At 40.0% G+C, this 72,089-nt stretch overlaps 4 protein-coding genes across 4 annotated transcripts in view; 3 read left to right on the top strand and 1 right to left on the bottom strand.

Moving 5' to 3' along the window:
- prelp (proline/arginine-rich end leucine-rich repeat protein) overlaps positions 1 to 5,906 on the top strand; it is an 11,101-nt gene extending 5,195 nt beyond the window's left edge. Inside the window, exons 2-7 of the mRNA XM_075462070.1 lie at positions 1,262 to 1,685; positions 1,775 to 1,960; positions 2,066 to 2,223; positions 2,356 to 2,552; positions 4,518 to 4,593; positions 4,734 to 5,906. Coding sequence (XP_075318185.1) covers positions 1,263 to 1,685; positions 1,775 to 1,960; positions 2,066 to 2,223; positions 2,356 to 2,552; positions 4,518 to 4,593; positions 4,734 to 4,824 — 1,131 coding nt within the window. The 5' untranslated portion in view covers position 1,262 and the 3' untranslated portion in view covers positions 4,825 to 5,906. The remainder of the gene's footprint in view (positions 1 to 1,261; positions 1,686 to 1,774; positions 1,961 to 2,065; positions 2,224 to 2,355; positions 2,553 to 4,517; positions 4,594 to 4,733) is intronic.
- A 1,995-nt stretch (positions 5,907 to 7,901) lies between these two features.
- Positions 7,902 to 9,603, top strand: il19l (interleukin 19 like). Its single transcript, XM_075462069.1, has 5 exons — positions 7,902 to 8,078; positions 8,227 to 8,289; positions 8,448 to 8,600; positions 8,705 to 8,767; positions 9,294 to 9,603. The coding sequence occupies exons 1-5, from the start codon at positions 7,923 to 7,925 to the stop codon at positions 9,384 to 9,386; spliced, it is 528 nt and encodes a 175-aa protein (XP_075318184.1). The 5' UTR covers positions 7,902 to 7,922; the 3' UTR covers positions 9,387 to 9,603.
- Positions 9,604 to 19,955: 10,352 nt separating this feature from the next.
- il10 (interleukin 10) lies at positions 19,956 to 22,227 on the top strand. Its single transcript, XM_075462068.1, has 5 exons — positions 19,956 to 20,508; positions 20,660 to 20,719; positions 20,865 to 21,029; positions 21,607 to 21,669; positions 21,815 to 22,227. The coding sequence occupies exons 1-5, from the start codon at positions 20,344 to 20,346 to the stop codon at positions 21,923 to 21,925; spliced, it is 564 nt and encodes a 187-aa protein (XP_075318183.1). The 5' UTR covers positions 19,956 to 20,343; the 3' UTR covers positions 21,926 to 22,227.
- An 8,042-nt stretch (positions 22,228 to 30,269) lies between these two features.
- On the bottom strand, positions 30,270 to 67,065 carry mapkapk2a (MAPK activated protein kinase 2a). The gene is made up of 10 exons (XM_075460725.1): positions 66,129 to 67,065; positions 44,761 to 44,900; positions 37,395 to 37,459; positions 37,071 to 37,150; positions 36,772 to 36,898; positions 36,576 to 36,651; positions 36,369 to 36,493; positions 33,290 to 33,375; positions 33,086 to 33,166; positions 30,270 to 32,065 (listed from the first exon to the last, which is right to left on the bottom strand). Exons 1-10 carry the CDS (start codon positions 66,366 to 66,368, stop codon positions 31,916 to 31,918), a joined length of 1,170 nt encoding a protein of 389 aa, XP_075316840.1. The 5' UTR covers positions 66,369 to 67,065; the 3' UTR covers positions 30,270 to 31,915.
- Positions 67,066 to 72,089: the final 5,024 nt, after the last annotated feature.

Below are 72,089 nucleotides of genomic sequence, written 5' to 3'. Positions count from 1 at the left end.
ATTAAAAAAAAAAAAAACTGCCTTCTCTCCCTCTTTCTAAAACAAGACACATACTTCAGCTGGAAAAGTAAATCTGTGTCCGTCCCTCTGACATTTCACCATTTCTAATCCTGATGTTTCATAACAGTTTCAGAACATTCAGTAACAGTACTCAGTTTGTGACGTTTTTGGACCAAAGCGCAGAACGCTGACATAAAGAAAGTCTTTTAAGCGGAGAGATTTGACGGTGGCTGAAGAACAAAGCTGAAAGAAGTAGGCTATAGTGGTGGAAAAAGGGCAGTCAGACAGAGAGTTTAGAGGGAAGTTAGGAAGAGGATGAGGTTGGTTTACTGGCTGTTCTTCAGAGGAGAAAGTTGGTTGGCATACAAAATATATGTGCGATGGAAAGATCACTCATAGTCTTAAGGGGACACAAATGGCTAATAAGTTGCAGAGTTGATGAATGTAGTGATGGTCGGGTTAGGCATCCATCTTCTCCACCCGCATGAGGTGTAACCATGCCTGAGGACAAACAAGAACAGAGAAAGTACACACTCAAACGCAGAGAGACCACAAAGGGATAGGCTAAACTGGAGGACAATGCACCCCAAACACAGAGCTCCCTCACTCCAAAAAAACATTGGAGCCAGAGATTGCTATACCAAAAACTGACAGCTCCTCCTCCCACTTTGGACAAATGCAGGCAACTAAAGCATGTATGAAAAACCATGTTAAGGATACAGAGAAGAAACAGGGGAAAAAAAATTAACATCTGATCTGCTTTAGCTTTGCTTTGGTCTTGGCAGTCTTGTCTAAGCAACCACTCCAAGTTTTCAGTCCATCATCAAATATGGATCAAATCAAACCCCACACTTGCCTCAGCTGCTCTCAGGTGGGACAGTGTGCAGGAAGAAAGGCCATTGTCTGGATTCTACCCTTCCTGTAATTAGGATTCAACTGAAACCTGTCTCAACTTTTCCTGGGAACAACTGTCTCTTAGAGTGGCTGAAAACTGCCTTTAAATACATTTTGAACAAAAACCATCGGAGCTTTTGACTTGCAGCTGAAATATCCCCATGCTCCTCTCAGAATGAACAAATAAAAATAAATCATAGCAAGGAAGAAGGCCTTGTACACTCAATGGACCATCACACCCACACAGAGTACGAACGCCCAGTGTCTGTCAGCCTCTAAACATGTAGCTGCTTTGGTGCTTTGTTTAACCCATAAATGTACAACTGCATGGAAAAATCTAACAGTTCCCTCTCGTGCATTATTACAGGATGATGAAGGCTGGTGTGGGACTCTTCTCTGTGCTGGCTCTATTCCTCCTAATAGGGGCAGTGTTTACTGAGAGACTTCGCCCAAGGAAACCCACCAGGCGCCCAGCTTCCGCCAGGCCTTCTGTCCTGCTACCTGCAGTACCAGAGCCCCAAGAACCCACAGACTTCCCCCCACCCATCCTGGGCCCGCCCTCCATCTACCCTGACTGCCCCAGAGAGTGTTTATGCTCCCCAAGCTATCCAAACTCTCTCAACTGTGAGAACCGGAACATCCGTGTGATTCCAGTCATCCCATTAAGAACTCATTACCTCTACCTGCAGAACAACTACATCTCAGAGGTAACTGCAGAGCCATTCCGCAACGCTACCGAAGTCCGCTGGGTCAATCTGGCAAACAACCGCATTCACAGAATAGACAAACAGGTCAGAGAGGTTCTTCTACAGAAGTTGGTGACTTGAAAATACCACAGAACAAGTTTGAAATTGTAATTTGATATCCATCTTTCCTGCAGGTTTTCGAGAAGATCCCAGCACTGCTGTATCTCTATGCACACAGAAACCACCTAAAGGAAGTCCCATCAGGCCTACCAGCAAGTCTGGAACAGCTTCGTCTTGATCGGAATCGCATTTCTAAGATCCCAGCCGGTACCCTCAGCAAGTTGGAGAACCTGACTCTGCTTGACCTGCACAACAACCAGGTGAACCTCACTTGCAGATCTATGCTTCTGGCTATTTAGACTGAAGCAGCATCAGTCTCCTGCATTTCTGGAGCAAATTTGAGTTTGTGATGTTTTCTCTATTAGCTGAGTGACAGTGACCTGGGGATGAACACATTTAAAGACCTAAGGAGCCTCATGCAGCTCAACCTGGCTCATAACAGTCTGAAGAAGATGCCCTCTGGCGTACCAAGCAGCCTCATACAGCTTTTCCTGGACAGGAACCGTATAGATGACATCCCAAAGCAAGTAGACAGTGCACACACGGTCACACAGTTGGCAAAAAATAGCATATAAAAGAGCATATGCACACTACAAGCATCACCACAGTACAGAACTTTTAAAGTTGTTGCATCTTTTGTGGTTGTGTTGTATAGGGGCTACTTTGAAAGCTTGGCTCATCTGGCGTTTGTGAGGCTGAACCACAATGAGCTGAGTGATAAAGGAGTTCCCAAAGCTGTGTTCAATGTGTCCACCCTGCTGGACCTGCAACTGGCCCACAACCAGCTTACTGCGGTTCCTCTCTTTAACACTCACCTTGAGCACCTGCATCTTAACCACAACAGCATTGAGAGTAAGTATTATTTTTAACTCATTGATTAGTGCTTCTGGAGACTTTGGAGCACCTGCATCCAAAGTGGGGAGAGCAGCTGCCGAATGCAGACGGTTTATTTCACAGCGGAGTGATGCCCTTCATGACTATTTCAGTCTCGTAGATAAAGAATTTTGGATCATGTCTCCTCAGAGACGTTTGGAGGTGTTTTAGATTAAGATTGAGTCTAATTTAGAAACAGTTTTGAAATTAATTTCTGATAATAGCACTGACTTTTTGTTTATAGTGTATGTGGGGCAGCAAGTAGTTTCAGAAAGAACTTCTTGTCTTGTTTCTGTGTCAAGACTAAAGCAGAACGCAATGCTTGGCTTCAGGCTTACACAGACAATAGCATTTCTATTGCTGTCAACCTACACAGTGCATTGTTATGAGGTGTTTCCATAATGTTTGCTTTCATTCGCATTGTCTTGTGAGATGTTTAACCCTACTTGTTTTATGCCTGCTTTGCTGTCTGACATGACCTGTTCAACAAGTCCTTTAATTTAAACAACCACACAGGTTGTTTGGTCATCTCTTTAAATACAAGCCAGAGCAGCATCTTATAAACTATGGCCATTACTTTTTCAACATTGAGTGAAGCAACAACACATTCGTCACCTCCTGGTTGGGTTTTGGCAACAACATAACTTTCTTAGAGTTAGAAAACAATCTCGGTTGGGGCTAAATGTTCTTTTTATGTGCCGCCATACTCTCCATCTGTCTGGTTGCCTTAGATACGCGTAAACACAACATGTTACAATGAAACTTTGTCACTTCCGGGTTGTGTTTGGACTATCACATCACTTGGTTAGAGTTAAAATGATCATAATCAGGACTAATACTCATTGTTTTCACTAAGCAGCACTCACCTTCACCGAGGTCACGTTTAGAGGTCATGTGCAATTGCTCTCATGATTAGATGTACCACATTCTTTCAACTCAATTATAGGTCATTGCTGCCTGTGTGAACACTAAGGGAGGAAGACAGTGAGGAAAAAAGTTCTTGTACAAACATCAATATGATGCCAGGAGATTCTTTAGGTCTTATAGATTGTAAGATAGAGCCTTAATGAATCTAACTAGATTTTCTAGCACATCCAATAAACTGATTTTGGGGCATTCCCACAAAGATGAGACAGAGATTTGGGGAAACTGGAAAACAAGTAAATTGTTTCCTCAAACTATCCCTTAAAGGTTTTTGCAAAGTGGCCCAGAGCTTTTTGCTGCTAAGAGACATCACTGCCTTCAGGCAAAACCCCATTTATGTATCTACGTGGACCACAACAGTGCTTAGATAGGTGGTATGTGTCAAAGTAACATCCTATGAATCCCAGGACTCAAGTATTTCTAGCAGAACATTATTGAGAGCTTCCCACTGACTAGGTCAGCTTCCCCTTTTTCTCTCTCCTTAGTAACCATTGCATACACACTTAGCTGTCCACAGGCCACCAGTTCTATTGTTCCAGTTCCAGAGGTTTTCATCCCTTAGTGCCACAGTGGCCTCTCTAAGACTACACAGACAAGCCTTCGCTCTGTACATTGTGTGCATTGATCCTAGTTTAGGATGCTGAAATCTCTGTTGCTGGTTCTTCCTTGGATTACTTTTGGAACATAGCCTAACATAGTCTCTTTGGAGATGCTTTCACCCAGTTACTTTGCAATCAAAATTCTACCCTCTTCTCTCAGATTCTTATCCTCCCACATCACCGTCTTTCTTTACACATTGGCTTCACAAGCTGATTGTTCACCTGCTGGTTAACGCGTTTCAACCTTAATGGGTTCCTTTCCTTGATACTCAGTGCTCATTTCATTTCATTAATGTTGGGGCCTATAGATATATTGTACTTGTTGGATAAATTAACTACAGTCAAGTAAAATAATCGGTGCAAAAACTAGTTTTTTGTTTATTCAGTCAACCTCCATGGTATTCGCTGTTATTTTTGACAGGCATCAATGGCACCCAGATCTGCCCATACAGTCTACAGGCTGACCAGAGTGACAACAGTCTGGTGCCAAGTTTAAGGTAGGTCCCATTATGTAACACAACATGAAATGGTGCTGAGACAAGCTTTTAGAGGGAACAAAGATATAGTTCCCGTGCTGATGAGTTTTGAAAAGTCAGTCATCGTGACAGCGTGCTGTATGACTCTTCTGTTGCTTTAGGTACCTGCGTTTGGATGGAAATCACTTGAGTCCACCCATCCCTATGGATGTCATCATGTGCTTCAGACACCTTCACTCAATTGTAATTTAGGGGGTTTTCACACATGCACCCACACACACGAATGCTGTGTACATGGGAAATTCAAGACAACACAGGCTCTGTGAAGTGCAAAGTTTCCAGCCCGTACACGCTGCGGAACTGCATAACTGAAGGTGGAACTCCATATAAATGTAAAGTTTTGATAGTTCAAGCTTTTTTTTACTTTGAAAAGAGTCATTTTTGCCAGAATCTAAATATTGAACTACAAATCTACAGAATGTGGATATAACAACTTTTAGCATGAAGCTTTTAAAGGAGTTGCAGTTTATGAGTGGTGTTTTTTTTTTTTTGTAAAGTATAATGCATCCAAAAAAAGAAAAAAAAAATATATATAAAATGATCAAAGACTGAAAATACAGGTACATTGACAGACATGCTACAGATTCAGAGGGTAGATATGCTCGCCAGTAGACGTGATCAGAGTGAAAGAGCCACTAGTGACAGTGAACAGACCTGCAGGGGATGTTTCAAGAACCAAATTATAACATAACTACCATGTAGTTGAGACTGTCCTGAATGTGCCTGTGATTTTCAAGGTGCTCCATGTAAAAAATGCTATTATATTCTTTCTATTCATAATCTTATGTATATTATTCCTCTGTATAAAGACACTTTGTGCAAATAATGAGAAATAAAATGTTGTCTTTGATCATTTGATTATGTTTGATTCTAATTTTAAATTAAATTTCTGGCACATTTTCATATCCCCTCTCTTATCTCTTATGCCTAATGTTTTTTCAGTAAGTAAGTAAGTATGCCCTTTATTATCCCACAGTGGGGAAATTCATGCGTCGCAGCAGCAACATACACATATACATACAGCTTGTGCAAAAGTAGACATACATACAGACACAGGATCAGGAAGTTAAAACTATATAAGGGAAATGATAAAATAGGGATGTTATATAAAAATAGAGATATTCCTGTCTAAATAAATGCATTTGTAAAAGGGCTTAAAAACTTTAAAAAAAAATTAAAAACCCAGAGGTAGTGCAGTGTTAGCAGCATCATACAAATAAGAAAAAGACTAAAATAGTAATAAATAAATTAAATTAAGAATTAAATTAAGAAGAGGGGGTCACAGTAACAGCTTAGCATTGTCACCACCATCACCATCATCATTATCTCACTTCTTTTCTCATTTCTTCACACTTGCCATGATTTCTATGCATATTTTCCTTCTTTAAACCATAAAAGCTTTCATGCTTATTGGATGTAATGCTTTTCACGTGATACATATCTGTTTCATGTGGGCAGGTATAGTTTCATTACGTGAGGGTAAAAAGGACCAAGACAGAGATTTAACAATGAATTAAAAGAGCTGTGGACCCCACTTTAATGACATTGGGAGACCGCGGGACCTTCGCAGATGTGAGATTTAGACTGGTGGAAGACAGTACTTCTTTGAGCAAATTGACAGACTGCCTCACGACAGTTACAGGTGAGAAGAGTGTCTACATACAAACCAAAAAATAAAAAAAGGTTTAAGGCCAATGAGCTGTAAAAAAAGAAAAAGAAAAAAGTAGTAAAGTAGCTTGTTCGGACTAAGTTTCATTATATTTGGCCTGTTCATTATTGCATGAACTTTATTCACCTCGATAGAGGAACAAATGGTCATGAACAAAAGTTGTACAATTCTAAAATGGCAACACATTTTTACCACACCCCCCCAGCAAGTTGGGGAAAGAAGGAAAAAGGGAAAAAAAAAGAAGCTGCATCAATAACTTTTATAGGATGCACACAACATGTGAAATATCAGATAGTTCTGAAAATAGAAATATCTGTAAAGAAAACACAACTTTATGGATCAAATGCGACTTATGTGAGATACCGGATTATCCCAAGTGGTCATTTCAGCAGGATTAGGAAACTCTACTCCTTAGTGTTTCTTTCTGTTAACCTTTTGTGCTCAAAAGTTAAGGGACTTTCATTTTTTGGCAACGACAAATACCTTAGACCCTTCACCAGCTACTGAACAGAATCCGGGCTTTTACCTCTCACCAGTAGAGGAGTTGAAATGTTCACAAAGCTTTGTGATGACCCCTAGCGGTTAACAGAAATACATTCCAGCAATACTGTGCATTCGTGAGCTGCCAGAGGCTGTCGGCTATTATTTCTAGCTTCACGTGCTGAACTCCACTTAGTAGAAATTTGGAAATTTTGCACTTCAGTGATGTTGCCACAGACTTCATGACTTCAGGTAATTTCCGCTGGATTTCCTTGCTCACAATTTTCTATACCTCATCAGGAAGTCAAATGCTGGCCAGATTCATTAAGCAGGTCTGACAGGTGTTTCCGATAAGGACCTTTCTGACAGGGTTAAATATAGTGCGAGCAAAAAAAAAAAAGTGCCAGAAAAAAAACGACACCCTGTGAGACATCCTAATCAATCAAAACTATATGAAAGATCAGAAATGAGTATCTTTAATTATCACAATTAATTATAAAAATCATTATTATTATTTAATTATCTTTAATCCTGTCACAACACATACGCGTATTTTAAAATATGATAAGCCAAATGAGCTGAAAAGTAATAATGACACCCTAATTTGATGAACCACTCAACACATCAGTGACAGCAAAGACTTTTTTTTTTTTTCTACAATCAGTGAGAAGGAAATTTTAAATGATTCCCTCTCAATTTCTTCCTTTGGGCAGAGAGGAAAATCTGACATCAGTTGAGAGTTCCTGTCATTGCATCACACTTCCTCCACCTGAAAAGTAATTTCTGCATGCGTGCAAGTTCATGCATTTGTTTATTCCTGTGTACGACGTTCAGTTGCTGGTAAAATCCCCTTCACTCTACTATAAGAGGAGACAGCATGGAGGCACAAATACACATCTTCTCCAGGACTCTTCCGCAGAGTAAACGCACAGGTGAGTCTGAACACAAGATAATTGATTTTTGAGGATGTGTTTGATTCCAGCTATTTTTGTTTTACCTGTTTAGTACCTGTCTTTGTATTACTCCTTGACACATGAGATAGTTGGTGAACACACGTTCAACAGAATGGCTCTTTGGTGTGTCTATGGAGGAATTTAAACAGACACAACATTTCTGTTGGCTTCACCAGGTAACCACAGTGATGGAGACGCTGCTTGGCTGTTCTGCCTGCCTCCTTCTCATCCTCAGCTGCATGAGTGCACCCTCGGAGAGCCGAACTCTGCATGTGGACAGCTGCTCAGTCACTGTTCACATTCACGAACTGCGCAAATATTACTCCCACATAAGATCCCATGCCGTACGTTCTTTGCACACACACTCAATGGATGGAAACAACTCCTCGTCAAGAATATTATGCTGACACGTGCAGAGAAAATACAGATCAAGACACCTTAAAGTGGAAAGAAACTGATTCTGATGCAGTTGTTTGTGTTTTTACATGGCAGATTTCAGGAGACAGTGAGATTGGAGTGAGACTTCTGGACAGATCTCTGATAAACGGTGTTCAGGTGAGGTATTACGCCGAGAGTTCAATGATTAGCTGCTTTCTACTCTCGCTTTTGCAACACATTTGTTTTATTTGTCTGCCCTCATCTAAACACTTCTCCAGGCTTTACATTGGGAATGAATAGTGTTGTAATCTGACCCTTTTGCATCTCTCACTCAGGAGGGTCAGACGTGCTGTTTCATGCGTCTCTTGCTGCGTTTCTATGTGGAGCGAGTGTTCAGCAACTACGTCTCCTCTCAGCCACAGCAGCAACGCTGCTCCAGCGCTCTGGCAAATGCTTTTGTCAGCATCAGAAGAGATATGCATAAATGTGTAAGTTTACAGTCCAACAGGATTCTGTTCACTGATGTGATCCTGTGTGTTTTTATTTGAAGCAGCCTTAAGCTTTATTGATGATTGTGCTCTACTGTGTGCAGCACTGCCACTGTGGAGAAGAAACCCAGAGAACCATTGACTCCGTGCACGCTGAGTTTATCAAGGTGAACTAGACACTGACTACTCTCTGTCAACAAACATCTTTTTTCATGCCACACATTCCCAGAATAGACGGCAAAAGGATTCCACCTTACTTGGTTTAGTGAAAGATGTGATTATATAACACCAAACAATTGAAACTTGTCAAAATGTTCAGCGTCTTGTTCTATATCTCAAAAATGACGTGAGCATTTAGTCTTGTTCGGAAAAAAGATGACACTGAGAACTGTGTTCCTGCAGGTCAGATGGATTAAAAAGAACATCAGAAACTGAAAGCAATCCTTCTTCCATACGAAGCAGTTTGAATTAATATTGAGTCCTCTTTCAATAAATCTTTGAATAACAGGAAAGAAACAAAAGACATAGAAAATGTAAATATGAAAATAAAATTGGATCGGAGAGCTCACACCAAGGCTGTAGTCTTGAGTGACTAATTTATGTTTTCTCTGTGGTGTCCTGCTCATAAATAAACCTATTTGTCCACTTCTCTCTTGCTTCTTTCGCCATCTGCCTCTCCTTCATGCTGAGCAGCTACAGATACAGCAGGCGACTCAGAAGGCAGTGGGAGAACTGGACACTGTGCTAAACTGGCTGGAGGAACTGGGACAGAAAGGATCAATATGATATTGTTGACTTGTTCATTCGCCTTTGGTGCCATTTTGCATTTCTACATTTGTACTTTAAATTGATTTAAAACTTATATTATATATCTAAATGCAAGCAATTATTTTTTTCAATGAAAATAATATATTGTAGATGTAAAGGTATTTATAGATAGAAACATGCTGCAGTGTTTTTTATGTGTATTTTTCACAGTTTGTATGCAGGCTAAAAAAACAACAATGGGTTCTTATTGTTTTTGTTTCTTATTTAAATGGTTTGCTGATACCAGTTGTAATAAAAAAAGAAATCTTACATGATGATGTTGAGTCTCCTTTCGAATTTGTTTTGTTTGTGCTGCACCTCCATCTAGTGGTGATCAATGAAAATACAGTCAACACACTCAGTGCGTTGCGTTCCTAAGCTCCTTTAAAGTTGTAATCAGCAGAGTCCACCGTGGTCTACTGTAATGGCTGTAGTTCAGGAGGTAGTTTAGCTGCTCCTCAGTCAGAAGTTTCTTTGTTTAACCTCAAAATTCCATAACAATGTCGCTATGGATAAAAGAGTCTGCTAAGTTAATTCACATCAGTCCAGCTGGAGCTGAAAAAGCCCCTTTAGGGCTGATGTTACAACTGACATTAATAATCAGACATTAAGAAGTTTATGACATATGGGATTATACATATTTGTGTGAAACCTTGTGTGACCAAAAGTACAGAGTTCACGTAGATCTTTTTCTGTGTTGTTGTGTGTTTTATAGGACATGGAATACTAAGTCAGTAATTCTGTTACCGAGAAAAAAAATGAAAATTAGTCCACGTGAAATGGTGGTTTCATTATTCGTGGAAAGCACACTAAAAAAAAAAAATAATTTCACTTTGATATCGTCGCAAAAATGATTGCACAAACATAGACATGGGATGTATCTCAGTGTTTTGCTGACATTGATGTGCTTTCACAGTTAAACTGGCACTACTGATGAAGGTCTGCCCTGTGAAAAAAATCCCCCATTAGGATGGAAGGTTTGGTTGTACCAATGAGAGGGACTGTTTTTTGATGATGCAGTCTGAAAAGAATAACTTAGAACATTACATTTGAATTCATGATTTGTGTAATGTGGTGCAAAATTCTTACTTGTTATATCTTGTCTTTCTAAAGAGGCAGGACAGAATACAGAGACTGCGGTCATTAACTCACCTGCCCCTCAGTCGCTGTGCCAGTTTTGTTACGTGTGTCTGATACTGAGAATCCATGGCATCATCAAAGTAAAATTACAGCTTGATATCATTTCCCTCTGGGTGGCAAAGATGCTGCAGTGGACGTAGAAGAGGCTCTCTGGCTTCTGAGAGAGGAAGGACTATTCACGGATCAGAGACTTCTACCTGAGTAAACTTCCAGAATGCCATGAACCATCATCCAAACCAGATGCGCAATTATAACTGGTGCAAAATAAAACAGCATGTGTCTCTTAGGGAAAGAGACTTAATCTGAAATCCTTTAACAAAGTTTCCAAAAGCAGACAGGACTTAGCAGTAGATGTGGGCTTGTTTTGGGATGATTAAATACTTTCTATCCACCCTTTGCATCTCAAACTCAAAAACTTCTCAGGGCTTGCTCATAATTGTAATAAAACAAAAAGATGTTGACACTGTGCCCAAAGAATTAATCTAGATAGGCTAAATAGCTAATTCTCTTCATCAACTTCTCTCTTAATCGTTCCTCCATCTGTTTCTCTTTCACGCTGAGTGGGAGCACATACTGCAGGCAGCACAGAAGGCAGAGGGAGAACTGGACACTGTGCGGAAGGGACTGGAACAATGCAATGTTGTTGAGCCAGTTTACATTTTTTTTCCTGTGCACTTAAATTTATGTAAACCCATCATTTTTTATACCCTAAGGTGTGAACTGATCTATATTCATCGCAGCAAACTCTATCAGTGTTTGTGTTTCTCATTTACAAAAAGCCACTGAAGTATTTTCACGTGCGTTTTACTGCATGTGGTCAAGCAGACCAAATGGTTGAAAAATACATTTATTTGTTCTAACTGCCTTAATTTCCGCTGCAACAAAGCAAACTACATTATACCTTTAGGAGCTTCCTTTTAAAAAATGCTGTCTGTTTTGCATTATCACCTGGCGATTAGGTCTAATAAGTAAAAACTTGAAAGATACCTTCCCAAAAAAAAACGCATGTTCATTTGTGTGTTTTTTCTCTAAAACTACTCTGAGACAGCTCTCTGTGTATGGCACAGTTCATAATGGTCTTCTGCTCCACATCACACCAGCTGGGGGCGCTAGAGCACCTGTAGGCTGATGCGAGGAACAGAGACTGTGTTATGAAGCTGAGGTTCATGTCATGTCGAGGTCAGCATCAATACTTGGCCATTTTTTCAGGTGCAGCTACTACGACTGTCAGGCAGACCGATGGTTCACACAAATGTCAGCTCAGCTTGTTGGCACTGATAAGAAATGCATTCAATCTCTCATACTTCAGCCTTTCATTAAAGATTTCCTGTGATATGTTGCATCACCAAATAAGACTCAAAACTACATCGCGTTCTGTCTCAGTCATGCACAGTCAGACAGCTTATTTGACTGGTTCAGATTTGATTGTTTTGCTTTTCTGATCCTGTGTGACTGATCCTATTTGCTTCTATCCTATTCTTGCGATTTTGTTTGGTTCACTGTGGTACTAATGTAAAATGAAACCTAAACTGCAGATATCTAACAAAAACAAATGTAGCACTTCCTTTGTTTCATGTGATCCATTTCCTTTGCTGGTGTGACACTGAGAACAGAAAATAACAGAGGTGGAAGAAATTTTCAGAAGCTGCATGGAAAAAAGTCTAAATATTTTTTTCCCAACTAAACCAGCCCAATGAATTATCATTTTTTAACGTAGCTGAAAAGGAGCTGCGTTCGTTGCAGTTAAGTACTTCTGTTTCTTGGATTTCAGGTGATTGAGGCCCTGCCAAACATCCAAACCTAGACATTGAGGGTTGTGGAATAACTAACAGTGGAGGAAAGTGTAAGAAAAATAAATATCAATTGTATACTCATATTTAGGATAACTTTTTTTCCCCTCTGCCTTGCTTTTTTTTAAATTAGGGTTCTTAGCTCTTGGAAGTTTCGATTGAAAATCTCAGGGGGAAAGTTTTTTTCTTAAAACATGTCAAATGTAACCCAAATACAATACTAGAATGATGTAATTCAGAGCAGATTAGATGTGCACATGAAGAAGCATGAATGCAAATCTAAAAAGTTGATAAATATCACTGGCAGATTCTTTGTTAACCATCAACTTGATTAATCTCAAATACAACATTATGAGAAAGACCTTGTATTACGCAACCAAGCCTTTATTGAAAAAAAAAAAATCTGGATGACATTTAAAACTTTCATAACATTCCACGCATTATTTCTAATATGACAACAAACCTGATTGTGACATCAAGGCAAAGATTTCAGGAACAGCTGACGATGCATAATATTGTATTTGTCAGAAATCCCTGAACTGCAGAAGCCTGCATGACTCTGTATCATCCAAGTCAATAGGGGCGGAAGGGAAGGCATGCTGCTGTTCGCAGAGTTTCTTTCCTGAATCCTTCCTCTCAGGCTGCAGAAATTCCAGGCCCAGGGTTGCTCAATATGCATATGAACAAGGGTAAATATACCTATTTCTATTAAGACATTCTGGCTTGCTAGGAAAAGCAGAGGCTAAGCTAATTTTGAAATGATTTAGACCGAACATTGCAGATCCTTCAGCCTGCTAACCTAAAGGCAAAGCAGACCTTTGATTTTGCTTTTCCAACAATGAAAAACAATGACACCTGATGTGAAAAAGGTTCCTTCATTTGTGAGAAAAGTGTTGGAGTGAATTCAGTTCATAGCTGTTGAATATTTCATATTGCATGCCCTCGTGATATTTTGATCAAATATTAGTGTATTTTCCTGGAAAAGACATGCTCTTATAGAGCACAGTGAACGAAAGTTTGTGCACAGTCAGACAGAAATGTTTGGTGGTGATTGGCTGGAGGTTGCCTGGGTCTGGTTCATTGTGGGTTCTTTCTCTGACAGATAGCAGAAGACTTTGAGTTATAAGTGAAACTTTCGATTGAACTCTGTCCTTACTGATTGTCATCTTTTTCAACAGTTTACGAGAACTAATAGAAATGGGTCAGTGCCGCTGCGATCGGGCCTTTTTTGTTTAGGTCTCTTATTCGAATGGAGGCTCACCAGGTGGAAAAATATGGACCAACTGTCCAAAACCTTAAAATTCTGAGAATGTTAAAAGTCTCCCAGACATCGTATCAGGAAAGACAGAAAGGTCCACAGGGGCACACCTCTGAATACTTGTCCCAGAGTGGCCTAACAGGTTAACTGAGCAATGACACACATTAAAGTGTATATTTTTAGTTGTTCGATCATAATATGCCATTTTGTTGCCCTACAGTACTACCATAATATATGTATGTATATATATATATATATATATTTTTTGATGTATCTGACCAGCAGGAACATTACTTTTACATATATAACATTGTTTCTATCTTGGGGTAAATATTCAGTCTGCGCTAAATATACTTCCATTGCAAGCAGAGTAAAAGTAAAAGATATAAAAACCATTGTTTTAATTAATATAATCAACAGTGTAACCACAAACAGTGCTGCACAGGAGATGACTGCGCTGCAGTGCTATCATTAAATGGTAATCATATTTTCCTGCAAACTTGCTATGAGTCAGATTTGAAGATTAAGAAAGATTTAAAAAAAAATAAATTCTGATGTGCGAAATGAGATGGAAATATTTCCAGTTGTACACTTTCTCTACCGTAGCACAGTAAGACAAATCTGGTGCAGTGGCCACGTTAACCTTGTTTCCTTTTTTGATAAAAAGTTAGCTTTCTTGAGCTCTAGCGCAAGTGGATGTGATACACTTATTAAACCAACTTAATTAACCTGTCAAGCATCAGATTTCCGGCGGAACATTGACTACCACATAGTACAGACACAGTGCAAACAGGGCGTCAGAATGAGGCGAAAGCCTCAGTTAAACTTGACATGAGAGCTGAATAATTTCAATGGTGACTGGAGCAGAGGACACAGCAATCCAAACACCATTTAACCATTTATTCAGGGAGGAAAAGAGCAGCTGGAAAGGAGGAATGGATGATTTATTTCTGCACAATAAACAAACTATGCACGACTTCAAACAACATACAGAAAGCAGCAAACAAAAAAAACAAGCTTACGATATCAATGCGTGCACTTAAGTTAGGAATGAATCTTTCAAGCCTTCATCAGGATCCCATCATTAGAAAAAAGTAAGTAAATACAGGGTAACACCAGGTTTTAACTTGATATCACAACATTGTATTTATAAAAATATAAATATACCAGACAGCCCCTAAACACTACATCTGGATCAATATGGGGTAAAAGCACATGGCCATAACTTAGAGGATATAATCAATAAGTGAGGAAAACATGTTTCCTTGATAAATACCAGTTTGTGTAAAGGGCATATGCATGTTTTTTTGTCCTCACACATGTTCACACAATGCAAAAAAAAAAAAAAGAGCGAATTGGAGCTTTCTCAACACCGAATCCCAACTGGACTAAAGGCTGTGTGTGGGAGGTGCATGGGACTCTAAAACACTTTGTGGACACTTTGAATCCATCCAATCTAAAGTAAATCAAACTGATGAGAAGACTCATCTTTGGGGGAGGTTGCACCTGCATCAAATCGACTCCACCCCGAACCGAGGAGATATGTTGGACCTTTTGCTTTGCATGTTTGTGGAGAAAGATTCATGCTGCAGTGGGATCATGAGAACAAGCACATCTCAGAGTTTTGCAAGAACTTTTTGCAACCTAAGAAAGCTGACAATCAGGGACTTTCCACCCCTGTCACCTGACACCACCGTTACAGGCCAAGCATTCCTGTCATCACAAAAGAGTTCATTTGAAGATTGTCAGATCGAGCGAGGAAAACAAGGGTCATCAGCTTTTGAACTAAACTACGAAGCTCCAGTTCTGCAGTCATCAGAGGAAAAAGGAAAAGTAAAAACAAAGACTGAACTGATACATACTTCTCAGAAATGCAACACTTAAATTGTGGAGTTGATCATTATCATTTGTACACTGTACATTTTTTTTTACTTTAAGATCATAATGAAACACATGCACATACCAGAAATGTATTATCATTTTAAAGAACATCTACTGTGATTAACATCAACTGTACATTTTTAGTGTTTTAAACGATTATGTATGAAAGTAGAATAATTGATGGTTTTACGGAATACTACAGTATCTTACCAGTATGTTACTCTTTATCTAGTTGTACAGAGGCTGTAAAATCTGCTACTTTTGCATTTAGTTTCTCGTAAAAAAAAAAAAACAACTATGGAAACCCAATACTAAGGCATCAAAAAGTATCAGAAATATTACACAATATTATCATTAAAAGGCTCTTACTGCTCCATTGCTTGTAAATGGCGTTGCAGAGTCTTGAAGCAGTCTTGCAAAAAAATAAGTACTGTACCACTTTTAGATCCCATTGTCACTTCTGAAGTACATATCTATAAAGATATTCTATGACTCACTATTCACACTGAGTCAAGAAACTGTGATATTTTTGTACTTTAACTGATTCATCATTAATATGTTTGAAAACATTGGGAAAATGTGAGCAGTCACATTGAGCAGTGCTTACTGAAGTGCGGTTAACACCTTATGTGTGTGCTTACGCACTTGGACCCAAATGTACCAAAAGCAACACAGCATGGAGAGTAGATTAAATCATCAGGCTGGGACATATCAATCACCAGCGGAACAGGAACGGTTTAATGCTAACATAACCATGTGCTGCAAATAACTTTCTGGTCAACTGAATGCAATGTCCAGAGGAAATTTCAGAGTTTCATCTCCACTGGATAAATGCTTGCTCAGCAGAAGGACAGGGCTACTTTTGTTTCAGTTGAAAGCTGTAAGTTCTCCTAATGCTGCTTGCTCAGCTCTGTACAAATGTTTCTAAGGTTTCTAAGGAAGTTTTAGTCAGTATCCGAGGTTAGATTTGCATTCCATTTTAAAATGTGACATTCTCCAGCACAATCACATTGTAAGATTTGTCAAATGTATGTATAATGGCACAAATCCATGGGCGTTAGTGTCAGTGTGAAATCAGCTCACTTCCCCCATGATTAGTTAACTAGAAGAGAGAGTCTAATTAAGGTCACTAAAGAATAAGCCGGAAGTCCAGAGAATCACTCCCACATAAAACTCCAAGAATGATAGTTTTTACGTTGTGTGCAATTCTTAAAACGAGCATCCGCCCATCGAGATCATCATTTGTCAGCTGTTATACAATATGCCGCCACACTCATCAGTGTGGGAGTCTCGGTGAGCTATTCTATCAGGATCGTGTCGTAATGACCCCTTTGAGGCTTTAACAAGGAAAACTATGAAATACTAGTGCGCACACTGCACCACTATCGCCTGCACTTACATCAACTGCCACCGACATAAACAATAACAGAGACAGACCTGTGAGGAGCCACATGCATACGCAGTTAAACGGACAAGCTGGTGTGAAAGTGAAAGAGGAATGTGGTGACGCTGTTAGTAAAGGCGAATAGATTTCCACTAAAGGTGACATTTGCAAGTACACTTTGTAGACACGGGCTATGCACGAACAGAGAAAATGAGCCGCACACGGTTGAGGAAATATAAAGGCATAACTGCAGCACACTGTGAAACTCATCAGCTCTGCAAAACACACAGTGAAGACTCACAGTGAAGACTTTGATGCAAACAGATACCAGCTGTTCGCAGGAAAATCTTTACACATTTCGATGCTTATCTCCTGGATGTAATCTGGCATTTCATTGTGAATCATGTTCCAGCAGGTGGTGGGCTGAATCAACTGGATGTGATATCAGCAGTCTGTTTTCAGGTAGAGCGCAAAGAAACTGCTGAGCGCAGATTTAAGAGGCACTGAAACTGCTTTGCAGGTGAGGGGTTAAGCCCTGGCTGATTTAGCTGACATGGAACAGCAGTGTAAAGAGGACACGGATCTGTGGTAAAATGCACTGAAACTAAAAGATTACAGTCTGGTTTTTTTTCTTTTTCCTCTTTGGTGTCAATAAGAGAGAGATGCAAACACAGTTTGGGAGGCACAGTGATCAACTGACACATGATCACGCTTTTTTTTTTTTTTTTTTTAACTAAAAAGAAGAAGACAACTGGTTACATGTTACCATCTTATGACAGATAGGATGAGTAATACTAAACGTTCGGTTACGTCGTCAACCCGTCAACATGAAATATGGGTACTCTGACAGCACCTCAATTCTGTGAAGAACTGACTCTACAACTCATTCATGGTGTTGGCTGGTTTCATTCTACATCACTCTATATGGTCATTGTAAGAATTATATACGCCCTCCTATCCAAAGTTGGTTATTTTAACAAGACATGGACTCACCCCAAGTCGTACCTGAAGTTTCACCAAACTGGGCATAAGCATCTTAAATGCAACCGAAGCCACAGGAGAATGATATATGTTCTTATATATAGTCAGTGGCAGACTACAAGGGGTTTCCTAGCCCCTCAAAGCGGTTACTGCTGACTTAGGGATTTTACATATTAACTTTCACGGGTCTAATAAGGTTTGTATAAGTTGCTTTTAAGTCCTGAGAGGAAAAGATTTTGCATTTTTATCTGATTACAATTCCGATGTAATGTACAAATGTCCTGATACTTACAATTTTACAACATTTTAAGGAAAAAAAAAAATCAACCTTGTGTGAATCCATCACACTATGAGGCCACATTCAGTGAACTGCATTTGCTAAAATTCATACTACAGCACTTTTTTTTTTTTTTTTGCCATTTTAAAATTCAATCTGGATATTACAGAATTCTTTGGGAGCCAACTTCATCACTTATCCTTCACATTGGTGTATTATAGTATGTGAAAAAACATACTTTATTTTCATTTGTAACAAACTGAAACTTACATTCAACTGTGAATGTCAACCAGTGAATTTGAGTTTGACTTCTCGGTTTTGATCAAAAGTCTCAGTTCTGAATCGATCAAACTGAATTTCATGGCTGTAACAACCTGAAACAGACTTGTTCTGCTTGAACTGGCCTCCTTAGCAGTAACAGACAATGAACTCGGTGCTATCCACTTAGTTGTTCTAGTGACTGAAAACTCTTCTGAAGAATCAGTGACAACTATGAATGAAAGAAGAGTTGATGGTGATGTCCCTCTCTTCAATGAACCCACGTGAGGATGGAGGTATTAAAAAAAGGCTGCTGATGATGGCTACCATCGGCGAACATTGTTCAATTGTTCCGCACTGACGCTGCATTTCATTGAGAAAAAATGAAAAAAATAATCGTTATGCTGGTTTCTGATTCTCTGGACTGTAATTCCATTTTAATAGAATATGAAAAACGAATTACGTCAAAATATCACCACACATAACTCAGTGGTTCACACAAATACATGTAAAATGCAGGAAATGCATAACAGAGTTGGATTTTTATGGATTTATTTATTTTTTAATGCAATTTCATTTTGGCATTTTAAAGCTTCCATTGCAAAGGCATCTGAAAGATCAAAGTGAAAAAAAGTTTTATCAAACGTGTAATCCTGGTACTGATGCAACTGTTTTTCACATTTGCCCATGTTGGGGTTGTACTCCCTGTACTCAGACCTTTCTGTTTATCTTATTTTGTGAGAAAAATGCAGCGTTATCTTCAGAATGACACATGCACCATCTGTTAATGAACCCTTACTTCAACCTTTACAAATCAGGAATTTTTTCCTCGAAATTGTACAGTTTTTATCATGCAATGGTAGCAAGTGGGAATGATGTTCCCTACAAACAACTCTCAAAATACCAGTGTTGCCTAACGCAAATGGGCTAAGACACGACGTACCAGCAGGACAGACAGAAATATGACAGCTCTGGATGTGTGGACATTCCACAAACCAGCAAATGTACAGAGGGGAAAATACCCTTTACACTACGTTTAAGAGAACCAAACCATGTCTCTCTGAGGTTTCTCAATTTAGAAATCTATTTTTCGTTCCAATTGCATGCAAAGCTTGACTATTCTTTCACAGAGGAAGAGGGGGGAATCTCAAGAGAGAATCATAAGCATGCAGGCGCCAAATCAAAGCATAAACCACCCCTCAGTAGCTTTGTCAGTTTTGTTACGTACTTCTGACGGAGAGAATCCACGGCATCATCATTCTCAAACCACAGCTTGATATCATTTCCATCTGGGGAGGCAATATTTCCTCTGTTATTGTGAACAAAGAATAACATAACGTCAATCCCTTCATTTAAAATTGTTTAAAATACTATTTTAAACTTGAGAATAAGTTCTATATTTGTATTTTAGTGGAATTGTGTATCCATACCAGAATATATACTACAACTGTAACACTCTATAATATAATCTAATAATAATAATAATAATAATAATAATATCATCATCTTTGTTATACTTTTGTGATATGTATTCTTTGGTAATGTTGTGCTAAATATTGTACAGATTAAATATCATTTGAAATACTGATGACTGAATAGGATTTCATACCAAATTTCCATATTCATCAGATATTTCCTTTAGCTCTATCAATAGTATCAAATGGGTGGGGCAGGCCATATGTTATACATGAATTTGAAAAAAAAAATCCCCATCATGATTGAAGCATGTTAACTGTTTCACTTCCAGTAAGTCTCCTCCCTCGCACATCTGTCCTAAATTTGGCTATAAATTAAGAGAAGAATGAGCCCCAAAATATCCACTTCTGAGCTTTCCAGCAAAAACCTGCAAGGACTAATCCTCCTCTCAGAAGCCAGAGAGCCTCTTCCACGTCCCCTGCAGCATCTTCAGTCCCACTCTTCTCTTCTCCTCTCTCCGGCCAGAAGACTTCAGCCACCTGCCCTGCAGCATGACTCCTCGGTCTCTCCTCCTGCTCATCGTGCTTCTCCTGTCCTTCTTCAGCACCTCCTGGAGCAGTCCTGTGTGCAACAACCGCTGCTGTCGCTTCGTGGAGACCTTTCCTGTCAGGCTCAGGAAGCTCAGGGAGGACTACTCGCGGATCAGCGCCTTCTACGTGAGTAAAAGGCATTTGCTCTGCAGCGACAGCGCAGCATCACTTGGAAAGACCCCACAGCCCACAAAGTGATGCTGCACCTCCTTGCCTCTGCGGCTGCAGACCCTCTCACTGCACACCTTTTTTTTTTTCTTTCTTCATCTCTTTGCAGGAAGCAAACGATGACTTGGACTCGGCGCTGCTAGACCAAACCGTGGAGGACTCTTTTAAGGTAGGTTTCACCAGAATGCTCGCCGATGTAGGCAGGAAATAGACAGAGCCCACGAGCAATAACAAGAAGCGACAACATCTTGCGCACCAGGAAAGAGTTAAAGGGCATCAGCAGTTAAAGCTGTTCCGCTCCCCCCCCCCCTCAGAGCCCGTTCGCCTGCCATGCCATGGACAGCATATTGGACTTTTACCTGAGGACGGTGCTGCCGACGGCCATGTCCGAGGTGACCGAGGACACCAAGGACTTAAAGCCCCACGTGGAGTCCATACTGCAGATTTTCGACGGTCTCAAGAGTGATGTCACCAAATGTGTGAGTATAGCTGACATAACTCCCACGGGACAGTGGAGATGCAATTCCACGCGGCGTCAGATAATTCACTGCAGCGGGGTTTTTTTTTCTTTTTTCTTTCACGATTATTAGAATGAGATGCTCCTACTATGCGGACGATTTTCTGCTTGGTTTGTCATGACAACTGAAAAGTCACATTCGGACACGTGCAGTATTTTAGGTTCTTGAAATGCCCATCTAGTCTCCCGACACTTAATATTTCACTTTCAGACCATTAAAGGCATCTTCTTGCTTTCAGAAGTCAAAATAAATTGTAGAGATCTTTTCAGCCTTTTCAGCCTTCAGCCATAATGTTTCATTAGTTACTTCCACAGTAGCGTGCCGTCCGCTTCTTGCAAACGGGGAGAAGAAGTTCCTTGCTTGATTTTTGCTCCTGGTTTATAGCATATGCACCCTAATTCTCATGATTGGGCATCACTAAATCCTGAGCGACCAAATCTTTATAGACCTCTAAATGAACCCAAGAAGAGATCCAAGAGGATTAATTCAAGTATGGACTCTGAAAAAAGTTATAATCTCTCTTTCTTTCCTCTCACAGAGACACTACTTCTCCTGCAAGAAACAGTTTGACATCAAAATCCTAAACGCTACATACACCCAGGTGAGTGTTGACCTCACATGTTAAATGATAAAAACTATATCTTGGCCCCATTCCAATTATTTTAATATAAATGTAGAATGTACTTGTTGCATATCTGTACTGTGGCAGATCATTTGAAATAAACGACCCATGTGTTTGTTTGCAGATGGAGAGCAAAGGTCTGTTTAAGGCCATGGGGGAGCTGGACATGTTTTTCAATTACATTGAGACATATCTGGCATCTAAACGGAACAGAAACCAGGGGGCCTCGGTTTGAAGACCTGCTGAGTCTAACCCGAATAAGACTTTCATGGCGGGGAAAAAGAAGACTGTCTAACTCTGTGCCTGCTGAACTTTTGTCTTTCTTGCTGAAAGATTTTGAGAGTTTTGAGTTCTTGTCCTGAGGACAAGCTTCTGTTTTAGGACCGTATTGTGTCATACACAAAAAGCTAAATGAGCAAAGTTGTCTTTTAAGGTATGAAACTGTAATATTTATTTTTTTTCACTCTATATTGTTTAATGTATTTTTGTATTTATTGTGACTACTTTTCTACTTTTGTGTACAAATAAAGATCTAAATGAGAGGAAGTATGTCTGCTCGCTTTTTTCAACAAGACAATGTCACGTGACTGTGTGGGAAACAGGCTAAGAAGTGAACATACACTGAATCACTTCCTGCTGCACTGCCATGCACGTACATGCCATATACGTACATGGTAAACCATAGTGTAAACTCAACAAACCTATGCACTAACCTCAAACGTGACCCATATACAACACTTACCAGCAACAAGTGCTGTGTCTTAACTTACCGTAATTGTAAGTAGCCAGCCTCACACTCATGTCATGTGCACTCTTGCAAGAAAAACACATGCATGCGAAAAACAGTCTCACTTAGTCACACACAGATACACATATTAAACAGAACCGCCACAAAGGGTTAAACAAAGCAGCGCTGCACTAAAACATGCAAGGCTATTGGTTTTTATGCTTTGCTGTCAACTGGGTGACGGAGCCGCAGGAGGATGACTGCTGGTTCGGGCTACAGTTTCAGCAGCTAAACTTCAAAACCATAGAATAAGCACTCAAACAGAAATGGCACACAAACGTGCTCTGCATCCTATTGAAGCATTTCAATATAGATACATGCATCACTCTGACACCAGTGACTGAAGGCCGCCGACTTTGCCGATTCCCGATTTGACTCTGGGTTTTGCACTGAAACTACTCTAAGTCATTTAATTAGTCACTTGCTCAGTCAGCGTGGGCTGATTTGAATAGTATCATTCAAGCAATGACAGTACGCTTGAAATGATATCATTCATAACAAGTTCCCTGCAGGGAATGTTGGTCGGTGCGTTTTTTTTTTTTTTTTTTTTTTTTTAAACCTTTACAAAGTCTTAGATAAGCTTTAAGATCACAGTCTCTTAAAACAGGTGTTAACAGTTTGTATCGCTTGTGTGTGAACAGAATAAGATCATATCTGACTGTTATGGAATGAGTGTATGCCTTGTTCAGACGGCAATGGTTTCGAGGCAGGATGAAAAAACTAAAGACTTTGCTTGAGTGCTACTGTTGAACGTCATTGAGAGCACCGTGAAGCAGTTTTCCTCTTCTCTGCCTTCTTTGTCGGAGACACTCGTAACGATGTAATCCCTTACGGTCAGGTTTGTGCACCCAGGAGTAATAAAGTCATCTCTTCTAGTTTTGAAGAAAATACCTTGCACCTTTACATGTTAACATTCCTTCACCCGTCTATAACTGAGGAAGGATTTGTACACGTGTACCTGTGTGTATGTGAAAAAAAAACACATAAAGGAGAAGGTATCTTTATAGTATTGTTATAGGGGATATTTATTGGAAAATAAATAACTTTTCTTTGTTCTTGGGAGCATATATTAGGGTGTCTGAAGTCACCAGGAAGTGTAAAACTCCCCCCAAAAACACATCCCTGGCATCATTTGTGTGAAAAGCCCTCATAGGAGGCAATCAGATTTCCATTTGAAAAGTATGTCATTCCTTAAATTCACTCCACCTCCTCTGCTAAGCCTAGACCTCTGAGCCCTGCCCACTCACATCCATCCAGCTGGACCAGCTTGAAGCCAGCATTGCATGGAAATACCTTGCTGTACTGAGGAGCATGCATCTGACATCTACCAGCAGCCTCAGGGGATATAAGAGCCCAGCGGATAAACAATCTTTGCAGGTAATGTTCCAGCAAGACTTGTGGTGGTTTTGTTCATAGATTCATTATGGTTTTGTTTGCTCGATTCTTTCATTGGAAGCTCAAGAACAAGCCGGAGTAATCTCAAGTTAAATAAAGTCTTTATTGGTGGTAACAAATGAAGTATATCAGAGCTGGACCCAGTACGACAGACCTCTCGCAGGAAATCCGTCAAACCGATTATAGCCTCATTATTTCACATAGGTTGGACTCACACTCGACCGAGTATGATTGGACCCTTATTCTCTGAATAAGCCAAATAATGTGTGTGTGTGAATCTTGCACCTGCTTTCCAAGGCTAATTGTTTTGTCTCCCTATTCCTGGATCACTTAAGGTCATATATCGTGTCCATCGTGGAAAAGTACAGAGACTATTTCATGTATAATGTCTAAGAACAAAGCCAATTTTAACAGTTTGCTTATCTATTTACTTTTTCCTTTAGCAGTGGCTAACGGGATGTAGATGAAGAACACCAACTTCTGAAAAGCTTTTGCTGTTACTCGTTGAAAGTTTAGTGTTGCACCATTACTTTGTTAATTGAAGCTTTGTAGTTGAACGGTTACGGTTCTGTAAATCGGACAGCCTGCTGCTGTGTGAATAAGGTGTGTTTTCGGCCCTCTCCTCACTCTCTTTGCTACGATGAACGCCGTTAACCGCTCTCAGTGTGCCAACATGACATCATTAGTAGGTTTCCGAAAAAAAAGGTGTTAGTTTAAATAATAAAAAGGGCGGGGTTGAGCTCTTGCTAAGACTCCACCCCAAAAACACTGTTAAAAAAGAGGGGTCAAGAACAGGGCAAAGACAAGAGGCGCTGTGCTTAAACCAACGGGCATTCTGACCAAAGCCTGCCTCATACATCTCAATAAGACCTCACAAAATTGCGTCAAATTGTTAAAAAGGGCATAACACGTCACCTGTAGGTGCTGTAGTTCGAGTTCGAACAGACTCGAAGAGGGATGAACCTTTACAAAAGCAGACAGCAGTAATTCTTAAAAGTTGTCAACCTCAACATATCGTCGAACACCTGAGACGTGGATGGGGATTCGTGCCGCTTATGTTGGAGATGTGGTGAACTGATAATACGACATATTTTCTCTTTCAGAAATAGTAACAATAACAACAACATTCAAACACATTTTCCTCAGCAGGGCATCATAAATAGCCGGGAGAAAAAGGAAACAGAATGTCTAAAAAGAGTTCAGTAACCCTCATTATGATTCATTCTTTTAATTCATAGTTTCACAATGTTTTGAGATGCGCGCCCAATTCATCATTCGATGAGTCGAGTATCCTTGCGGTGTTTGTTGTCAGCGTTCTACAGCCTCTGTAGGGAAACACGTAAGATGTTGAAGCCCACTTTGCATAATGGGAGGGAGGCATCGGGTGGCGTTTGCCGATACTCTGCCCGATGTCCTTCCTGCATCTTTCACTGGAAAGAAACGACCTCCTAGTGATGCGTGACAAAGATGTATTTCACAACACCGATAACACTCATGGAGGTCACTGCTCAGAATAAGACAACTGCATCATTGTGCAACAAGAGGAACCCTGTGTACTTCCTGAACGCAGACATGCCCGTGCAAGGTTGTCAAAGTTTTCATTGATGATCAGTTTGTTTTTTTTCCCTTTTTTCTACTGTGCCTACTGTGAGTGAGTATCAAATGACCTGGAAATGATGGTCACACTCTTATACAAGTCACAGATGCTCATCAAAACTGTGCACCACAAAAGGTTTCAGGCACTTTAGATGTTTGGTTTCTTTCCCATTAACGAGGCATCTGAGACATCGCACCCGTGGGGGATGGGGGGTGTTTCAGATTAACTATATTGTGAGACTTTAAGGGGTCAGACTTTTACGTGCCAGTCGGACCTAGTGATGGGAAGTTTGGCTCTTTTCCGAGAGCTGGCTTTTTCGACTCCCGAACGGCCACCTCTGGAACCTGATTGGACACCTCAGGTGTCACTCCAGTTGACCACTCCTCTTTCAAATGAGTGGCAGGGGGAGAGAGTGTCCGGTTGAACCTACTGTCAGAGTGAACCTACTTCCGTGGAATACATCATTTTGAGTTAAGTTTTAATGTGATTTCCAAATGAGTCATTGTTTTTTAGACACTGCACATTTAGAGAAGAGATTTTGTTGCCAATTGTTACGCTGTATGAGTAGGCTAAAGTTATGAAAGGCTAACGTCACGTTAGCAGAGATGGGGACTCAAGTCGCTGTGACTTGGACTCAAGTCGACTCGAGTCGCTGTTTTAATGACTTGTGACTTGACTTAAATAAAATAAAAGACTTGAGACTCGACTCGGACTTGGAAGTTAAAGACTCGGCACTTGACTTGACTTGAGACATGATGACTTGAGTGTTAAGCATCTAGCATAACTTCGAACTTTGTTCGTCATTTGAAGATCCATTCTGACCAGTAAGTGCTTGTCAATTTAACTAATATTATCCTGTTAGCCTAGTCGGTAGTTAGCTAACGTTAGCTTGATATGATACGGGGTGGACAGGCCTAGGGTTGCCAACCGTCCCTTGAAAAACGGAATCGTCCCGTATTTAGAAACAAAAGCACCTGTCCCGTATTGAGCTGAAAAGGGACGCACTTTGTCCCGTATTACTGTGAGAATCTAAAAATGGGCAGTATCATGCCAATGGAAATGAATAACAGGGGGCTTTATATGACAATATACGGTAAACTTTTTCCCAGGCCCTGTCCTGCTCTGTGACCAATGAGCTGACAGCATATAGTGCATATTCATACACGAGAATACGCTGTCAGCTCATTGGTCGAGGGGGTACTGAGAAGATAGCAGAAGACAACAAAGCAGCATACATGGCAGTTACGCAGACGCCAACACCACTTTAAGTAGTGGGAGACAAAGTACTCAACTCCAATACTTGAGTCAAAGTATTGATACTCATGGTCAAATTTTACTCCACTACAAGTAAAAGTCGCTCAAAATTTTACTCAAGTTAAAGTACAGAAGAACTTACTTTTAAAAGTATAAACTACATTTTCTAATATCAGTAGGGGAGAGTGGGGTAAAGTGAGACATTTTTTACATTTGCTCCCCTCTAAGCGAGCTGAAATGATATATCAGTAAAATTTACACATTTCCCATTAATTCAGGATGTTTCCTAGCATTGGAAATGATCAGAATGTATCCAGGATGAAGGGCAGTGAAAATATGATTGTTTTTAAAAAAGTGGTTTTGTGTCTCACTTTGCCCCAGCTTAGGGGTAAACTGAGACAGACCAGAAAAATCAAGGGGGTAAAGTGAACCAGCTTGGGGTAAACTGATCCACTTACTTTTTCCACTCTGAAACTACCATAAAAACACATGTTGTAAGAGTTAGAATCCTGACAGCTAGCTTGACAACCATACATTCCAGAACTAATGTTTGACATTGTATTTCTTTTCAGTCCATTCAATTTTTCCAGTTCACAGGTTCACAACATTACTAATAGCATTAGTTTCAGCATTCTGTCAATAGCTAGCTGGTCATTATCACAAGCCACTCAGTATCAGTCTGGTGCTCTCTAATGTAAAGAGAAAGTGTCTCACTTTACCCCACTGCCACCATTTTAGAAAAAATGACCTCTCTTAGCAATTCAGGTGAATCTTCAGCTAGCATCATCACATGGTTTTATATGTTGGTAGTTCATCAACATGTATGACATAAGTTTTTCTACTTGAATCAATTTGCTTTGGCACAACAGTTGATTAAGTTGACAGCAAGAAAATTTACTTTTACATGCAAAAAACACATTTTTGTGAAAAAAAACATGCTTACCACAGCACCACGAGGTCCTCTCCTTCATGGCCAAGGGGAAATGGGAGGGGCTTGAAAATATAACGGTCAAATGACCACAAATGTGTTCCGTTGCCTAGATAAAGGGTGTGTCTCACATTACCCGGTGTCTCACATTACCCCACTCTCCCCTACATTGCTGTATTGTTTTCTGAATGCTTTTACAGAACCATGTAACTCTGAAACCAATTAATGATGAACTGACATGTAGAGTTTTTGCACCACTCTGCTACAAAATAACAACAACACAGCAACTATGAGCTAACAGTGCAATAGTACTTTTACTCAAACAGGGAAAAACATTTTTTCATTCATTCGTCTTAAAGTATTGGTGAAATAAAGACACAGGTCCAGGTTAAAAAAACAAAAAACAAAACGAACTTCTCCTTTAAGAAAGATACTTATTTTATTCTGTTAATTTTGTTATTTTATATTAAAGTGAATTGCTGGATAATAATTAGTTTTCCAGGTGTTCATGTCACTCAAAAATATGCATCTAATTCAAATTAGGTTCGAGTCAAATAGTTAAAAAATTGTTTCACTCACAAAAAAAGGGGCTAAAAAATTCACCAGGCCAGGAAGGGTGAAGGCAAATGCCCCTTATTTATTTTTCAGGGAGTTGGCAACCCTAGACAGGCCTCACTTTGCCCAGATTGTTAATGTAAAGAGGGGGATGCGTATGTCCTGCAGATGAATATTGGGGGAAAATAGTGATCAGAAGCTTACTCTTTGGGCGATCTACGGTGGGCTCAGGGCCATTATATCTTTGAGAGTTTTCAATCAAGCCATGAAGTGCAGTTTTTTTTCAGGAACTTCGTAGCCTACAGTAAATCCACGGTGATAACTCCGTGATAGTGATTAAATATTACATTTTGTTATTAAAAATGTGTAAATTATGATACCCGTACCTCATATACATATATATAAATATATAAACTTTTGTTATATATTTCATTAAATTGCATCATTAATAAATCTTTTTATGGTATTTCCTTTGAAAACCCTCACACACTCACAGTGATCTTACCTTTAACTCTAGGTCTACCTTTCTCTTCCCTTCACGCTTATTCTTTAGAAGACAGTGAAGTTTCGATAAGAGGCAAGCTTTTAAAATAATCTTTCAAACTGTGCAGGGGAATCAAAGCAACCACACCAACCACAACACAAACACAAAGGTGTACCTAACAGTAAGAACTCATGGATTCCCAGCACACGTGGAAGTTCAGCAGCTGTTGTTGAACATGTACAACTGGTAACTACAGGATTTCCGTTTCATCAAGTCTTGATAAAGTTCACCAAGCTGAGGTTATCGGTTGCATGTTTCTATTGCTGGCTTGTCTGGGTCAGTCAGCCTCACTATGTGTGCGAGGTGTTTATGTGGAAGGAACAGAATGGCATACCACTTCAAAGAAATCTGCGGTGTGTCTCCGCCTCAGCTGAGAAATCCTCTGATTTCCCCACAACTTTATAAGATGGCCCACAATCAATGACATTTTAGGGCCCAACGTGCTGATAGTTTCCCAAAGTTGAAACACGAGTTTATCGCTCGTTTTTTTCCCCCCTCATTTGAGACATGAACGTACGTGCGGTGCAATTTCCTTCAATGGTGATAATCCTCGAATAATGCTGACTTTCCAAAATTACTTTTAAAACTGTATCTGGCATGTGCTTCTCAAATTTCCTACAAGCCCTAGCTCCCCCCTTTCGAGTTTGATACCACATGTTCTGTCCCAATCGCCCTACCGAATGGTAACAACAAGGCTCGGTCACCTGCTTTTTTTTTTTTTTCCCTAGTAAAAAAGCTTGTGTGTCTTGCGGTTTGTTGCAAATCAAGGGGTAAAACCTTCATGTGCCTACTATCGGGACTCCCCTGAAGCCCCATTTACCCTCTTTCTCTCCTACCTGTCAGACAAGTGTGACAGAGATGACTGTGGGTTTCATCACACTCAGAGCAGGAGGCTCAGAGCATACGGTCGCCCCGCACCTGAGGAGAAACGACAATGTGCACTAGCGGGAAACTTGCGTTAAACACCCCAGTGTTGGCAAATGTGTGTTGACTCAATGACACGATGTTGTTTTGCTACGCAAAAGCGTATATTCCAGGAGTCACTCATGCTAGCAAGGATGATACATGTTTGTCACGGGTTGAGTCTGTGCACCCCGTGTTAAAGCCACAAATCCCAAGCCGACACAACAACCTGAGTCATTTCAGGAGACGTGATCAAACTGAGAAAATTCTCAACATGTGGAAGCATAGGTCAAATTTGCAGAAAACCCAGTGAACTATTTTTCTTTTACCAAAACAAGTTATAGCCATTTGTTGAATTAGTGGGTAACGATCCAGGTTGTCTCACATGAAATATAAAGCATTCAAATAATAAACGGCAGCATTGTTCTTCATTTTAAGCTTGGATATGAAAGGTGTTTTTGTTCTGTTTTTTAATTTTTTACAAATCAAACTTTCAAATCAAATCAAAACATGACCCAAATTCACTGCAGTAACAGAATTCTTAAAACTACTGAAACCTACGATGTCTTTGTAGGCGCGAGGCCCATTTCAGTCAGAAAGAGGACGAAAGAGCAAGTTTGTTTCATAGGTTTTTTTAATCCAAAGCTGAAGCAGACAAAAATGAGGCAGGTGGAGCTGAACAGACTAAAAAACGAGAATAAAGACAGACACATCTGTGCTTCAACTACAAAAATGTGTTTGGGGAGGGGGGGAGGGGGGGGGTGGTCACAAACATTCAGTGAACATTTTTACTGTGAGAGATTTTTTAGGTGCAATCCAAATGATATCGTGGATGTGATTTTACAAAGTGGAAAAAAAAAGAAAATCAACATTCATTTTTCATGATAACGCGTGAGCGGGGGACGTGTCATGTCCTGAATAAAAATGAATAAAACCATTATATAGTCTGAGTGTGACAGCTTGCTGGTGGTATGTTACACTGTGCCCCATCATGAGAGGCAGATAAGTACTTTGTACTCCCCATCAGTCTACTAGGAAGTGTGCACTGAGTTGAAACTGAGGCCCCTGACAGCTGGGCTGGTGGAAGCAACAGTACAACACTGCCTGGAACGCTACTGCTTACATAAACACATACAAACGCCCCTTACTGTTGCTCCACATCTCCCCAGCACAGTGGCACACAAAAATCACAACACAAAGGGTATAAACAGCAGTCCAAGCTGACGATCACATCTGCATAGCATTAACCTGAAATATAATCCGGCAACATTTTCAAATTCTGAAGCAATGAAACGGGTAAAAGCTCGAACCAAATAATAGGATGGGGTTAAAAGCCGTTTGCTGATCAGCAATACTCAGTAAGGCCTATGCTAAAACGTTCATAAAATCCATGAAAAAATACAGTATCATTTGCCTCCTACTCTCCAATGAGCTACATGCAAGAGAAAGAAGAGCCGGTTTTGGTAATAATAATAAAATAAAAAATTGGAAAAACTAATTTAAAAACCCAAAAAAAACACGGCTTTTTTCCTCTGTCCTAAAACTACCTGATAAACAAGCATGGATTAAGGTAGGAGAGAGGGGCTGCGAGTGAGGTGCTCTGTCATAGTGGCACATTGCCCTTGGGAGTGCATAGGCCTCAGTTCAACTTCATGAGACAAACTGAACCCGACAGACACTCCCAGTCCAAGCTCCAGAAATTAGCATCCGCTTCCAGCTAACTCCGACAGTCAGGGAAAGATTCCTTACATTCCGTTGTCAGTTCAAAATACATCTGCTTACTTTGCATCTACAGACAATAAAAAAAAAAGAAAAGAAAAGAAAAAAAATCACCTTCCCTCGTTTCTATTTTTGGGATTTAGCCATTTGATAGAACATTCACAGGTTTGGGAGCTGTGGGGTGAAAAAAAAAAAAAAAACTAATGCTAAGGCTTCAGGTTTTATTCCAACATCCAAGCCCCTTGGAGTACACAACCTGATATTTTGAAAAAAAGAGGAGGAGAGAAATCTATCCCCTCTCTCTCCTCCCCTTCTCTCCAATTCATAATAACTTCTCTGGTGTAAAAACACAACTCGTCGTCTCCGATGGAGCGGAACGATGATTTTGTTAAAATGGTACAGTAACAAAAACACCCTTACAAAACATTAGAATTTGCCGAGAAAAATAAAATACTGAAAATCCATGCAATGCGACTCGTGTCGACAAATTATTGCTTCCTTTTTCACAACCTGTGTTGGTATGTGCATGCAAACGTGCATTTTTCAGTGGGCTGCAGCCTTTGGATCTGGCATGGCATTATTGGCTTTCTTTCTCCTTTTTGTTAGCAGTGGGTTGGTCGAGTCCTCAATGGTCTTGATTTTAATCTGCTCATAGTCGACCCTCATCGTTGCCAAGGCACTGGTCATTTCCTCCTGAGAAACGGGGAAAAGAAGAAGAAAAGAACAGAAGAAAGTCATACGGCCATTTGCCATAAGCGCCGAAGTCTGTGGCTCCCATACAGATGCACAGACACAAACACAATTGTTGATATCCTTCCCACAAGTGTCACTGGAATCACTTGAAACTGAAAAAAAGCAGTACATTGACTCGTGAAAATTCAGCATTGCTTTTGAATTATGGTTCAACAGAATCATTAAAAAAAAAAAAAAAAAAAAAAAGTGATGTTAATATTTTGTTGCTTTTTTTTTTTTGAGGCAATCAACGAGCCTTCTGCACCTGTCGACAGCCATGTCGCTCCACTCCTCGTGAGCAAACTGCTTCACAAGGGCCTCTGAGTGATGCTTCATCTCATAATTCAGTGTGAATGTGTTCAGGGAGTTATTGGGAGTCTTGGTTGCGCTGTACAAAATACATGGGAAATTCATATTGAGTCTAGTTTTCTTTAAGGAGGCTGCTTTGGTTTTGAGCCACACAAGAATATTTATGATTAATGTTTTTTCTTTACTTCTAACATGTCCAACATTACTTAAAGAACCAAATGTACCAACAAAAAAAAAAAAAAAGAAAAAAAAGAGGGGGAAAAAAAACCTTTGAGTTAAGGAGGTAAATGTTGTACCCCAGCACAATAATGACCTGCAGGAAACGAATCGGTATTTTCCAGGTCATATAAATTACAAATCAAACATCCAATTAAAGTTCTGCTGTTTTTCTTTTTTCGTGTTTGCTTAAAATTGGATGCTGTTATTTGTGTGTGTTGTTTCTTAAATAAAACTACTTCATTTTGCGATGTTAGACCTAGATTGAGAACCAACAATACACACATCTGAAACCCCCGCTGTGGACACCAGTGTTTGCACCAGTATAATGTTAGAGATGCAGATTGCTGGGCTAAATCAACATCTCTTTCCACCGTAAGAACTAACGGTATTTCACATCAACCAAACAACGGTCACAGAGAAAATACATAGAAATGAAAGAAAACCACATCTCACCTTGACTTCCTCCCATGCATCCTTTTCTTCCTTTAGAACCCGGCTGGTGTGAAGTGGGGTCTGAGGAACCTCCATTGATTGCTTTGGGGGAAACACAGAAGCACATCCCGGTCTTACTTTACTGTGCTGACGTGAGCCAGAAACAAACTAACAAACTGTTAAAACCGGAGAAGTGAAGCGCGTGGAGGGAGAGAATGATCATACATTGATCCATGGATGATTCATGAACTCCGTGATGGTCATCCTTTGGGTCGGCTCAGTCTTCAGGAGAGTCCTGATCAGCTGCTTAGCTGCAAACATAAAACATTCATACTTATGTTTAACTTGAGTAATTCATGTTCAAACTTCTTTCATACCGTGATATCGAGGGGCAAGTACATATGTGTGACCAAATTATTCAAAGTATTACCCTGCGTTATGAGACAAAACGCGCTTTTGAACAGTTTTGTTATTTATAGTTAGCACTTTTCACGCGTTTCTTTGGAATACTTCTGCTGAGAAATCAACCACAGCGAGCAACACGCCGAAGACTGCACTTCACTGTTGTACATCAAACAAAACCCAGAGGTAGTTGCTCCACACATTTACCCACACATCCTTTTTCTAGGAGGTACAGACCACTTCCACTTAGCTTCTGGTTTCTTTTAACAAACAAAACGTATAAGGCCTCACTTTCGACTGTGGAGAGACGCAGCTGCAAATGTGAGGTGGAACACCTCGATCAGAGTGCATTTTAACAGGAGCTTATGAAGCGAGAAAAACAGCCACGAAACATAGTTTCTGATGCCTATGGAGAGCAGAATTTTCACACATAGGTGAGCTGCGAGCTCAGTTTTATCAGAATACAGATGACAAGATCCCAGAGTTGGAGAAGAAAACGGATGTCGAAGGTTGATGCTGGCTGAAAATACAGTAGACCCAATAGAAATGCTCAGTATTCTATTGTGAATATTTCAATACTATAATTCTCGATTATTCAGATTTGTTGAGCAGTCAGACCAAAGACCCAGAAAGTCTTGGTACTTCCAAGTGAGGATGTTTCCAACTTTCTGCATTTGGAAATAATGAATGCCGTATTCTTAAATATAAAATTCTGCAGCATTTACCTTTTTGTGTTTTTCCTATGACAATCCTCATAGCTTCACGGTTTGGCTTTTAAACTGACAAACGCCATCAGCTCTAACACAGCACATAGACAGAAGTGTGCCTTCTTGTGGATTCCTATCATCAGATAGGATTCATATCCCATCATCAGAGGCATTGGGAGGACCAGAGATGGGTTAGGACATGTTGAGTAAGGGCCTAAATTACTGATGTCGATTTTCAGTAAATTAACAAAAACAACAACTCCTAAACATGTTGTTTGCTGTGTTGTAAGTTATACATCTGTATAACTTTCCTAACTTCAGCAAACGTGAACGTTTTAAAGGTCGGGTTCTGCAGTGAAGCCCTGTGTCTCCAACACAATGTGACTGAAACCACCCGTGAAGATTCCCTCTCTGACAGGAACCAAACTCGCACATTCTCTTTGTGCTTATCCAGTTTGTCACAACTTCCTGTTAGCTTCTAGGGTAGCTTGTGAAAAGACATCTAACCTCATCCATTCTTTGTTTGTCATCATTGGGAAGTGGGTGAAACGTTGTGTAAAAGCGTGTTGATGTGTACGCTGTCACTTGGGAGGCGGGAGAGCGTGGATGATCGATGCACAACACAGCCGTTGACAGACCAAGGTGCACGTTTAAATGAACTTGTGAGTGAGGAGGTTGAGCAGGAAAGTGTTTAAAATGAGCATTGAGCCACTGAATTGCGAGTTCTGTTGCTAGAGTGTTACAGAATAAGTGTTTATCCATCCAGATCCTGAAAGAATGATGCTGGGAATGAAGGTAAGGCAGGCCTCCGAATATGAATGAATGAACAAATCAATAAATAAATAAATCGGCACATTGTTGAAAGATCTGTGCTTCATCTCAAAACTTACGAGAAACACAACAAGAGTGACGGGGAGGAAAACTGCGCCCCTTAACTTTCCTTCTGGTTGTAACAGCTGTGGTGTCACGGAAACTATAACGAGACTAATAACGTGACGCATTTGGGTTTACACAGGAATTAAGATAATGAGATAATCATCATTGAGATAATGACCTAATTAATAATCCGTGACATTTCAGTCAGTACCTTCTTTTCCTTTTCTGCCGCACACTTTTGCTCTCACAGTTTTTATACGTTTGCATGATAAATGGGATCAGGGCTGATGTGTAAAACCTATCAGAAATAGGCCTGGGACGATAACAAATATTGCTGGACAATATATTGTCCCACAAATGATTGCCGATAAACGATATTATTGTCAACATGATAATACCGAATATCATAATAACGCACACCCTTTATTTCAAATACAATAAACTTTTATTTCTCCGTGTTTTATACAATTGTAATTTCAAAAACGTTTAAATATACTAAATAAATAAAACAAACTAAAAAAAACAATCAACAAAAAATAAAATGGACTCTCAGTCTGTTAGCAAAAATTGCACTTGAATAAAAATTCTGTGAGCGCGCACCATTTTGCGCTGTTCCGTTTAAATTTACTTTATGTCGACCAAACGCCTCAGTGAGTGCTGACTGTCGGGACGAAGGCTCTGCATCTCGAGGTGCAGTTTTTTCCCCACAGCTGGGAAAACTGGGTCAGGTGGTTATTGCTTTAGGTTTGTTGCGTTGCCTTTTTTTTTTTGTTGCCACCACTTTTGAACAAATTCGGCATACTGGCTCGTCCGTGTTGATAGGCTCCCCTCCATTTTTCCTCGCGTTGCTCCGCAGAAAAGTCAAGATTAATATTTTTTCTGTAATTTGCTTCATTCTGGACACAACAGCTACTATTAAACCACCTGCTTATATATTCCAGAGCCATTCAGCTTTCCATAAGAGTCCTAAACCATGTAAGTAATTGTGATTTTTGGAGAACATTCTGTCCCAGAAATGAATATTGGTCTTTTTCTGGGTGTATTTGGTAACTTGTGAAGTCTAGAATTTATTGTGTAACAAAACTTTTAATCTAACACGAGAAGAAAAAACGAGAAGGTTTTCAAACCTGCTTTTATGATGCGTGGGGAACTTTTTTCCATGAAATAAATGCAAATTAGCACATTTTTGGCATATTTGAACATAGCACATCTTTTTATGCAAGCGATAAACTGGGAAAGTTTCATGGTGACGTCGGTTTGTTAGAATTTTTACCCTTTTCACCCGTCCCCCCTTAAGATTACTTTAGATTTAGTCTTACCTTCCTCCGATACATCAGACCATTCAGGGTTGGGAAATTCGTATTGACCCATCCTGATCCTCCTCTTCATGCCAGGAGAGATGGCTAGACCGTGGTTAGAATAAAATGGAGGGTACCCACACAGTCTGTTGGACATTTAGAATGGTAACATTAGATACTGCGCTGAATAAAGATGAAGGGATTCGAGAGGTAATAAGACCGACTTACAGGATATACATAATGACACCCAAAGACCACATGTCACATGACTTGTCATATTTCTCTGGACCCAGAACTTCTGGTGCTGCAGACACAAATGAAGAAGAAGAAGAAGAAGAAGGAAGGGAGAGAACATAAAATAACCGTTTACTGATAAGTCACAAAAGGAATGAATATGACGGTAGATGCTGAAGCACATCCTTACCAACATAGTAGGGTGTGTAGCAGGGAGTATCTAAAGAGTTGTGGGAAGTGGTCTCCTTGGCAAAGCCAAAGTCTGTGAGTTTGAGCAGAGCACTGGGCCTCTTGGTGGAATACAGTAAATTCTCCGGCTGCGGAAAGTATTCAGTGATGCAGCAAAAAGAAGATGGTGATTAGTGATTATATTAGTAGCATCTGACGTGGGTCATCTTGAACATAAAACACTTGATGCTTACATTTCTCAAGGAAGAGCGGGACATTTTCATATCCATCGCTAAGATAATACAAAGTTAGGACACAAACCTTGACATCTCTGTGTGCAATGTTGATTGCATGCAGGAACTGGATGGCCTCTCCGATGCTTTTCATGATATCAGATGCCTCTAAAGTAAAGAGACACATGGCTCTTTTAAAACCAAAGCGATGGATGACGACAGACATACTATCCACCGTGTCAGGAGTAGATGGTGTTGTAGCCCTTCAATGTGACACTTTTACTTTGTCATGTCCCGGTCGTGTATGTTCATGCGAGTGCTGGGATTTATCTGAACCAGTGAGCTGTGCAGTTATTTAGTACAATGAAATATCTTATTAAACGATTGCATAATAAGCAATAATAAGTGTTACCTTTCTCTGTGAAGGCCTGGTCTCCTCTGTCCTGGATTCGACTAAAAAGCTCACCACCGTCCATACTGGAGGGGAAAGAAAAAGGTTTGGGGTGTATAAATCTATTGCATCAGTACTGACTCATCTTATCATATGTGCAGCCCTAAACATCAATCCACTCGGTCAGTCAACAGTCATGCTGGTGTTGCAAAATGGGGAAACCGTTGCTAAATCTGAAATCTAGGATCTTTGCATGACTAAATATAAAAACAAAAAGCAATGAAGCCAAACTGCCCGCCATGGTGTAAGAGCTAATCTAACTGTACTTTAGCCATATGATATGTACCCCCCCCCTTCCCCTCTTATCTTCACTTCCTCTGCCAGGAAGAGGTAGTCTGTAGTCTGTTGGCTGGCCAACTCATGTCAAAAACAAGGTCAGCAATTTGTGGGTTGCGGAGGTTGTCAAAAATCAAACGATTTGAACTCAAACATGAACTCAACCCCCCCCCCCCAAACACAGTAACCCTCAGCCCACAATATGCAACTGACAAATAAGATTTTGCATCAACATCCAAAAGGGGCGAGTTATATCATCAATCATTCGAGTCCCCTTAAAGGTTATCTAAAAGTCAACAGCTAGCTACATTCCCAATCTTTTTTTTTTTTTTTTTTTTTAACTCATCCGTTGCATGTAGCTACACTGCCAAAGACTTCTTGACAACAAATGGAAAAGTAGCCAGTTTCATCAAAACACAGGAGAACGCACAGCAACCATTTCTATTTTATGGTACTAGTTTTATTTTGGTTGGACATGTAGTACAAATTATGAATATCATACTGTCATGCTAAATTATATGAATTATTAATATCATACACGTCTCAGTGTAGCTCCTATCTGACATGCACACTCTTCCTCTAATGACATCGATGTCTGAATGCGGCGTCCTTCTGTTTGAACGAGCAACTCGTCCAAACAGTCTTAACTGTGTAAAACTCTATGCACCGCGTTCCAAATTATGACGCAAATTGTTTTTAAGTGTCATAAAGATTGCATTTTTTCTTTTTACATTAAACTCATGGATGGTATTGTGTCTCAGGGCTCTTTGGATCACTGAGATCAATCTCAGACACCTGGGATAATTAAGTTTGCCAGGTGATCCCAATTAAAGAAAAAACTACTGAAGAAGGACCTTCCACATTATTAAGCAGAACACCATTTTCAAGCAATATGGGAAAGAAAAAAGAATCTCTCTGCTGCTGAAAAGCGTGAAATAGTTGAATGCCTTGGACAAGGTATGAAAACCTTGAAATTTGATGAAATTTAAGCAGTAAATCTCCAAAACCTCACAAGTTCAATGGATGCAGGAATTGTGAAGCTAAAATATCATTTGCAACGCGAGGTCTTTTCTTTTTTACATACAACAGCAGTTTTGGACAAATAATAGAATTCCATATATTCAACAACAGAAAAAAATACTGAATTAGTAATACTGTATGCTGGTGGTTGTTGCTGGTGACATAAGCGGTAGCTGCAGTTAATATGTTTTGTAACAAAAAAAAAAAAGTGTGATGGAAAATCCAATTCTGCATAAGTTTAAGATTAAGTGCATAAAGTGTGAAGTTTCCAGAATGTTATTTCCTCCTTAGGCTGCTTCTCACTGACTGGGACTGAGACATTTCTCATAGTCTGACAGATGGTGTATGTTTTAACTCATTGTTTTGTTTTCACAGCAGAGCTTCAAGCTGTTTAAAAAGAGTGTGTTTGTGTGCGTTACTCAGCGAGAGTGATCGAAACTCACAAATAGAAAGAGGTGTAAGGAATACGCAATAAGGAAGATGTGTTAAAAATTATGGTAAAATAACATGCTAAAGCTGGTTTGTTGCTATATTGCTCAGCTCAATCAAACAACGTTGACTTCACTGAGCTGGAATAAAGGCAGAAGAAAAAGAAAGAAATGGAGAGAGAGAGAGAGAGAAAGAGAGAAATGATGCTTGTGTTGCATTAGACCCACTGTGCTTTAGTCCTTCCACTGTTTAACATTCTTGTCTGTAGTTGGCTTTTAAAGAGGCACCATGTTGATGTCATTAACAAAAAGAAAGATTATTATAATTATAAAGTTATTTGCTTTATGAAAAAAAAAATGTTTACAGCACCGAGGGGTTATATTTTCAGTGAAATACAACTAAACACCAACATGGCTCATTATAATGGCCACACAACATAGGAAAACCACCAAAGGAATCTAGAAATGCAGAAAAAGTAACGGGTCTTTTTGTCGCACACTGTCAAATGTGCAACTGACGGACTCAAGAGTTTGAGAAATTTGTAGCTGATAAGTTTCATTTATTCTTATTGCCGAGGATGACTGTGAGTTTCATATGCAATCATCATTACCAATTTCATATCTGTGTGCTCAGAGGTTTGTGACACCGTGGACCTATTCTTCAGGCATACAAGTGCCGACGGGAGCACAAAAACTGCAGACTAAGAAATGTGCTGTGGTTTGTCAGGGCTGTCCCACGGCTCCAACTTCTCAAAATCATTCACATTTTTTTGCATACTGAGAAACGGACACCAGAAAATTCGAGCAGCGAGGCAATCCATCAAGTTATGTAAATTATCTCACACCCATCTCACATGGTTAGGAGATATTCTTGAGGTGTCTCAACACCACCCAGTTCCTCTGCATTTCTGAAAAACGGTGGCAGCAGCGTGACTTCTCAGCACATGATGGACGATTTTGATGAACACTGTAATCCAAAAAAAATTTGAAACACCCTTTCCCATCTCGTGCACAGTCTGAAGACACCTCGCCAGCAAAGATTATATTATGGAGGCATTTAAATAATAATCAAAAATAAATAAATACAACTGCAAGTTTGAAAAACAGTTTTATGGAGGTCAGTTTTTTCATCTTTTTTATTTATATGCACTAAATAAAATCTTGCACTGATATCATATAACCTACTATCATCACTGAACTTCCTAAATTCAGATGGTGACCTGATGCAGTGAAATGGGGATTCTATAAGCAACACTTGACAAAGTATTAAAACAGTTAAATATAGGTCAGACGCACTATGACTCATCACAGGTAGCGGAAGGACACCTGACTCTGCAGGTTATCTTCTTCAGTGTGATATTCTAGGAAGCGTTTTAGTTTCATCAGAAATATTACATTTGATGCCATTTTGAGCCGAGCCCATTTTCTCAGGGAAGTTAGTCATCACTTACAGCATTTCTGCATGTGAGCATGTAGGCAGACGGGACCCCTACTTCTGCACTGCAATGCTAACCACAGACCTATTGAAGGCACGTTACTAGTTGTTGGAGGTTTGGTGGTTTAGAATGCAACGATATGAAAATAGTAAGGCAGAAAAAAAAACTTATCTCATTTAGAAGAAATGGGGCATTTATGCAAGGTAATGCAAAGCAGATTTACAATAAGTTAACGGGCTGAAATGTGCTTAGAACAAAGGTGAAAGCAACACGCTCACCACTTCAGATTCACTCGGGGTAACCGCTTTTTTTCTGCCAACACTAGAAAGTGCAGCCTGCGGTTATTAATACAAAAAAAACTGTAATTTCATTGAGTGAATATAGATGCATAGATAGCAAAAACTGTTTTTATTAAAAGTCACATAAACGCCCTTTAGGAATAGAAATTTTCCATTTAAGCTGTAAAAGAAGAACAGTGTAGTGTATAAGAAAAAGACTATGTTAACAAGCTGCTACCATTACAGGTAGAAAAGGCTTACTGCTATCATATAATGTCACTGTAATAGAACTAAAAAGACAGCCGAGCTTCTTTTGGAATCCACAAAACTTTGCTATATGAAAATACATCGGATAACACTGATACCAGTTTTCCCACTGCATTTAAGCAGCTAGAAATATCATAGCAGCTACTGCAGTGCAATACTTAAAACTTTGTGCCGTGTTGACAGCCCTGTACCAGTTGCAGTCAGATTTGTATGAATAAGTCACAGTCCACACTTAGCACATGGAAGGTTGTACAGTTTTCACAGCACATTCAACTCAAAGAACAGAACAAATCCAACAGAAGTGCCTGTTTGTGTGCGAGATGTGGCTCGCAGTCGTACGTGACACAACGAGACAAATGCGTCAAATGTGATGACGGAAACCAACCAAACCAAATACTTTCTCCTCATCGGGCTGTCAGTTTGCAAGCGATTGTTATCTTACAATTCATTCACAGTTATACATCTCACACAGCTGCGATATAAATATTATTATCTTGCTAGCAAGTTCAATCATCGAAACTTGACACAGCAGAAATGTGCCGAAAAATGGAGACACCAAAGCCGTGTCAGATACACATATACAAGTGAGGGTGGATAAAGAACAGAGAAGCTGCGCTGCTCATGTGGCCACACCTCAGTAAACACGAATGGAACAAACTTTGTACAAGTACTGCCACAAAAATATTAGAACTATCCATGATTTTTACTACTGATGCCACCTCTCTCTGTTTGAGGTCATCTTACACACAAGTATAGCTAAATTCAGCACAGATGTCTGTAATTTACTGTAATTGTGATTTTGTCTGACAACACTGCAGTTATAAAAATCAGGATTTTATCAGAGCGACACCCTGATAATGTTTTAGCTTTGAACTTGAGTTGGCGCGTAGTCTAGATTTGTTGATTTTCAAAAATCACGATTTCTGATGCGTTTAGCAGTCAAACAAAAAAACTAAATAAAGAACTATGTGAATGTGAGCAGAATATTGGGAATTCAGCTGTATTAACATGCGCTTATGCTTTACTGTTTTAACACAAAGATGCAAAAAGATCAAACTTTGGAACATGCATTTGAGTCTAGTTGAGTAAATACCTTCTGAAGTGATTTGATCACAGCAACATCTGGGTGTTTGGTCACATTTTTCGGCAGCTCGATTTGGTACAGTTATAGTCGCACTTGCATGTTTACATACAACTGGTCATACATATGTCTGAATTTGGTCTGACTTTTTTTTTTGGTCAATGTAAATCCAATGTAAACATGCTTATCATTAAGAACCTGATCACTTCTTACCAACTTAAATCACCATGGAAATTATGCTTTGGTATAAAAGCCGCATTCTAGCAGATACCATTTTTGTCAGCTTTCCTTCCTGCTTTGGCGAAGTAACTGTGTCGCTTTTAAGCCTCCCAGAAATATGATTGTGATTCATCATCTTATGCCAACTCCACCAAATTTATATGAACATGCCATAATCTAGAGTCGCTTGTGTCACTAGCCGCTTTCGGACAGAGCCGTTCTAAGAACGCAGTTATCAGAACTGTCCTACACGAATTTCATTCTGATAACTGTCCTTCCCCAGCGGAACCGTTTCAGTCTGCATTCGCAGATGAGTCGGGACCAGGTCGGGACTGATGCCCCGCACGCAGCCGTCTGCGTCAGTGACGTGTTACGTTAGCCGTTTAGCTCCACATTCAACAACAAAACAAAACAAAACAAAACCCAGTAAAAGTAAGGAGAGAAGAAAAAACACCACAAAGAAGCTAATATGGAGAGCGGGGAGGCCACCGTGTTCATGGTCTGCATGATGGTGATATTAATCATGGACGATCACATCAGGCGTCTAATATCGAGGCTGGAAGAGCTCACAGAGAGAGTCAGGAGACGATACTTTTTCATTTCATGAAGGAAGAAAGAAAGGAGAGCAGAGCACTGCAGACAAATGAGACCAGTGTAAGTTTAACTTATTAAACACGCGCCGGTTTTGTCCGTGTTGTATGAGTAAACATTTCAGCCGTGACAGCATGACATGGGGCGTAGCTACCGACCACCACACACCCTCCGTCAGATTCGTTCTATAGAACTATGAAAAGACCCGACCTCGGAGAAGGAGCTGAAATGGTTATAGGAACTAAGGGAGAAAGCCCCGAGTTCCTGTATGTCCGAACACGGGAGAAAACGGCCCCGCGGATTAAAAGGTTATTAGAACTGCCAAAGGTTCCTACAGTCCGAAAGCGGCTACTTATAGAGGTGGGTAGTAACGAGTTACATTTACTTGAGTAAGTTTTTGAAAAAAATGTACTTCTAGGAGTAGTTTTAAATCACTATACTTTTTACTTGAGTAGATTTGTGAAGAAGAAACTGTACTCTTACTCCGCTACATTAGACTACAATGCGCTCGTTACTTTTCTTTTTACCTCTTTGGTATTCTACGCGTCATTATTTTTATCCCCCCGCCTCATTTTAATGTTTTATTTTGACAGAGAGAGAGACTTCCGCCAAAGGCTCTACCACGTGACTCTGTTTCACCAATCAAACGTAGCCGTGCAGTTTCGTCATGTGACCATACTCAATCTCAGCAGCAGGACGGGTTAGTTTTACAGTTTACAGTCGAAGCAAACAAACAAAGAAATGGATGAAAAATGTCAGATTCAACGGTCGGAAATGAAGAGACAGACGAGGCCTCATACTGAAAGCATGTTTACCTTACAAAAAGTGTGAAACAGCAGCTACATTATGTGACTTCTGTGTCAACCAAAACAAACAGACATGTCAGCAGAAACTCAACATTTAACTTGATCAAACATGTAGCGGTAAGTTTCCTAAATTCGTTTTTTTCCCCCCATGGATAGGTGAATGTCCCTTTTTTTAGTTACATATGAGTCACATATGTTTTAAACATTTCCTAAGTCTCTTTTATTTTTTATTGAAGTTCTTGAATTTACCTGGATTATTTTAATTTAAGCCATTTTGTAATTAATTAATTAATTTTTATTTATTTTATCAATTGGATGAACTCTAATTTGCCTAAAGATGATTATTTAGTATTTTTGTCTGTCTGATTGAATGCTTGTGTTAACAAATAAATCAGACGTTACTCAACATTTACTCACTATTTGAGTAGTTTTTTCACCAAGCACTTTTTTACTCTTACTCAAGTAATTATTTGGATGACTACTTTTTACTTTTACTAGAGTCATATTATTCTGAAGTAACAGTACTTTTACTTGAGTACAATTTTTGGCTACTCTTCCCACCTCTGGTCACTTACCAAGTTGACACTGTAGGACCAATCAGCAAGTTCTCAATTATTAGGGTTACCTTACCCAGATCAGCTAAGGACACCCTGGATATGTAGAACATGCCTCATAGTACAGTCCCCTGCGTTCATGTTTCAAACTTGTTACTGTTTAGAAACAAAATAATGTTGCTTGCTGTGCCAACGCCAAATAAATCTGCCTTTACTGTCAGTCAAATGCCTTAAACAACTGGCAGCCACTTTTTGACAAGAGATAATGAGCTGCATAATTTAAACTTAATACCATGTAAATCTATTTACGACAATACATAGAAAGGCAGTCTTGCATGTGTGTGTCTGTGCGCATGAGACTATGCACTCACCACTCCATGACAATAAGCAGACACTTTCTGGACTGGTAAAGATTCTCAAAAACGTCAACGATGCGCACGATGTTCGAACAAGGCGATGCCCTCCAGTGAAGCTCCACCTCCCTGCGGGCCTTGGGACAGTCCTGCAGCATCTGGGCAGATGGACAGAGACAGGAAGGGGTCAGGCTGATCGTATCATATACAACTAAAATATGCCAGTACTAAGTTATACATATGCCAAATGAAAGAAATGGAGCACTACCTCATGGTAGGACAATCAGCACAAACACACACACGTGTGTACAACTAATTCACAACAACAGCAAACATAAAAGACAAAAGTGCAATGCTGCCATCAGATGGCAGAACATTGTAAATATATTCACGTTTTCCAATTCAGTTTTGTGTGTAAGTGGCGCCCTCTGTGTGTGACACGTGGTTAATACACTATTCAACAACAAAAGTCAGTCAAAAGACTTGTGTTGTATTTCTTTTTGCAACAGGTCATGAGCTGTGGAACATAATGGCATGCAAAGGTGAGTCTAAAAGGAGACATTTTGTGTGGGTATGTAGTTGTGTCCTCAGGAGTCAAATAATGTTGTGAGTCATACTCGTGTCAAGGCTTTCAATCAGTTTTTAAGTTTTAGGGGTTGGGTTTAAACTGGCCACTGATGTTTAGTAAGCTGAAGAGTTTAAAGTGGACAGGTGTGTGTATTATAAGACTTTGTTGGTTGTAAAAAAAAAAAAAAAAAGAAAAGAGAGAAAAGAAACTCATCACAGCAAAGTCTCTCGGAATAGTAACGACAGTTACCCGGTCAAAAAAGACCTGCAATTCTAAACTATGAACACCAACCTGTCTCAGAGAGAATAAAATGTGATTGTTTTGGTCTGCTACCCTTTGAAAACAATTCTCAATGTAATGAGAATTTACGACGACGCAAACATCATTACTCAAACCAATTTAGGATGCGTAGATGTGTGATTTTCATAGCGTCGGTGTGATTTATTTCGCTTAAAGTACTGAAATAAAAGGATCACAGTCAACTGCTTTCTCTCCGAAACAAAAACTAAAGTCACTAAATATTCAGTAACTTTGACAATGATAAAGGAAAAACAGGTTTGTGGCAGACGTTAAATGAGGGTTCATGGATTCATGATGAAATCTCAAGTAAAACCTGTCTGTGGAGGAGAAAAGAACCCAACAACAATGTTAGGACTGACAATGGGGCAATGGTCTGTCTGTTTTGTTGTGCATTACATTCCAAAACTGCCCACGGTCACAGCACAACTGTTGATTTCATTCCAGGGAGCAACAGTATCCAATCTGCTCTCTGGTCTTCAGTACATCTAAATGTTAATAAGCTGCAAAGTTAGGAGGGAATTCCAGATTACATAAGAAACATATTTACATGTTTCGTTACCCCTCATTTCTTTACATTTTGCTTTCAAGCTTTCTTGTAAGATTTAAAGTGGTTTGATCAATTGTTTTCCAGCCTCTCTGAAGGTCTTAAGTATTTTTTTAAGTTGATTTTTTATTTTATTTTCAGTACAGTCCTTGTACTTGACCATTTTCGGCCCCTTAACACTGTCCTATGATTCATTCAACCGTTAAAAGGCAGCTAACTTTAGAGATTAACTAGTGTTTAGCAAAGATCCATAATTTCCTGGAAATATATTAAGAAATGTGTGGTGGCTCAAGACTTTTGTCATGTCTCACATGAGACAGCAGTGATGTACATGTCAACAACAGGGCTGTTGTACAGGTACAATCACTAGAACTAAATTTTTAGTATGCAGTAATTTTCAATTAAATTAAAATGTCTGAGACAATAGAAAGATTTCAACTGCTATCAAACTCTCCTCTGAGACGTGTTACAGCAACACTTCCTCCGCCTGAAGATGTACAAACAGACAGAAAACTACAAATAATTAAGAATTAACATAAACAACCAGAATACAGATTACATTGACACCGAGTCATCTGATCAGTCAGATGCGAGAAAGCCTGAGGTTCTGCATTCTCAACTTTGTTCCAACACACCAAACTGGATGAAAACAAGTTAAAAAAAAAAAAAAAAAAAATTACATAAAAAGAGCACTGAGCAGCTGTTAAAACATGAGGTGAGAGCCTCTCTGTACCCCGGGGCCTCTACTACATGGATTAGTGGCTTAGCGACATAACCTCAGGTTCAACCCTGGGTTGCCAGTTTCATAAGATGGTTCACTTCTTATCAGGATGCATCATTCCACCAACTATAGGTAAAAAAAAAAAGCTCAAGAGCTTGTTTTGTTCAAGATAAAGAGACCAATCAGGTCTCATGTTTATGAAAGATATCTCAGCAGAGGGAAACTTTTCTCTAGACAAACAGTGGGGTTACATGGCACTGTAAAAATCAGATTAAGGGCTAAATCACAATAAGTTATTAAGTTATTCATTTCATGTATACACCTTAATCTGACAAGAAATTGGATCGGATCGGGTTACTTGCGATCAGATTAAGACATCTCGGTTGAAAGTCACACCAAAGCTGGATTTACAGTTCACGCGTCGCTCACGGCACAGCCGACCCATGATGTCAAAATGACGTTTCAGGCATGGTGCTTGCCTTGAAAAGATGGCGCAGCGCATTGTCGTGCACCACTCGATTTTTGTAACTTGGCTGCGCCGAGAACGACAAACCGGATGGACCAATGTGAGACCAGGCTCAGTCAGGAGGTGCGTTTGTACAGCACCTGTACAAACTGCAGTGAAACAGCACAGGGAGCATGTAAACTCCCCAAACTGGCAGAACTTTGGTGAAAGAGGGAGAGTTCTGTAAGAATGTGTGGAAGAAGCTACGGGACAGATATGTGAAGGCAAAGAAGAGGGCAGAGAGTCGGAAGGGGTGATGCCGGGGGCTTCAGACCTTCACCTCTATTGACTGAATTGTCTTGGCTCACAAATTTCGTGAAACACAGAAACACACAAAGCATGTCATCTTCCAGATACTGCAGCAGTATCAATGATGACAGTGTTCCTGCTCTTGACAGGGGCATTGTTTTCTTCTTCACTTTCGTAGTTGTAGAATAGCGGTAACCTTCACGTAGCAGCAACACCTCTGTGACGGAGAAAACTGCAACTACTGGAGCATCGACTTGCGCCACCATATATAGCTGACACGAAATTGTGACATCATCAACACCGCTCGCGCTAGCGGACGCGGCAACCATGCTAGAGGCTTAAACGTGCTTGTAGACGGTGAAGCAAGTGGTGAATTGGACTTTGCGTTCTTCGCATGCTCGTGATTTTTTCCCAGGATCATGAACCGGAAGTCAAAGGCAACGATATTACTGTTGTTGTCGCCGTCGTCGGAAAGAAACAAACAACGCGATGGAGAATGCGTCGTTGTGCATGCCGTTTGTACAATAAGCAGCTCATCACAAACGAAATGTAGAGGGACGTAGCTTCATCTTGCTCTTCGTTCGCCATCTTTCTTGAATGTCTGAGTTTGCTGTTGTTGGTGGTGGTGAGGAGGTCAACCGGAAGTGGCTCTATTAGCAATAGTTGAAATGCGTACAGCGCCACCTATCGTACCAGGGCATGACATACTTTGTGCCAATGATTCGATTCATTCACCACCATATATCCAAGGATAATTACCCTTGCTCAAATAAGAAGCATAATCCAACTACAGCTATAATCGAATTAATCTCATCATGTAGACCCACTGAAAGAGAGACGACTCAAGTCTGTTCTTGTTGAACTCAGATTTAGTAGTGACATCAATTTTCATCAGATTTCATCAATCAGATTGCTCACACCACATTCAGAGGTGGTCCAGGACACATTCATATGATAACACAATCCATTCTGGGGACACAGTCTATGACCACCTACTGACCTAAAGAAACTTCAAGCAAGCAGCAGCGCTACCACCAGGATATTCTCTTAGTCTCCGGCTTTCCAGAGAAATTACACTGTACAAAACTCACGTCCAAATTCAAAGAATTAATCATTCACAGGAAAACGTCCCACTCGTCTTTGAATTTCTTTTGAGAAGAAATCTGCAGTTCTTATTTACAAAGGACGAGGAGTGATCAAAGACAATAGTTTTCCATTAGATTGTAGATTATAGATTGGATTTCTGAAAGTTTGTTCTTGCTCGACTTGTTCCATTGGACAGACCGGCAGAGGACTCGGGGACCTTGGACAGGGTTGGGAGTTCTCAGTGGAGTTCTCTGTGGACAGGATCTGGGACAGGAAACAGGGAAACAGCTGCGTCTCACTCCTTCTCTCGCTTCCTCATTTTGACTCAAATCACCAGCCTCAGCTTAGTGGTAATCGAATTTAGTTCTCTAAAATTAGTATTACTAGTATGTTGATCTTTTACCCATTTTTGAGCGGTCATGCTGCACCCTTGCCAAAGAATGTTAATAAATCCATCATTATTTGAATCAAAGTAGAAGTTGTGGATATTGAATTAATCTACTCATCTTAGTATCTAAAACGGGGATTGTGTGTCAACAGGAGGTTCTGAAGGGTTATTCTAGCCAAAGCCTTTTAAATCCTTGGGGCTTAACGGGCCACTTAATTACAACGTGGCACCGTAACAAGTGCACAGATCCATAAGAGGAGAGCTGCCGTTGACGGGCGTGGCCGATATCCACCTATAGCTCTAGGGTAGGGCTGAACGATATATTGCATTTGCGATAATATCGCGATATGACCAAGTGCAATTTTCTAATCGCAAAGGCTGCGATTATATAAAAAAAATTAAAAAGGCTGCGATTATATAAAAAAAATTAAAAAAAAAAAAAAAAAAAAAAAAAAAAAAAAAAAAAAAAAGGCTGCGATTATACTCTGTTCACGTGACATGCGCGAGTAAAACATGTGATATGATCAAACGAGATTGTCTAACCACAGAGGCTGCACTCTGGTCACGTGACACGGGAAGCAAAGTTATGAAACAGTCTACCGGAGAGGACTCGCAAGCAAAGCTGTAACCTACACAATGGCCTCAGGCTCAACAGAACCAGACCCTGCGGGGATGCTAGTTTCAAAGAGGAACTGCACATCAGTCGTGTGGGACTATTTTGGTTTGAAAGTGATGGTCCGGAGTAGATTCACCGGGTCATTTGAACCGTGACATCCAGCCAAGTAGCCCACCCGAAGTTTTTCCGATCTTGGCCGAACATCAGCCGAGTTAGCTTAGCCGAGTTAGCTTATCCCGAATAGCTTAGTAGGCTACAAGCGCTAACGGACCCTGGCAGTATCTCCAAAATTACCACACTAAAATCACATGCCATGACACCAAACTTCTACAGTAGTACAAATATGGTCTGTACTCACAAAACGATGCATTTGGAAGTTTGAAAATAGTTCAGGAGTTTATTATTATCAACACAAGCCTGATAGCTTTTCTGCTGCTAAAGCTGCGTCGACGTCACTTCTGGGAGCTTCAAAGTAAGATGAGGGTTGATCTACTACTGTAGACAACAAAGCAAGGCTGCTCAATTTCTCCATTGATAAAATAAATTCACAACTCTACAACATAAAAATTCATGTAGAATATAGCATATACTTTGTTGTCTACAGAGGTAGATCAACCCTCATCTTACATTGAAGCTCCCAGATCAAGGAAGTGACGTCGACGCAGCTTTAGCAGCAGAAAAGCTATCAGGCTTGTGTTGATAATAATAATCTCCTGGACTATGTACAAACTTCCAAATGCATCGTTTGGTGAGTACAGACCATATTTGTACTACTGTAGAAGTTTGGTTCATGGCATGTGTTTCCTTGTTCCTTGTCAACACTTTATGCTCAGATGTTTGTAAGCTCAAAATATACTATTGTGTATGTTCAAATATACTGTTTTGTTAAATAAGAATGTCAGTCATCAATTCATGCATCATGCATAACAGAGGTCTGTCTTCCAGGAAAGAACAGTTTAAAGTTAATGTAATGTAGTTTTAGCCATACTGTATGATGTATTGCTTGTCTTTATTTAATAATACAGAAGACAAAGACCTTAAAAAAATAATCGGATCGCAATCGCAATATTGGCGTGAAAAATCGCAATTAGATTATTTTCCATAATCGTTCAGCCCTAGATATTAGCATCTGATGATACAATGTCCTGTTGATTCAGCGACTCTGGCAAGTCACATTAGGTTTATATCGTGTGAATAAGTTAGCGCTGTTTATATATTACCAATAAAATTCAGCTACAGAAGTTGGGAAAAAGCTTCAGTAATGCTGTCTATACCCATGTACTAACTGGCCTCCGCCCACTGTTCATTTTAGACGCATCGATAATTACAGCAACACAGGGAATCGTTGTCATTTTAAGCACCCTTGGTAACAGCGTAATAGGAACATTTTAAAAAATGTAATGATGATGAACAACATTATGTGTTGAGACATAGAAAATGTGCGTTTAAAAAAAAAAAAAATGTTCATTTGCATTTGATGCGAAGAACACTTTTTGGTTTTAGTTACTCTTGCAACTTTTTCCAACATGGGATAGTCAGATTATGAACTACAAACTAGTTTAGACAACTATACTGTCTAAACTGCTTAAAGTTCTGCAGACTTATGACAAAATATAAACCAGCTTCATAAAGAAATCCCTTGAAATGGTTTCGATTTAGACGTTTATACTTTCTTCGTGCATTTGAAATAATCAGCTGTGTTCTGCCAAGGTTGTGTTGTTATGTAACAAGATAGTATACAACCAAAGACTTATCAGTTAGATAATCAATGGATTATATAATTGGATAAATAAAACATTAACATCCATCCCTGTGCTTTCTTACAGCCTCTACTTGAGAAACAAATGAAATGGTGTGATTTGCTCCAACTCATCTCTGGGGGGGTACACAGGGTACGGTACTGGCCGCTTTACGGTTCCACACACCAGTTTATGCGAGGGCTCTCTGACCAATAAGGGAGGAAGTATGTGAAGATGTTCTGCATCGGATCATCTGAACTCAGCCCGAGTAAGACTGTTGGGTTGAACTGTTTTTGTAGAGTCAAGGAAAAGCAGTCAATGAGTGCCCAGCATCAACAGGGAGTCTTTGTTACCAGGAAGAGTTGGTATGGAGTGGCGGTGTATACCTGCTTTATCTCAACACTAAGCACACACCAGAGTTCAATCACCCTGTAGGATAGAACAAACAAGGGCGGCTCTTAGAAACTGTATCAAAAGATAGAGGGGGTTAAAAAAAAAAAAAAAAAAAAAAGGTACATGTATGTTCTTTAAAAACATCAAAGAAATATGATTTACTTACAATATATAAAAATATTTTTGAAAGCATTTACAAAGTAAACAGAAACAAATGAATGTGAAAATAAATTAAGTCATTTTCTTTTATATTTCATTATTTGTATATACACGTTTCCTTTTATTGGTCTCTATATTTCAACATTTCTTTATTTTGTATAAACCCTCTTATCTAGTTTACTTTTTTTTTTTAATTCATCTGTTCTTCCATGCTACTTGGGTTAGGGAACAGCTGTAGAACTGCAAGTATTTGTTCTAAATCAATTCACTGCTGATGATTTAAAGTAGCCTGGGCGAAAGCCGACTGTTGACTCCGTCAAACAGTCTGGAAAAACCCAATAGGAATCCGTTTCCATGGAGGGTGGGACCTTACTCAGCAACTTAAATTCATTGGAGTTCCCTTAACCAATCAGTAATGTTTAGAAAGGACGTAGGTTATGCGCCGAGGTTCATGCTTACTCTCGCGAGGCTCTAGCTCGCGAATCACGCTTCCCACATCCGCTTTCATTATACCGGTACCATTTGATAAATCAAACTTTTCCCAAAGCCAGTTGGAAGGAGAGCTACGACATCCTTGCCACTAACAAAAATGACGAGGCATGCTCCTCTTGCTCTTGTTTTAATTATATAATGCTCTCCAGAGTTGAGACAACTTCATGGATAGCTTCTAGCGTTCTTCCGTCGCCATGTTTATTTCCGCTGTGGTTGAACTACAATTATATGGACTACAATGGACTCCGCGCGTGAGTTCTGCGTCACCACTCGCAACTGTTTGCTGATTGGCAAAACACTGAGCGAACCGAGGTTTGGCCAGACTATGTGCGGAGCCAAAATCTTTGGGCAGAAGTACGTAGGATGGCGTCGCCAGGCTAGATTTAAAGGGATTATTGTTTTACAATTCATTTTAGTGCTCAACTTCTACACAGAACCACCTACTTTGTTGCCTCCACTATTTGAGTTAGCTCTATAGCCTATGAGACCTTTTATAAGTATGAAACTGAGAGCAAGATTTCATTGTGCAGTAGTGACAGTTTAATCTAAAAGAAAAAAGGGTTTGGATGCCTGTTTTATACACTGACAATACTGGTCCAAATATGGAAAAAGGCTGCTAGAATAACATACCTGGTTCAACTGGAGGACTATGTTTTTCTTCCAGTATGTAAAGCACACGCAAATTACACATAAAAGACCTCCGACTTTAGAAACTCGATTGTTTCTACTAAAACTGTTTCTTAGTTAAGAAGGAATGGATCCGATCACCTGCTGAAAACTCCACACAACCTTGTTAACCCACTCTATACGGGGAAATGGAGATCAATCATCTTGCTCCTCTGGTACATGAGGAAATGGGAAGAGAGATAAATGGCAATCAGCATTTCTGTATCAATAAGATTTACGTGGGACCAAAGAAGCTATTAAACTTAATCTGACATTGATGGAGTTTGGTGTGCAGTGACAAGAATATTCTTAAACAGCCACCTGACTTCAGTTCGAGGGATGGCTGAGGACAAATGGAGGAAAATACTAAACTCTAAAGTGATGTAAAATTATTTTAAAGGAACACCTGAGAACTTGGTGAATTTTTTTGCTCCCCCTACAGATTTAAAGGGACACTATGTAATAAATTAAGTCATTTATTAGCTCAAATCAACATATTCATTCATAAATTAGTCCTCATTGGTGTAAAGTGATCTCTGTCAAAAATCTCATTATTCTCCTGAGTGAAGAATAACTTGTCTGTATCTACATAGGGCGGGCAAGCTCTATGGAGGCTGCCATGTCCTTCCGGTCTATGAAAAACAACGAAGTGCCGAGAGGGACATAAAACATTTCGATTTGCGTTTTCCCCAACGCCAGGCCTGCAAGCGGAAATGACGTCATTTTGACGTCACGTCCGCCGAATGGCTTATTACTGGCACTAACGGTAAATAGATTTTATCTCGTAAATGATTCCACTAATAATGCATTGATTGTTACCAAACTTCTGCCGTAGTACACATAGGCTCTTAACTCACAAAACGAGGCATTAGAAAGTTTGTAAGTTTACCGGGAGTTTATTTAAAAGAACACTTTCCAGATAGCAACTACACACTGCTGCTAACGCTAACGCTGCGTCGACGTCACTTCCGGTAACTCCCGGAATATGACTAACATTGTTTGCACACCAAAGGCTATGTCAACTTATGTTATCTGACATGTTATCTGTCATCTGTATTTATTAGGGGTGGAACGGTACAAAAAAACTCACGGTTCGGTATGTACCTCGGTACGGACCCTACGGTTCGGTACATTTTCGGTACAGAGCCGAAGGAGGCGTGTTGCGAGGTTCGAGCACATGTAATAGATATCTGAATCCTGCCTCTTCTACAGTGGAATATGGGCGCATAGCAGATGTGATGTAAATTCCAATTGCTTCGGTAATTTGTTTTGCTCTGCATGTATTCATATCCAGGGGTTGTTGTAATACATTTGGGAGACGTAATTGGTCGGGTCTTTTCATGGTTCTATAGAACACATACACATCTGACGGAGGTGTGTGGTGGTCGGTAGCTACGCCCCATGTCATGCTGATGACATGCTGTTGATCCTGACTCTCTGTGTGCTTTTCCAGCCTCGATATTAGACGCCTGATGTGATCGTCCATGATTAATATCACCATCATGCAGACCATGAACACGGTGACCTCCCCGCTCTCCATATTAGCTTCTTTGTGGTGTTTTTTCGTCTCTCGGGTTTTGTTTTGTTCCGTTTTGTTGTTGAATGTGGCGCTAAACGGCTAACGGCTAACACGTCACTGACGCGGACGGCTGCGCGCGGCGCATCAGTCCCGACTCATGTGCGAATGCAGACTGAAACAGCTCCGCTGGGGAAGGACAGTTATCAGAACGAAATTCGAGTAGGACAGTTCTGATAACTGCGTTTTTATAACTACTCTGTCCGAAAGCGTATATCTCTACGGACCAATCAGACCTTGCATTTGGCAGTGTTTAAATGGGTCCTGAAGGAAACTCTTGCAAAATAACAGTTCCGCGTTCAGAAAACTTCCGTACCGTGTGTATTCTGCGTGGAAATGCGCGTACCGAACCGTGACCCCCGTACCGTGACGGTTCGGTACGAATACATATACCGTGCCGGCCCTAGTATTTATAGTGTTGTTGTATGTGTGTTATGTAATCCTTTGTACTGTGTGTCTTGATGTCTTTTTGTTTGTTTGGACCTTGAGTCTGAAGCCATAGCTTCTTGAATCTTGACACATTCCGCCTGCCGTAGTTCAAAAAGTTGCAACGCACATTTGAAAACGCAAGGCGCTAGAGAGCAAATTCATTCGACTTTGCAAAATAAAATTGCACCACTAGATGGGGGAAGAAATTACATAATGTCCCTTTAACAGCACTCACATAAAAAACCCTGTACATGTACATCAAAGAGGTCACAAAGATGTCATCAAAAAGTTACTTAACTATGCTTAACTCAACAACAACAACAAACAGTGTTGGCATGACAACCCATCAGTTTCAACTCAAAATAATATAAATTCAGTTGATAATGGAAAATTGAATGCTCTGCCCCATACCATTTTATTAGATTGTCAGATTGAAGCTGTAAACAGAGCGTAATGGGTTGATAATTCTGATGTTAGGTCAGAGGGAGGCTGCAGTGAGAGGTGCTCCCGCCTCTCAGGCTCCAACACAGAGATCTCATCTCTGGACTGGGAGATGCATCCAGAGGACAGAATGTGTCCTCTGGATGAGAAGCAGAAGAATTTTCCACCTAATTGACACTTCCATGTTTCAAAGTTAAAACACGAACCCTGACAGCACAAGCAGAACAATACAGACTTATTAAATTATGATTCAACTAATTTCAAAAGGTCAAAAAGTAACTAAAATAAAGTGTGCATGCTGGAACTTGAAAAAAGACAAACTAATCCTAAAGGACTTCTCTCCACAGAGTTCACACTGCCCTTTTGGTACTTGTGTATATGCACATAAGAACAACCCCCTGCCACCTCTGTTGGTGTTTGTGTGACTGTGTAGTCACCCCATCTGCCGCTTGCCCTTTTAAGTTAAACAGTGAAGCTTACGGAGAGGGAGGGATACTGGGGGAGACAGATGGGCACATAATAAACACAAAGACCCTGGAGCACAGGGTGGGACAAAAAACAAAAACAAAATCAAAACCCAGGGTTGAAAAATATCACACCGAGAGTGACAGGCCAGTGAAATTCTGAGGGTAACTGAGATTTCAGAGAGGTGATAGGTTAAGGTTGGCTCAATGGGGAAAGCTTCTTAATCTGACCAAAGGGGGTTAGACAACAAGCCAACAGAAGGAGGGTCCTTTAGTGCATTTGGTTTGCTTGTTGTGTACTCACTTAAGCGGTTACGTGTTTTGTCCAATAGGATATTATCTGATTAAAGACATCTGCTCGGCCCCACAAAACCATCACATATCTTTGCCAGCGACTGTAGAAATCGTGTGTATATGCATGCGTGTAGTGCTTAAACTAATGCTGCACGTGTCTTCTCAACCCGCCCGATGCTCAACATTTGATCCCATATGAAAATTTCTTGGTTCGGTGCTCACTGTGAACCCCTTTTTTTGAGAAGTCTCTTTGTGTTGACATACTTGTTGACAAAAATGAAGTCTGTTTAAGTTATTATGTGAGAGTTAACATAAGGAAACACCATACAGACAAAAACAAGCACTTTGGTTTTCAATTGTCACATTAAAACAAGGTAGAAATTTGTTTCATTAAAACAAAACAAAGCTTTCTAAAATCAGTGCTCCACAGTTTGAAGATACTGTGTCAAAACAAGTATGCTGACAGCCCCCCTCTGAAGAAACATGCATAAGTTGCTATTTCCTAATAGGAAAGGAAGTAAGGCACAAAAAACGTCTGTATGACACAGATGTACTGTGCTGTGCAAATGTAGCCCATCGCTCTTTTAGCCGTTTCACTTCCCGATAAGAGACTAGAACAGCCTCATGGAATCAAAGTTGGTGGAGTTGTCTACGGATGAATAACCAAGATAAACAATAATTAACATGCACCTTATTCTATAGAAATGCAACAGAAATTGAAGGCATTTGATACAATTTTGACTTAAACTCCCGGCAGCCCCAAACTTCGAGCTGTCTTCTTATAACTCTCCACAACAACAGAAAAATGATGTGACCCTTCAGTTGGTAGTGTGCGTGTGTACATGGATCACACAGAAAATTACAACCACTCATCTAATAATAAGCAGCTTCTCCTCGTGCCACCAAAAGAGCTCTGCCCAGTCAGGGCGTGGACAAAGAACAACTGAGGATGTCCTGAGTGTCTGGTACTGGGAGATTACCATTACACCATTTGGGCTCCATGGAGTGTGGGGTGGGGTCTCGCTTTCCATGCAAAAAATGTTAAGGTAGGGAGAAAGCTTCCAAGTAGAGTAACTGAGAATGCCAGAAGGCCGGTTTATCGAGCACAAACTTGCAACGTAAAAGATGAGCAGAATTACTCACTTTCCCTTTCAGTGGTTTTATTGTTGTGTGCTCACACGGCATGAATAAAAAATATGACCATCCTCCCCTGTGATCATCCATTCATTAGGCTATCTCTTACATGGTGGACACTCAATCGATCGCACATGGCAAGCAAGCGCTTTGCATCGCTACCTGCTGAAAGGTGCAGCACCCATTTCAGGCACCTGAAAAATGTGGAACATTCCTTTGTAGGATTGTTAGCAGAAAGTACAGCATGCGTCATGGGAGCCAATTCTTTTATGTAACAATAATGTAATAATCAGTCTCTTCGAGACTTGATTCTGATTGAGTCTGATGTTTTCCAAGCATGTTTGCAATAAAACCAAAGGGAAGATTGTAAAAAAACAAAAACAGGCTGAAATAACACAGGTTTCATTTGTATTAAACCTGTGTTGTTTGATTATGACTTGAGGGTTACGTCTGACAACAGAAGGAGTCATCACCGGGCTCTTACACTCCAAGCAGGCAAATGGCTGTCGGATCTGGAAACCAGTCTATCTTGTTTTTGTTTTTTTTGTTAATTCACACACCGTTGGCTCTATCAAACCGTAGAGGGACGTCACGGCTTTTTTTAGCCGACTTGTCATGTTAAATGGCCATCAGTCAGGTTGGGCAGTGAGAGAGATTAGTCTGATTGGCTGTTAAGCACAGTGAGTGAACAATCTGTTACATTAATATGATTTTGACTGTTATTTTTTAATTGCATTAGCCTCAAATGTTTAATCAAAGCACACATGTGCTCAACAGTCCAGTTTAAACTGAAAAGCAGGTTTTCAAGTCTATACATATTAAAATCAGTCAATAACTGAGCTCTGAGTGCTGAACAGTGGATGTGTCTGTACAAACTGGAATTAACACATTTTTCAGAAAAGAAGTGACATTATTCCATTGAAACTGCTACAAGCTACAAGCCTGGCTGACGCGTCCACATCTCGATGTGATGGTGGTCTGGGAACTAGGTCAAAAGGAAGGTCGAGATGACTGGACAAAACTGCAAGTTCATGCTAAAAATCACAGGGTTGGTTGAATCTATAATCATTGTTCAGATTGCAAAATCCACACTATTTCAGGCATAAAAAACAAACAAACAAACAAAAAAAAACACTGAATTGAGCGCAGTTTAAACTTAATAGGGAGTGATTTATTGCTTAATATTAACCCTAACCCCTTTTTCAAATTGATAAATGCTGCGTTATTTAAATGACCCCCTAAACAACACAACACAGCAAAGCTAATAAAACAAAGACAAGGACGCTTCGTTCCACATGTTAGCTGCTGCTCGCAGGTGCTAGTAGTTCATTTACTTTCAAGCATCAAATACAAATGTACAGACTTTTTAAAAAAAAAAAAACAAAGTTAAGGGAAGTTGATTTTTTTTTTTTTTTTTTTTTACATTGCTTGTTTACAGCTCACGCTCCAGGTCCTGTTTTGAACTGGCTACCTGCCTCCCCCCGCATTTCTTGTGTTTAATAACTGCTCTTTATTCTTCTGCTTTAGTCAAAATCAGCAGAAATGCTCCTTTTCTTTTGTTGTAACCATAACTATCAGTTTTAAGACATTATTTGCTTACTTGTTTGCTTTTCTACCAATCAGTAAATACGGCTTCTAGTTAGCAAAGTCTTTTAACTACCATTCATAAAAGAGACAAATCTCACATGCTGAATGAACTCTGGAAGTGGAGAAAAAAAAAAAAAAAAAAAAAAAAAAAAACACTTCCCTTTACTATTAACACCATTCAGTACTATTCAACCACACTGGTTCCCTTTCAGCAACTGATCACAAGACTCAATCAGGAAATAACATACACGACGGACAGATGAAGAGCGCACACATTCAATTCTGCATTAACTTCAATTGTGCACATTGAGAGCTCATTGATTATGCACTCCCGGATATCTATAAAGAAGGGCTATACAAGTATGACTGCTACTCCAGCTTATAAAGGACTCTGTCAGCTATAAGCTAACTGATTCTTTGTCCATCTATCAAAGCACAAAACCACATCCTTCCAAATACACTTCCTCCAACAGAAAGAGAAACTCGAGGACCTCGTGTGTGGGTAGCTCCTACAAAGAAAAAAATGAGCCACTGACAGAATCATTGCCATTCGCGCTGAAACCTTTATACAAAGGAAAAGAGAAGAGAAATAAAACAATATGTCGTATAAAAAAAAACAACAGGTTAGTCTCACTTCCTCATATATGACCTGCAAAGCTGTGGCTACTAGCCAAGTAACAAGTCCACTTTGTCCGAGATAAGCTTCATAATATCACACAAAGTCAAACTTATGGGGTTATGCAACAATTTAACTACTCGGCTCTCCTTGGCCAGACCTTCAAAAATGGCTGTCTTAACACCTTTAGCACGACACGATTGTGTCACAATGTCACGTTACATTCAAAATAGAACAATATATAGCTTGGTAAAAATAAATAAATAAAGCTGTAGTGCCAAATAAAACATGAAGTTGCCAAATTCACTTTATGGCTAATCATTTGGTCTATAAAACATAAAGAGGGAGCACAATTCACATCACATCGTGAGCTAAAAGCCACTCCAGCTGATGGAACAGCACATGAAAACGCTTTACATTATCACATGCTCCATCAGAACATTTGCAAGGGTGCAATTGTAAGTATGGCTGGGATGGCCATCGACAAGTCAGAAAGACCACGCTGCTGTGGCGAAAACCTGATGTTCCGTGACACATAAGTGATTAACACATTTACTGCTGAAAGCTGGGACTTTCCACTCTTGCTCAAGCAGGTAATCAGCAGCATAGTGGCAACAATAGTAGACAATTAATGAGCAATGAAAAGACTAAACAGAGGTGGAGAAATCATTCAGAGGGGACCAACAGAATATTTCTTTCTTTCTTCCTCTTCTTGTGACTGAAGCATGGACAGAGGTCTTCCCCTGTATCCCTGCTAACGTTTAACCACATTCAACACAGTGAATTCAGATGGATTTATGGTGTGGGTGTGCTGGCTGTCATCGAAAAGACACTACCTATAAAGCACCTTCTTATCAAAAACAGATCGCTTCTGCTTTAAATCAACTAATAGGAAAGTTTTGTTGTTTACACATTATATACAAAGAAAAAAAATCCCACTTAAACTGCCCGTTATTTCTGGTTCCTCTTTTCAGAACTAATCTTTGACAGATTTCACTAAAATATTGGGTTTCATATCTGTAACAATTTTTGCCAAACAACTACCTGCGGTTAAAGTATTTAGCAATTCCTTCTATGATTTCATCACCTCGATGATGCATGTCGCTGAACTCTTTTAAATCAGTCTTCTAAAGAAACACCGGTCGGGGGCAAGAATCTATGTGCGTCTCTTGTGTGTATGTGTAAATAAGAGAGCTGAGAGTTAACCGCACCCTCTTCCACAGTATTAACGTAGGTGGGAACAATCAAAACTGCCCGGCTTGTCATCTATCAGCGTTAGCCAAATCAGCAGCTGGTTGCCCTTTCGTTTTGCCCTCACTTTGAGCTAGCATTGAATTTTTCAAAAAGATTCAAACAAGCATTTGGACCTTCCTGTGACATAACAAGTCAACGATGATCACTATCACTTTCCAACATCTATAAGGGAAAGATATGAAAGAGGGAACGTTCTGTACTTCATGTACCGCCATCGCTGTGGCCCGACATTTACGGGGATAACTCGTTTGCTGACTTGACCAAAAGATACTTTCAACACGAGACACTTGTGAAGTGAACGCAACGACACCTAGACGCAAAGACTACACTGATGACCTGCATCGGGTCTGTCAGCTGTATGCTGGAGGCCAAGAATACACGTATCAGTCTAGAGAAGAGGCCGAAAGGGCAATAAAATTCATTACATCCAAACACAGTGTAAAGAGCTGCCTGTCTCTAAGCTTCATTATTCAAATAAAGGAGTTTAGGTGAATCAGACTCTCAGAAATGACAGTATTAACGCAGCTCGCAGGGAAAGATGCGTTGGCCAAGTGTGAACATGACTCGATGACGTGATGATCAAAAGGATTACTCTTCCACTCAGTGGACAAAGGGACATTATGGGTTAATACAAAAAAAACAAAAACAGAATTAAACCACCATAAAAAGTTGACCTTGTACATTGCTGAGGTCGTGTCCTAATGTAATGAAACCATCAATATTCTAGTGTTCACCACATAATAAGACTACAAGGATATAACCCAAATCAAAAATTCAGGTTTTAAAGCTGGAAAAATCCTGCTGTGTTTTGACATCCAGTAGCCCTTCAAATGAATGAATATACCTGAACTTTATTAAGGACTTTTCCTGTGCATATATTATACCAACGAGGCCAAAATAGCTATATAAACACGTAACTATTTTAGGACATAGTGTGGTTTACTGTAACGTGTTTTTTAGAGCAGGCCAGTGTCGTCACTGTAAGGCGACACCTGTGGTCCTTCACACTTTAAGAGCGTCGCTGTGACAGGACACCTAAAGGTCAGGCCGATCAACACGGGACACTTCCCTTTGTCACAGACATAACCCACAATGTAAAGGCTATTGATTCTGTGAGTCCGGCTACGTGAAGCACAACACATTACAGGGTTGTTAAATATTAATCTTTACCGACACAGGTTGTTGCAGTGATCGTATATCTTTATTATCACAGACGCGAGACACTCAGTTTTCTTAACCAGGTCAAAGGATAAATGTGTTTACCAGATCCAATCATTAAATCCAAGAGCCCAACTAACAAAAAGTTTACATCACTCAGCTGTATGGTTAGTTCAAGATAGAACTAAAAATGTTTAACAAGGAAATGTAATTCAGTTAGCAGATTTCTTTTCCTGGAGTCTTTTCACATAAGTCGTTCAAGCTGGGACTGATACGCTTTCATTAGGCATCGGTGTCATGTGTGAAAGTACAGAAGTACAGAGGCGGAATGGGGGAGGAGGCTCCCACCTATGAGGGGTTGAGCTCACTATCTGGCATTTGTGAAGTACCAAAGAGAACAGCGGCAGGTTAACAAGGACGTCTTTTTTTTTTCCTTTTCCTGAAAAGCTGCAACCAGTTTGTGAAAAGAGCTCATCATAAACCTAAAGAATACAACAGATGACTCATTCAACAAACATCAGGAAAGGGAGCAACAAGGACATTGGCTAATTCCGAAAAGATGACAAGAAATTAAGCTACAGTCTGACTAACATTACAGTCAAGCTTGTCACATGCCTGCATTAAGTTACAACATGTTTGAATAGTTGTAGACCCACTATTGAAAGCTTCTGAGAGAAGTACACAGGAGCTTTTACACCCAGTATATTCACACGATGTCAGACAAAAACGAGACTCTTAAAATACACAGTGTGACTGAATTTGTGCTAAATTAAAGTTTTCACAGTCGGACTAAGACACCCGTATAATACGGTTGTCTAACTTGTAATGCATGTATACGTTCCACTGGATTCAAACCGGCCTATGCACGCTTCACATTATCCAGTGTTGACTCAAAATCAACAAAAAAAAAAAAAAGCCAGGAACAACTGAGAGTAACCTATGGGTTAGCATGAATTTCATTGGTTTAAAAAAACGTGTATAGCATATACTTCTAAAATGTTCAGTTTTAAATAATCCAAAGTTTAGTTGCCACCAACTGGATAATATCATTTTCAATCTCGATCTGAACCACAATATAGAATTTGATTGGCCCGTCAATGTGTATGCGTCACAATGTACCTTTTAACTATATTCATATGTTTTTGCGGTTCAATTCTTATTCAGGTTAAAAATCATTACATAAGCAACAGAATGCCTTCATAACTCCTGTCTCAGTCCAATTAATGTCCTGAACAGGTGCCAGGCTGCTGCACTCGCTCTAAAGACTGCAGTTAAGTATGTTGTACTTGGTAAAATTATCTTCCATTTTTCTCCATATCTATATTTGGAGCAAGCATGCAGCATGAGCTCTTCCCTCTCTCTGTCTGCAGTGGGAACAGGCAGTCTGAAGTTGCTGGGTTTTTTTCCCAAGGTGCCATCTTTAGAAGAAGTCATCCAAAAGAACTCAAACGTGGCAACAGAAGCATTCAAATAGCAACAGTGTAACTCAACAAGTCTCGCTTCCGCGCATATAGATTAGATGTATTTGTGCATATAGAACGGAGGAACATGTAGCTCGGGTGTGTGGTCCATCAGCCCAACACAGAAAGAGGGGCTGAATACGTGCACGGCACACAGCTCTACAGTAAAACAAGACATTACTGTTTCGGACAGAACAAGGATTAATAAATATTTATTAACCTCAACAGTTTGGGAGGTACACGCTCAGTGTCGCCCTCACCCCGGCTTTCACGCTTCCCACCGGGTCCACTGGGTGTTTTGCAGTAATAAATGGGCATATTTTTTGATGTGACGACCAGACGCACTGGCTGCTGTCAGAAATCCGCCTTTCTGGCATCAACAATGCTGCCATGGTTAAAGTCACTGATATCAGACAGTTCTCCTCATTCTGATGTTTGATATCAACATTGACAAAAGCTCCTGATCTGTAGCTGTAACTGATTTCATGCACTACTGATGGAATAACATCATGACCATACAGAAAGCACAGGTATTTGTAATAATAAACAACTTTGTGATTGTACCCCAAGACTTTGTTCATCTTCATTTAAATAAACTTGATCGCATCTGATAGAGATGTGAATATTATCATGCCAGTAAACTGAACAAACGTCATTAGACTGGAGCTCCGATCTGGATGTCATAAGCAATATTTATCTACAATTGTAACAAAGAGTCTGATTTGGGAACCACAGCATCAGACACTGCAGCGCCTACAAGGCGTCAGAGAGACATGCTCTGCAGTGGGTCATCAGCTGCACCATCTTAGCCTAGCTGTCATCTCTTAAAACCGCCTACAACAACCCTGCACACACTAGCCACCACACTTTCACTGTCCTTCCCTCTGGACTGCGCTGCATGCTCATCAATTCCCATACTGCCAGACTGAGGAACAGTTTGTTTTTTTACCCCAGAGGGAAAGAAAACATCCTGAGCCAATCTGTTGGGATAACAACAGTTCCTTTTAAAGAGTATAAGTGCAGAGTCGGCTTAAGTCATGTAAAGCTGCTAACCTCGGGCTTGATTCAGCCATATTTGCATTTAAATTGCATACTATATAAAGCAAATGTTTCACACTTCACCGTTAACTGACAACAAAAAATGACAACTACATAGACAAGCCATTCAAACAATATGAAACCCAAACAACAAACAATCCATTGTTTTTCTCATCAATCTTTTTCTACTTTGCATTAAATGTTATTTGAATTTTTCATCTATTTTTTTTCTCCTACATGCACATTGACAAATGTATGTAAGCTCATTTAAAATATCTCTACAAGGTTTAGCAGCACTGAAACAATGCTTCACGGACATAAAACTTCAAACAGGTTTGAACTGGAGACTTCTCAATGCATAAAATTGTGTCCCAATAATGTGTTTTTTGCTTGACCCAGTACACAGGATTTTCCCACAAAGTGATTCACCTAGAAAGTTATTTGAACCGCATGGCGTGATCTCTGCCATAAACCAGAAGAACTACATCTGTCCTCAGAAGCCTACAAGGAGTACACGCGTCAGTCAACTGCACGTGGGTATCTGTCAAGGAGTTTGTCCTTTACAAATTATTTATAAGTACAGAAAGTGATCTCAGTAGAAATATTTCTTGATACAGTACTGCTACTTTGTAGCCAACCCCAGGCTTTTTCTCATTTTCAAATTGCACAAGAGAAAGGATACTCTAATCCTCGAGCCCGAGACAGCTGAAACCATCTATTCTTCTGTTCTATCAGAGAAAAAAGGTGGGAGCGGATCACGTGGTGCATAACCCAAAAATCATTTTAGCCAATTGAGAATGACCATCAACTACATCACAGAGATTATCCAGCAGCACGCTGTTTTCACAGAAACACAACGCTGCTGAGAAAGGACGCAGTGGTTCACAGTAAAGATGGTGGAGTACCTGTTATAAAAGAAAAAAAACTTGACATGGGGTTACTATTATTAAGACATGGAGCTTCGGTTGCTACGGTTTCAGTTTCAGTCAGAATAAACCAAATGACAAAAATCTCATTATGCTTTGGTGGGAGTAATGTTGGCAAAGATGGGTAAACGTAATCAGGGGCGATGACTACCATCAACATTACAATTACGGGGTAACTACACTACCAGTCACATATGAGTAGGTGTGTCCAAACATTCAACTCCCACCTTGTGCTTAAATAGAAACCGCAAGAACAGTCTTAACATCCTGACAAAGGTGAACATGTACATTTCTAAAAGCTTGAGGTCTTCCATTATCTGTTTTTTTTTTTGTTTGTTTGTTTGCTTGTTTTCACTAAAACAATGGGTGAAAAGATAACCACTGGAGGAAAATACCATATTTCAGCTTTTAACAATATCAATACGTGTGACTTTGAGGTATATTTTCTGAAATCACCACCATCCTTATACTCGCCGATTCAGTTATTTAAAATACATGGGTCTGTTTATTTAATCAGTATTTGTGCTGTGTTGAAACAACTTCAGAAGCATACAATTGGAAATTGTTGTGAGCTGTAACTTACCTTCAGCGCATATTTATCACCAGTCTTCTTTTGGAAGATCTCGAGCACTTTGCCATTGATGCCCAGACCCAACACCTGGCTCGTCACCTTGTAGTCGTCTGTTATGGCGTTTTTCTTGATCTGTAAGTTGGGTCTTGCGTGAAAGGGAACAAACTGGCCCGTGGGATTCTGCTGCCCGCCCGGGTTCTGCTGACCCGTCGGGTTTGGGAAAAGTGGTTGGTTCTGAGCGTTGGACAGCATATTTAGAGTCTAGGCTGAGAGATGAACAGCCGCCACCTCTCAACAAAACCGCTCTGCCGCTTCCCTTTGAACAGAAACCGAGTCTTCCTGAGTTAGCTGGCCTTTGACAATCTGTACACTCCGAGCAGCTAGGCCTGGGCACTAGCCGGCAGTAGTTCTGACGTTACAGGTTAACAAAGTCACTCGGTTAGCCGATAAATGCTAAATTAGCTGGTTGTTAGCATGCTAGCTCGAGCCTATTCTATGATCTATGATTCTCGGCTAACAATTGAGCTAAATGCTAGCATATCCATCCCCGGTGGTGTCCGCCTTCCACCGGTTCCTCAAAGAACGCTTCAGGAACTTTTCTAAAACATCCTCTAAGTTGGCTACAGCGCCGGGTTTCACTGTTGATAATGTGAAACCACACAAACGTTTAAGGAAAAAAAAAAAAAAAAAAAAAAACGACAAAAAACACTCAACGAAACACAGACAACAGAAGAAAAGTCTGTTAGCACCAGCACGCCACTTCACTTTCCAGTGGACAGACACCCAGCAGGTTTTACTCCTGACGTCATGGCTGGGGTTTTTTTCTGCGCTTAAAGGAGAAGTGCGACAGAGGAAGCGTCTAAATTTATATAACAACAGACTGGTTCGTGTGCCACAAACTTCAGGGCACAACTTAGAGGCGAAATAACCGCCAGTTAGTAAAAAAAAAAAAAAAAAAGTTTAACACTTGTTTCTGTTTATTTTATGCGGTGTAAATGAAGGGCCATAAACCGGTCGACCTACAAGCGTTTGAAGGAAGTGACCCTCTCGTTACATTTTGATAGTCTATCAGAGAGGGGGGGGGGGGGACAAAAATAGACCCACTAATGTGTGACCAGAGTCCTACAGGTTACTTCAAGGTTAGGGTGTTTCTGTTTTTCAGCCTGTTGTTCCGAATTTGAGTTAAATCAACATTTATTCTCAATTTACTTGATTCTTAAGGCGACCCATTTGGCCGATAGGCCTCCATGATAAGCCTTCAATCAGACCAGTGGGGGGGACAAAATGTCGAATGTCTTTTGGTGTGTATATGTCTGCTCTTTGCCTATTCTAAACCTATGTCAGTCGGTGTAAATGTCATTAATAATTTCAGTTTCTCGTTTGCATGTTTTAACATGGACAAAAAACAAAGAAAAAACTTACCAACATTCTAAACAGGGGGCTGTAAAATAGCTTGCCAATAAAAGGGTGCATCCCACTTTACCATCCACATGTTCAGATTATTCTCAATGTTCCTATCTCAACACTGAATTGATGAAAATTTTTGTAGATTTTCAAAGACGATAAATAATTTGCATATTTAAACAAAACGTTTCAGGTGAATTTGCAACAATAATAAAACAAATCATGTCAATGTAAGTAATAAACTTGGAAAGTTTAGAGATATCTGTTGTTTGAAAACTTTACTTCGTTAGTACGTAAGTTAAGACATTGGTCAAGCTGAACACAAATATCGCCTTAAAAGGATTGTAAAAGCTAAAAGGCTGTCAGTCTGCCATTTGAATTGCACCTGCAGCAGGGCTGTGACCAGGATTTTAGAAATACTTGGGTTATCCAAGCGCCCTTATCAGCTGGTGATGGGAATTCCAGCTCTTTTTAGAGGCAGACCGGCTGACTCAGCTCGCAGGGAGCCCCCGCAGTGCTCGTCATTTAGTCTCACCTTTCAATCAAATTTCCCAAAGGTTTTTCATTTCTTAATGGATACTTGTACATGTATATCCCTTTGTGCGAACACTAAACCTTGTGATTTTATAGAATACTGTTATTTTGTTTTGATAAAACAGCATGCATAGCCTCGCATGGCATATGTGCGGCGTTCTGTAGACTCCCAGCTATCTCCCAACTGTATGATCCCTCTTTTTTTACCACAGTGACTGTTCCCATGCAAGCACGTATACACAGCATACAGTCCGTACATGGATTTCCAGTGGCTGACATATTACACTGGCATTCCAGCTTTTATTAATTATGAAAAAATAAATAAATGGTTTGAACCCCATCGTTCAAACCATTATTCGAATTTACCCTCAACTTATGGGAACTGGTTGGAAACGTGGAAAAGCTGTGGTTGGGAGAGGCTGAATATTTGCATACGTTTTTTCAGCTTTTCTTCATTAAAACCTAAATAGTAATGAAATCCAGGCATTGTCATTCGCTCATACAATGTAAGTCACGGCTAGGTTGCATCATTTTCAACTTTCCCTCAAAATACAAAGGCTCACACATAGCTTTGGCCTTTTACAAAATATTTGAATGAAACAATGGCAACAAGTATCTGTACAAGGGATGCTATAGGCCTACTGCATTGTCTAACTTTTAAAATTAAACTGTAGGCTGATGACAATTTTCAAGGGCACTGTGCAGTGTCAACTGAATATTAGCACGACGTGTAAGCTGTGTGTGACTATAGGTCAGGTAGGATTGAAAACACAGCTGATAGAACTGGACTACAGTTTATCAGTTAATTCATCAAAAGTCCCAGGAGTCACAGTAAAAAAGTTTAAGTGTTATTTGTCATTTCTTGTAATCCTGCTCAAATATTTTGATTGTTAAACAAGTTGCATGGCCCCAGTGGCTGTAGGCTAGCTGGATCTTAACTGCAGCACCCCCTTTTTACCACTAGGTGGCAGTTCAGTCTTAATTTTTAGTACATAAACATGCTTAGACGATAATAAAGAGTCTGCAACTGTGGATGAATTGTGTTGGTCACACAGAGTGCTACATAATAAAGACAAAAAAAAAGAAGCTTTAAAGTGGGTCACTGCGTTATCACTGACCATTTGTCTGAGATAAGATTACCCACCTGGAACACACTCAAAACTACTTTAGTCTTAATCAAAAATGATGGTGCGACCGTGCTTTGAAATGGCACTTAGGCACCATTTGTTGATTAAACTTTATTGCCATGATGGTGCAAAGTATTCACAAGTGAAATGCTTCAGTATGCCGGTCGATAACACATGTTTGTAGGTCAAGCTGTGTTCAGATTCTTATCAAAATTTGAAAAATGTCGGGAACTTCACTTCTAAACAGTGCTTTGGTTTGTTTGGCTGTCTTATAAACAGTGCACTCAACTGAGCCTCGCTCACTGGTGTACCTGAAGACATCTAGATCCCACTGACTTTCCAGGAGGAGTTGAGCAGTTAATAATTAAAAAAAAGGGCCAATAATTAAAAAGGATGCCTTTATATGAATGAGAAAATGTTTGTAAAATTCCTGTAATCAGGATAATGTGTAATTCAGTATATTGATAGAATGGAGAGGTGACGACCGAACTCGCGCACTTTGGTCTTATCCTTGTAATTCTTTTCAACTGCAGGAGCTTGCTCCGTTCACTTGACCGAGGTTTTTAAAAGGTCGCCAATTAAGAAAGACTACCAACGGAATGTTTTCAGTGTGTGAGTCTGAGCTTTTGCAGGTTTATCTATAGAAGTGCCACATTATTAGAAACTTTAAACGGCCAGAGCTTCTTGCAGATTATAGCTCTCAAAGTGTCAAAGAGACACTTGAAGTTAGGATCCAAAAATGGCCAATCCTAAAATTCTCCCCTTGCCGTTCAACACCGTCGGTGCTCAGCCCAGTTTGATTTGGAGATTTAGCCAAGCACCTCCAAACATCAGAGGACATATAACACCGGGTGAAGAGGGCCTTCTATGACGGGTAAAATGTTCTTGAGGTGTGAAATGGGCGAGGTGCACCTTGCAAAGTCTTTAAAAATCTAAGGTAGGGTTGCTGTGACGACTGCCGAAGAGATACTGAATTAAAAGTATTAATGAATTACTGGATTTTCTGTCCTTGTGAATACTGAGCTTCTTGTAGTCCAACAATGTTATTCATGAGGTATACTGCATCTTGACACAACCTCATGGCTACGTGCAGCTATGTCACGAGTTATACGATCTCACGTGATGCAACACTTGTAACCCAGCAAGTAATCCTTGCCTTTAAATTAATGTCTTCATGCAGCCTGTCTATAGATTTAAAGATGACTGAACTGATTTGATGTGAAGTGCACATTTCATCAAATAACAGAGCTTAGAATAAAGCACATCTTCTCCAACCCTCAGAGAAACAAATTGCCAGTACAAAGTGGTCCGTGTACTTTTGCATTGGTCACATTTCACTCATATTATCCACAGTTATGTAAGAGAAGCATATCACATGTCCTCACAGAGCCCAGACATCCACGCAGAACATACCTTTTAAATCACCTACACAAAACTTTTGCTCACACACACAGACATAGGTTACACCTAGACAGAGGTATGAAGTATATGAGAGATGGGTGTAAAATTGCAAAAAAAAAAAAAAACATTGTTAAGCTTCTTCCCAAAGCACTTTGTCCAACACGATCATCACAGTGTCACAGGACCACACATTCTTCTCTTTGTTCTCTGTCAACCTTCTCATATCCCACCAACTACACGAATGCAAAAAAATAGTACATACATGCGGACATCTTAAAAGAGAACTATGAAACATCTCAAGTTAAAAGAAAAAAGTTGAAGTTTTTTCAATTTGATGCAAGTAATGCGTTTAAAAAATATTTGTACAGGGTCAACAAAAAACTAATAAGATTCATTTGCAGGAGGTAAGTGGCATGGTGAAAGAAAAGATGGGGAGGGGATCATCACTCTGTGAAACACTCTGGGAAATTAGTTGAATAATTCAATGTTTTTTAATGGAAATAATCTTGTTAAAAGCTTCAGAGAATATAGAGGAATCTGTGTGCAAGGCTGGAAACTAAAACCGAAATGTTGTGACAACTGAAGTCTGAAATCACCCGCATGAGCTTCCGGAGCCATTCTGAAAAATCCACATATGCAGGGGAAAAAAATGAAACAGGATCTTTGATGAACCTAAGCTCTTGTAAGATGGGCTGAAGTGAAATGGAAAGCTTTGTCTGACGTTAAAAAATGTGATATTCGTTTTGAAAGTCGTGGATGTCGAGTCCTTCAAGTTGAAGGGGAGAGACCATTTGGCTCAAAATCCAGTTCCCATTCAGAACATGTGGAGCATTAAGAAGAGTGTGGATCTGCAGGAATTCTGTCGTATCCTTCAAGAACGGAAGCCATTTTGATTTCAAAACTGCTGCGGTTGCCCTTATAATTCGCCAACACTTACACAATGTTGCTAATAGAAGAAACGATGCTCTTTGTATTACTTTTAATGAAATAATCAGTCCTCATTCATTATTAAATTATCAATAAATTATATAAATTATTCTGTTTTTCTTTTATATTTTACACACTAATCAAACTAACTAACTTTTGTGGAAACTACTTTAGGCTGTAAACAAAGAGGATATCTGGCCTTTATGCGCCAACGTCCCAAAGTTTGTCTTGGTCTACAATGATGAGGAATGCCTGGCCTGTGCACAGATTGGCACAATTTGGCATGTTGACATTTTCCTCCTCTCCACTTCTTCCCAGAACGGTCCCCAGACACTGTCTTTTCCTTCATGGCACTTCTTTTAATATTCTTACTGGAAGAAATTCTCAGGGGCAATGAGGTCAATCTCCTGTTGCATTTCATTCTCCTCACCCTGCTCTTCATTAGTGTGTATAAGTCAGAGCTAGTTTGGAGCAGTTATTTCAGGCTGGCCAGAACCCCTCTTTCTCAGAATAATCCTCCGCTGCAGGGCTGAAACCCTAGCCGATTCTTGATATAGACCCACGGTCAGCACTGGCTCTG

This window comes from Odontesthes bonariensis, chromosome 3, assembly GCF_027942865.1.
Source record: "Odontesthes bonariensis isolate fOdoBon6 chromosome 3, fOdoBon6.hap1, whole genome shotgun sequence".
Classification (NCBI taxonomy): domain Eukaryota; kingdom Metazoa; phylum Chordata; class Actinopteri; order Atheriniformes; family Atherinopsidae; genus Odontesthes; species Odontesthes bonariensis.
The sequence above is the reverse complement of the archived record's forward strand: the minus strand, read 5'-3'. Positions and strand labels throughout refer to the sequence as shown.

Excerpts from the sequence above, each read along its gene's own strand:
- mapkapk2a (XM_075460725.1), bottom strand. The coding sequence starts at position 66,368 with ATGCTGTCCAACGCTCAGAACCAACCACTTTTCCCAAACCCGACGGGT. Across the intron at positions 37,460-44,760 it reads CTGCTTATTGTCATGGAGTG|TATGGACGGTGGTGAGCTTT; the intron begins GTGAGTGCATAG and ends TTTCCCCTCCAG. Across the intron at positions 32,066-33,085 it reads ATGCATGGGAGGAAGTCAAG|GAGGAAATGACCAGTGCCTT; the intron begins GTGAGATGTGGT and ends CCCGTTTCTCAG.
- il19l (XM_075462069.1), top strand. The coding sequence starts at position 7,923 with ATGGAGACGCTGCTTGGCTGTTCTGCCTGCCTCCTTCTCATCCTCAGC. Across the intron at positions 8,079-8,226 it reads CCCACATAAGATCCCATGCC|ATTTCAGGAGACAGTGAGAT; the intron begins GTACGTTCTTTG and ends TTTACATGGCAG. Across the intron at positions 8,768-9,293 it reads TGCACGCTGAGTTTATCAAG|CTACAGATACAGCAGGCGAC; the intron begins GTGAACTAGACA and ends CATGCTGAGCAG.
- il10 (XM_075462068.1), top strand. The coding sequence starts at position 20,344 with ATGACTCCTCGGTCTCTCCTCCTGCTCATCGTGCTTCTCCTGTCCTTC. Across the intron at positions 20,509-20,659 it reads CGCGGATCAGCGCCTTCTAC|GAAGCAAACGATGACTTGGA; the intron begins GTGAGTAAAAGG and ends ATCTCTTTGCAG. Across the intron at positions 21,030-21,606 it reads AGAGTGATGTCACCAAATGT|AGACACTACTTCTCCTGCAA; the intron begins GTGAGTATAGCT and ends TTCCTCTCACAG.